Source organism: Culex pipiens, chromosome 3 (genome assembly GCF_016801865.2).
Source record: "Culex pipiens pallens isolate TS chromosome 3, TS_CPP_V2, whole genome shotgun sequence".
Lineage (NCBI taxonomy): Eukaryota > Metazoa > Arthropoda > Insecta > Diptera > Culicidae > Culex > Culex pipiens.
The window spans coordinates 132,251,840-132,323,928 of NC_068939.1; positions in this window are offsets into that span (position 1 = coordinate 132,251,840).

Consider the following 72,089-nt stretch of genomic DNA (forward strand, 5'->3'; position numbering starts at 1 on the left):
CTCTATTTCAATTCTTTTCCGATCTACATCTCGCGGGTTCGCGTGCGCCTATTCACACTTCGATCGATCCAACGAACACCACACGACTGATGGCCCAACTTCTCTGGGCACACTTCGACCCCTTTTTCAATGATTTCGAGAACTTTCTACCACTTTCCCGCGGATTCGCGCGCGTCGATTCACTCTCCGATCGATCCAACGAACACCACACGACTGATGGCCCAACATCTCTGGGCAAACCGCGACCCCTTTTTCAATGATTTCGAGAACTTTCTACCACTTTCCCGCGGATTCGCGCGCGTCGATTCACTCTCCGATCGATCCAACGAACACCACACGACTGATGGCCCAACATCTCTGGGCAAACCGCGACCTCTTTTTCAATGATTTCGAGAACTTTCTACCACTTTCCCGCGGATTCGCGCGCGTCGATTCACTCTCCGATCGATCCAACGAACACCACACGACTGATGGCCCAACATCTCTGGGCAAACCGCGACCTCTTTTTCAATGATTTCGAGAACTTTCTATCACTTTCCCGCGGATTCGCGCGCGTCGATTCACTCTCCGATCGATCCAACGAACACCATACGACTGATGGCCCAACATCTCTGGGCAAACCGCGACCCCTTTTTCAATGATTTCGAGAACTTTCTACCACTTTCCCGCGGATTCGCGCGCGTCGATTCACTCTCCGATCGATCCAACGAACACCACACGACTGATGGCCCAACATCTCTGGGCAAACCGCGACCCCTTTTTCAATGATTTCGAGAACTTTCTACCACTTTCCCGCGGATTCGCGCGCGTCGATTCACTCTCCGATCGATCCAACGAACACCACACGACTGATGGCCCAACATCTCTGGGCAAACCGCGACCCCTTTTTCAATGATTTCGAGAACTTTCTACCACTTTCCCGCGGATTCGCGCGCGTCGATTCACTCTCCGATCGATCCAACGAACACCACACGACTGATGGCCCAACATCTCTGGGCAAACCGCGACCCCTTTTTCAATGATTTCGAGAACTTTCTACCACTTTCCCGCGGATTCGCGCGCGTCGATTCACTCTCCGATCGATCCAACGAACACCACACGACTGATGGCCCAACATCTCTGGGCAAACCGCGACCTCTTTTTCAATGATTTCGAGAACTTTCTACCACTTTCCCGCGGATTCGCGCGCGTCGATTCACTCTCCGATCGATCCAACGAACACCACACGACTGATGGCCCAACATCTCTGGGCAAACCGCGACCTCTTTTTCAATGATTTCGAGAACTTTCTACCACTTTCCCGCGGATTCGCGCGCGTCGATTCACTCTCCGATCGATCCAACGAACACCATACGACTGATGGCCCAACATCTCTGGGCAAACCGCGACCCCTTTTTCAATGATTTCGAGAACTTTCTACCACTTTCCCGCGGATTCGCGCGCGTCGATTCACTCTCCGATCGATCCAACGAACACCACACGACTGATGGCCCAACATCTCTGGGCAAACCGCGACCCCTTTTTCAATGATTTCGAGAACTTTCTACCACTTTCCCGCGGATTCGCGCGCGTCGATTCACTCTCCGATCGATCCAACGAACACCACACGACTGATGGCCCAACATCTCTGGGCAAACCGCGACCTCTTTTTCAATGATTTCGAGAACTTTCTACCACTTTCCCGCGGATTCGCGCGCGTCGATTCACTCTCCGATCGATCCAACGAACACCACACGACTCAGCGAGCCGCTCAAAGATCCGGTTCACTGAAAAGAGCCAACGAATCGTGGCTCACAAAAAAGAACCGCGGTTCTTTTTTAAACTCCGGTCTTTTGAAAGAACCGTTTCAAGATGGCATGATTTTCGTTATAAATATAATTTATTGAATGTCCAAAAAAAAATATGTAATGTTAAATTTGTTTTTTTAGAATTGAAAATGCAATATCAAAAATTTAAATGCTTATAAAATTGAATCCCAATAGTAAATGATATTCTAAACCCCCCCTCCCTCCCTTTGTCACGATTTTCCTATACTTATAACATGCAATGTCACATTTTCTCAGACCCCCCTTCCCCTCTCCCCTTAGAGCGTGACACCCGAGCATGGGTAAATAACAAGGGAAATGCGTAATAATACCTTTCTCTGGTATCAATACCAAATTTTGGTATTCCTGAACCCTTTAAAATTTGTCTTAAGGATTATGCAAGAGCAAAATGTGCTATCATACCAATTAAAGGTATTGTTTTGATATTGCAAAATTGCAGAATTTGTCAATGGTCGAACACCACATATTGGTATTCTTTTGGTATTACAGTGTTTTATCAAATTCCTCTGAAACTATGGGAAAATTTTGACCAATTTTGACAAAATAATTAATTTTGCGCTAAAATTATGTCTCAAAGCAAATGCTTTCATTGAAAACCGGAAATTTCAAACTTGATTTTAAACATTTTTGATATACCCCCTAAAGAAATGACTTGAAATTGTGGAACATTTTGGCATTATTTTGGTATTAAAGTGTTTTATCAAATTCTCTGAAACTATGAAAATTTTTTTTATAAATTTTGATGAGATAATTAATTTTGCGCTAAAATTACTTGAAACCGAAAATTGTTAAAGCTGATTTTCATTTTTTTATATACCCACTAAGATTTTTTTTTAAACGTTGAAATGTCTCTAAGTTGAGATAACCATTTGAATATAACCTTTGAAAAACGAGTTAATCGACAGATTATAGAATTTTGATGAATTTCAATCCAGTGTCATTTTAATAACACTTATTTTTCAATCTTGTTATTTTTTAGAATCTTCAAGAATTTCAAGCACAGGCCGTTCATCAATGACAAATGCATTCGATGTGGTGAAGAATATCACTAAGAACAACATGGAATCATCAGGTGAGTAGATTTGGCTGTTGCATATGGATCATTTCTTTTAAGTTTTTTCACTAACTGCAACTGTTGCACTAAAAATGGTATGAAAATAGCAAATTTTGGTATTACTTGGGCAAATAACAGGGACCAAAATGTGCTCTTGGTTGCCCAGTAATAGATTATAAAATACCATGAAATCATACCAAAATTATGTATTTGGAAGACCACAGGAATACCAAAATCTGATTTTCCAAGGGCGCGGTAATACCTAAAAATTAAACCATGGCAATACCAAGTTTTGGTATCCAAGCAATGTTCAAAAATCCAGAAGACCTCAACTTGGTATTGAAATGGTTTTATTTTGAGGTATTATTTTACCCTTGAGCAGTTCTCTAGGATTTCGGTCATTCGATTTTTTTTGTATTTTTTAATCCGACTGAAACTTTTTTGGTGCCTTCGGTATGCCCAAAGAAGCCATTTTGCATCATTAGTTTGTCCATATAATTTTCCATACAAATTCGGCAGCTGTCCATACAAAAATGATGTATGAAAATTCAAAAATCTGTATCTTTTGAAGGAATTTTTTGATCGATTTGGTGTCTTCGGCAAAGTTGTAGGTATGGATACGGACTACACTGGAAAAAAATAATACACGGTAAAAAAAATTTGGTGATTTTTTTATTTAACTTTTTATCACTAAAACTTGATTTACAAAAAAACACTATTTTTAATTTTTTTATTTTTTGATATGTTTTAGAAGGCATAAAATGCCAACTTTTCAGAAATTTCCAGGTTGTGCAAAAAATCACTGACCGAGTTATGAATTTTTTAATCAATACTGATTTTTTCAAAAAATCGAAATTTTGGTCGTAAAAATTTTTCAACTTCATTTTTCGATGTAAAATCAAATTTGCAATCAAAAAGTACTTTACTGAAATTTTGATAAAGTGCACCGTTTTCAAGTTATAGCCATATTTAAGTGACTTTTTTGAAAATAGTCGCAGTTTTTCATTTTTTTAAATTAGTGCACATGTTTGTCCAGTTTTGAAAAAAATATTTTTGAAAAGCTGAGAAAATTCTCTATATTTTGCTTATTTGGACTTTGTTGATACGACCTTTAGTTGCTGAGATATTGCAATGCAAAGGTTTAAAAACAGGAAAATTGATGTTTTCTAAGTTTCACCCAAACAACCCACCATTTTCTATCGTCAATATCTCAGCAACTAATGGTCCGATTTTCAATGTTAATATATGAAACATTTGTGAAATTTTCCGATCTCTTCGAAAAAAATATTTTTGGAATTTTCAAATCAAGACTAACATTTCACAAAGGCCAAACATTCAATATTACGCCCTTTTAAAATGTTTGTCTTGATTTGAAAATTCCAAAAATATTTTTTTCGAAAAGATCGGAAAATTTCACAATTGTTTCATATATTAACATTGAAAATCGGACCATTAGTTGCTGAGATATTGACGATAGAAAATGGTGGGTTGTTTGGGTGAAACTTAGAAAACATCAATTTTCCTGTTTTTAAACCTTTGCATTGCAATATCTCAGCAACTAAAGGTCGTATCAACATAGTCCGAATAAGCAAAATATAGAGAATTTTCTCAGCTTTTCAAAAATATTTTTTTCAAAACTGGGCAAACATGTGCACTAATTTAAAAAAATGAAAAACTGCGACTATTTTTAAAAAAGTCACTTAAATATGGCTATAACTTGAAAACGGTGCACTTTATCAAAATTTTAGTAAAGTACTTTTTGATTGCAAATTTGATTTTACATCGAAAAATGAAGTTGAAAAATTTTTACGACCAAAATTTCGATTTTTTGAAAAAATCAGTATTGATTAAAAAATTCATAACTCGGTCAGTGATTTTTTGCACAACCTGGAAATTTCTGAAAAGTTGGCATTTTATGCCTTCTAAAACATATCAAAAAATAAAAAAAATTAAAAATAGTGTTTTTTTGTAAATCAAGTTTTAGTGATAAAAAGTTAAATAAAAAAATCACCAAATTTTTTTTACCGTGTATTATTTTTTTCCAGTGTAGTCCGTATCCATACCTACAACTTTGCCGAAGACACCAAATCGATCAAAAAATTCCTTCAAAAGATACAGATTTTTGAATTTTCATACATCATTTTTGTATGGACAGCTGCCGAATTTGTATGGAAAATTATATGGACAAACTAATGATGCAAAATGGCTTCTTTGGGCATACCGAAGGCACCAAAAAAGTTTCAGCCGGATTAAAAAATACAAAAATTAAAATTGAAGAAAAAAGACCGATTTCGTAGAGAATTGCTCCCTTGGAATAACATGGTTTGGTATTGTTGTGCCCTTCCACATACTAGACTTTGGTATGATTTCATGGTATTTTACCATCTATTACTGGGCAACCAAGGGCACATTTTGGTGTCTGTTATTTGCCCAAGTAATACCACAATTTGGTATTCCCGTGTTATTTACCCCTGCTTGGGGCATACTTTATGGATGACGCCTTAAAGTAAAGTAATACAAATTTGAGCATTTTAAATTGCATGATAATCATCAATCTACCATCATCAGGGGTAACATTGGGGTTGGGGGCTGAAATTTGTATGACCCAATCTCATCCCCCAGACCCAATCTCAACCCTGATGATGGTACTGAATAGTTTAGAGATTTTGGAAAAAATAAATCCTTTTGTCCAATTAAACTTTAGCGTTTTTAGACTATATCGATAAAATCAGAATGTAGAAAAAAGTTCACAGAATATTTTCTTCATATAAAATTCAGCATTAGTTCCATTCTTAAAGAAATAAACGCAATTTTGAAAATTTATGTCATTTTTTTCAGCATCCTTGATTTAAGTTTGGACATTCAATTGCCATTTAATTACTTGAATCTTGACATAAAGACCACCAAGACCTATGGTTTTCAAGGGCATCTTCTCGCTTTCAGTTTCAATTTGTTTTATCAAATAATACATAAAAGCCCAATGTGAAATAACTTATAAAATCACGCGATTCTTAAAAAAAACTTTTTCATCCAAATTTTGAAAAAGAGCGAAAGAGCCGTTCAAAACATCAGCTCTTTTTAATGAGCGATCAAAAATGAGCGGCTCCTAAAAAAGAGCGGTTTTGCCCACCTCTAGTCCTAGCTTTTAGGTGCTTTTAAAGTTTATACAATATTTCATTTAGAGCAGTTTTTGAATTGATGTTTCTACAAAATTACAAAACTTTTAGAATATCTTTTTTTATATATAATAGTAAATAAAAGTTCTAGCTCAGATATTGACTAAATTTGACGCCCAAGAGCAAATTTCTTTTATTCTTCTATTTTTTAATTTATTAATCAAGATTATTACTAATTGATGATTATTTTCCAATATGCATTCCAAGATAGCGATGTTATTTGCTGCTAATAAATGTAACAAAGTACCTGGGGTGAGTCAAGTTACAGAAGGTTAGCTGATGTAGATTCTGAAAAACAGCAATTTATGAATGCTATGTCCAAATTTATACAAACTACTCAATTTCATGAGTTCCAAGGGTAATACTTTATAGGTTGGGCATGATTTTGCTCATGATTTTGTTCAACCCACATGAAGTGTCGCACACGTGAACTTTGTACAAATTTTGTAATGGCATTTGTAAGAAACGCCAAAACACGCCACTTCCAAAAGGTCATGTTGAATTTTTTATTAGATACAATTATCAAATCTTCATCAAAACTTTTAGATTTTTACAGTATATTTCCCTCATTCAGCACCACAAAATCTAGCCCACTCACATGACCCCTCCACGTTCGCCAAACGAGGGTGAAAGTGGTCCTCGTTCGTTCCACAGTTTAATAAATTTAATTTTCCTAAATAATGTCTTCCGCGTGCTTCCTAACACACGGCGTGTTTTCTAGAACAACCTTATCAGGAAAAAATAGTCATCGCCACTTTCAAATGTGTCTTATAGGAAATTTTCTCAGCTTTCCAATGCATTTAAAAGCGAAATGTTTCATCGGGAAATTTCTGAGATATCTCTATTTTAAGTTTTTTGGTTTTATATTCCTTTAATATTTATTGGAAACTTTATACTAACAGTCCAGAAAACTTATCAAATGATGTGTTTCATGAGTCATTTACTCATCAAAATGTTTGCACATTTTGATGAGTAAGACAAGAAACAACTTTGTAGAAGGTTGCATACCGCTAAACATTTTGAAAATTATGTTTTGTCTAAGTTTTTGAGTATATGGGAATTATTCAGAACTTAAAATCATAAAACAGTGTAAAAATGTATTTTTTACAAGAATTATTAGATAATAACATATTTTTTGTGTACAAATATCACGTGTCTACTCTGATTTAGCTTGTTCAACCGAAACATTGGCAGGTTTGTGATTGTTAATGGTATTATTGAATTTTAATGTATAAATTTGATATTTTCTTAAGCAAACATTAACCAGGAACATAAATACAAATATGATTTGAAATCGAAAATGTACTACATATTACTGTAGCAAGCTTCAAAAGTCATATTTTCATGAGTATAAAATAAAGATAATATGTTATAAAATGTTTTCTGTAAAAAATGCACTTAAAAGTAGCAATAAAACTCGAGTCTTCCAATTCAGAATTCTGAAAACACTGTCACAAACATTTATTTTTGTTTGAACAAAAAATAAATAGTATTTAACCAAAAAAAATCTAACAGAAACATTCTTTAGAAACTATTTGAACAAAAATCAAGACATATATATATATATAGATACATATAGATGAGAGTCTTATAAACTTCTAAAATATTGCTAATTCCTTGATCATTTAATACAAAAAAAAACTGAAACAATCATTTCATACTAATGAAAAGTATTTCTACTAAAGGTAGCAACAGTTATTTGCAGTATAATTTCGATTATAAAACATGTTTTGTATCCATGCAACTAGTTAGTGTTTGATTAAGGAAATATGATATTTATTCATAAAAATCTTGTAATACCCTCTTAATCTCAAACCAGCAAAAATTTCGGTTGTATCAGCTAATTTCAAGCTGAATCAGAGCAGACCGGTGTTATTTGTACACAACAATTTTGTAATAATCTATTTGTTCTTGTAAAAATAATATTTCAATACGGTTTTATTATTTTATTATTTGAATAAATCCCACATATTCAAAAATTCGGTTAAAACATAATTTTCAAAATGTTTAGCGGTTTGCAACCTTCTACAAAGTTGTTTCTTGTCTTATTTTGCACATTTTGGTCAGTAAAATACACATGAAACACATCATTTGACAAGTTTCCTGGACTGTTATTTAAAAGTTTCCAATAAATGATCAAGGATTTTAAAAGAAAAAACTTAAAATAGAGATATCTCAGAAATTTACCGATGAAACATTTCGCTCTTAGAAGCATTGGAAAGCTTAGAAAATTTCCTATAAGACACTTTTGAAAGTAGTGATGACCATTTTTTCTCCTTAAGGTTGCCCAGAAAACACGCCGTGAACACCCTCCTGCACCTTTAAAAGATCCCACATCCAGCGGTCCTTCTCGGGGCCAGCAGAAAAGCGGGCTTTCCAAAATTTACATATGACGATAAAAGAATATTTCAAAAATCCCCTTTCTCTTTTCGCCTTTCGACCACCCAACCTTTCCTTTTGGGTGGTGGAAAACTTCACGGAGAGGGTGGAATTAAGAGCGGGCACACACATACAGAGGGAATGTTGGTATGAAAAGTTGTGTTCGTGTGTGCTCCTCTTTCCGCGATAAGGACCATCACTGTCGCGCGAAGCATTTCTGCCAGAACTCGGCCTAAAAGAGGAGGCCATTTCTCGAGGATCAGGGCACGACGGGACACGTGAGTATGTTGGGACGGCAGAAAAGAAGAAGAAACCCAGGATTGCGTTTCGGTTCGCGAGAGTTAGCTGATGTTACACACTCTGGCACCGAAATGGAAAAAGTTTTAATCTCATATGAGTTTTCGGTCCCATCTTTTCATATTCGTTAAATAAATTATTCTATTATGTCACACACATCTTGAACCCACGCGCCGTCCTTCCTCCCTCCCAAAAAGTTTGCTTTTTTCCGAAGGGGGTGGTGGCAAAAAAGGTGTTTACGTTGGCAGTTTTTCAGTTCTCAAGTACCCTTCTCGGCAAAAAAATTGGTCTGCCCGCAGCAGCTGGATAAGAAAGCATCGTAAAATTTATCAATTTTGCGCTCAAGAGGCTCGACCTGCCTGGCGAGTTCAGAAAATCTCGGAAAAATCACCCAATTTCCCAGCGAATAAAATATTTTCTAATAATAAAACTTCTTCCCCCTTCTTTGCAAAATTCGGAAAACGCACCTTTTCTCCCGGATTTCCCGCTCCGAACTCGAAATAAATCTAATTTATCCAATTTAGACACCTGATGTGTAGCGCCAATTGCATAACAACCGGGCGAATATAATTTCGTTATGTTTATGCTTATGCTTTCGGGGTGCTTTTATGCTGTGAGTCGAGGAGATGCTGGCAGTGGACGACGACCGAGCGGCGTGTGTGCACGCATAAAAGCATAAAATTAGGGGTGATTCCATGGGTAAGTTTACGACCGTGGACTGTGTGCGAGCGAGCGATGATGCTGGCTGCGTGCGTTACAGTGGAAGGTTCGAGCGTTCTTGGTTGGTGTAACAGGGCCTGTTTTGCAATAATTTTAAGCATAAGATGTATTAAGAAATGAATCGATTTTGATGAGGCGTAACTTTACGTCAAAACATTTGTGTTTCTAGAAGTTTAGATGCCATTACTAGATTTAAATTAAAAATGAATTTTTAGAAGAACTTCTCTGAATATATGGATTCTGCCCGCATTTGTGATCTAGCTCAACCTTTTGCTGTTTTGACGCACCCTACTCCACAAGTTAGTCGCTCAGTCTTAACAATGATTTGCTGTCAAAATTGCTGACTTTCATTTTCATGTATCGTAAACTATGCTGTGTCTGAGTCAAACTGCCAACGATTGTCGCAAGAGTAGGAAGATTTTCGAATCGCGAGAAGTAAATTGTGTTGAAAATGAAATTCAAAGAGGTTGCAGATTTTTTAGGCAATGTTTTTCAACTGCTGTGCAATGTGTTTAATATTACCATATTCCTAGGAAAGGTTTGTAAGAAAATCTCGAATGAAACATACTTATTTCTTGGGCTCTCCTGCAAAAAAAAAATCTGTTTTACTTTTAGGTGGTGTTGTTACTCCAGCAGCTAACCACACAATTAATGATCATTTTTCAAAAACAGCTAATTGAATGTGTGAACAATGTCTCAAACATGATCGCTAGAGTGCTCAACCACAATCGGAAACGGCGGACTTCTGGTCAGCGTAGAAAGCAACGTTCTAGAAATAATCTGAATCTGAAGTGAGTTGATTCGGAATAAATCATAATTGGTGTCAACATACATTTATCAATGATTATCTATGTCTGAAATACAGCAAAGGGTGTGCATTAGGGTGATAAGATTTTTGATTCTATAGCCAAAAATAAGCAACTATGCCAATTTTGAGCCAAATCGGTTAAGGTTAAGAAGTCGCTTTTTATCGTTGAAGTTTATATGGGGAAGATCGCAAAAATATATGCGGAAAAACATCGCTTCAGAATTTTGACAGCAGGAGTCGCAGGTCTCACTCAATTTTGTTCAAGATAAATTCAATTTCCTACAACTTTGTTCAAGGGTGCAAGAAGATCCGAGTTGATCCTGATGAGTTATTAGCAATGCGAAGAAAAAAATTGGCTTATATACTTGAAAGTATATTAAGGGATATTTTTCTATAAAAATCATTAAAAATCAGGATAAACTCAAATCGTTTTGCACCCTCGGACAATGTTGTAGGAAATTAAATTCGAATCGAGGTGCTCTTCGTTGAATTAGGTTTGTATATGTTCAAGGATGGTTCATACGTCAAAAAGTTACAACTCTGCAAACGATTCCGGAAAATCAGCAGCAAAATCAGCAGATTGTATGGAAAAAATTTAGATCACAGGAGGCTGGATAAGTAAACAAGCTAAAAACGTCAAGAAACGAAAAAAAAGACAAGACGAAGCTTGTTTTATCTAAAAATATGTGACACAAAAAATCTGAGAGAAATCTTTTGTTACGTTTTTGCAAATATAATTTACTTTGTTTTTTCATATTTAAATGAAACTTTGAACATAAATTCCCTATGTCGAACAAAAAACATTTTTTTTCCATTTCTGATCGATTTTCGGAAAAGTTTAAAAAACGCTTAAGAATGATCAGAAAATATGTATTTTCCCGATATGTTAATTTACTCTTTGGGCACGCAATCAATACTCCCATTTAACCCTTCTAAGTTTTCCTTGAAAAATCAGGCGTTAAAAATATAATTGATGTTTCTTTAATAAGCGCATAATGCACAGTGGTCCAGATCGCAAAATTTAGTCGAAAATTGATTTTCCGCAAAATGGTGAAGTTTCAGAGCTTTGGTGTCTTCAGAAGAGTTGTGGCATATGGAAAGAGGCAACTTTTTGTTTGGTTGGAAATTAGGGTGGCACCCTAATAGTGTGATTTTGAAAATTTAATTTTTCAGAAATATTTTTGGACATTTTGTTGCCTTCTAGAAAGTTGTTGGACTTGCCAATCCAAGCAACTTTGTCCAAGACCCCAAAATTTTATCTCGTAATCTACGCCTTCTATAACCAAATTTATAAAAAGCATATGAGAAAACCTTCAAAAATCAGTTTTTTGAACGAGGCATTTCAGGGTTAAGCTTTAGAGCAAAGTGCTATTCAAAGTACTTTTAGAGCTCTGAAAACGAACATTTTTATTTTTTTACATGTCAATTTGGACTTAAGGGTCAAAAGTTGCAGATAAAAAAGTTGCAAATTTAAAACTTAAATATCTCGAAAAGGCGCAAGCCAAATTTTAAGCACCAGGTTGCATTTGAAAGGGGAAATCTAGCAATACAAACGCTGAAAAAATCTCAGGGGTGTTTTTCTTTAAACTCGAGATATCTTCATTTGAAAAAGTCAAATTTTCAAGGGAAAACCATATGGGACCACTCTAACGAAATTATAAAATTGATTTATGTTTTTCCATGTTATTTTGCCCGCTGAATCTGAATTCGCCCTCAGAATCTAGCCAAAGTGTCGAAAATCGAATTTTTGGTCATAATTGGGGTTCATATGATAATTTTACAAGGAAACCCAAAATATGACCAAAAATTCGATTTTTCGACACTTTGGCTAAATTGTAAAGGATGTTTTTTTTTTGCATTTTCTTTATCAAATTCTGTAGAAAATCCAAAAATTATTTACTTTATTACTCAAACACAATAATTGTATTTGATTTATTATTAATTTTTATTTTATCTTCAAATTATTTTTGATATTTATTTCAAATTGATGTTAAATATTGATAATTTTTTTATGTTATGTTACTTCAAGGGTTTTTGTTAATTTTTGATGATATTTTCCGTTTTTACAAAGTAGTGCCTATTTTCGTTACTCTAAATCGTTTTTTCTCACGACAAAAATCAAGAAATCAAATGGAATGAAAGCACAAAACTTATCAAATATGTTATTTTATTAATACACAACAACATGTTCTTGAAGCTCATTTTCATTAATGATCTTATAATTTGTCGAAAAATAATTTGAAGTGCAAAAACACTTCAAAAGATTTCTTTCTGAGCATTACAGATATTCTTGTAATTTAATTGTTCTCTGTCTATTCTAACTAAAAGTAAAGTACGTTCTAACTCAGCCAAAATATGACTAAAACCAAAAAAAAAATCCACAGAGACAAATTTAAAAGCAATTTTATGGTTGTGGAGCAAGGATCTTGCTCACGGTTCAAACTAAAAAATAATACTTCGCAACAAATAATAATCATCGCCGCCTAATACCATTATCTCTTTTGATTATACTGTTAATTTACTATAGCCTAAATAATATAATTTAAATGAAAATATGTAAATGTAATATAGATTAAATATAAATTGTAACTTAAACCCGGTCCAAATCAGTTTACTTGAAGCTTAGTGGACAAATAATAATAATAATCAATTTTTGAATTGGTACAATTTGAAAGACAGCATATAAAATTAGAAAATTTATATCTGTTCTTAATGTTGTATGATTTTTTAAAAGCAGTAAATCCATTAATTGTTCCTCACACTCATTTTGACCATTACAAATACTGTTCTGAACAAATTTGTTGCAAAATATCAATCAGAAGCAGGATCATAATAATTTTCGATGAATTTCAAATTTTCCGAGAATTCCAGGGATTTTCCGAGAAATTTGTAGAAAATTTCCCGTTTTGCGCTCTAGGTTTATCTCAACCAATTTGGCAAAAAGTTGGCACAGATGCGTAACCAAAAAAAAAAAAAAAACATTTTCCGCTTGTGCAGGGGTCATTTTTTCTGGACACCCCAATACACATACATTAATGGACGAACCAATTTCAAAAACAATATTAACAGGAAATGCAAATAAACGTCATTCAATGATTTCTTGATTTTTTAAATGCATCACGGTGTATTTTTCCAAGAACATTAAGATAAAAAATTCGGCAAGTCTGATATTTGGCACCATGAAAGAAGGGCTCTTTTCCCGACATTTTGCGGGGTATACCGAAATATTTCGTCGGGAGGTCTAGAGCAACTTTTTTATTGAAGATTTTTTTCGATTTTATAGGATTTTTGATTTAGGATTTAGGAAATTGATACTTTTTTATGGAAACTGTTCAGAAAACTGTTCTCTACAATGTGATTGATTCGAAAATGTTTTAAAATATTATAGTTTTGTATGGCAGAAGAATGAAAAAATAATGTTGGGAACCTTTTGGGTGATAAATAGCTTTTAAATGAAGTACCTTAAGTTTAGCAATGGTTTAAGCTGGAATTAGTATCTGGGCAATCTGTTGCTGTATTTTCATGATAAATTGTACAAAGAAAAGATTTTTATTTGGTCGTTTTGAGGTTTCCACCTTGGATGTTGGGGTCATTTCAAAGAAAGCAAGAAATCTGGTAAATTTGTGTTGAAAACTTTTTATTCGAGGTCAATTATGTAATTTAGAGTCGCTTGAGGTACATTCATAAGAAATTTGATCGATTTCCATCGACTTTTCTGAAGAAAAATCCTATAAAATCTTCAAAAAAAAAGTTGCTCTAGACCCCCCGACGAAATACTTCACCGGACCCCGCAAAATATCGGGAAAGAGCCCTTCTTTCATGGTGCCAAATATCAGAAACAGTGATGCATTGTTTAATTTATGTCGTTGCAAATAAGCTTAATTTGCTACTTATTTCCAAATGGGAATTCTCGTGGTGAACCATGTTTTGAGTCTATAACTGATCTCCAATTTAAAAAAAAGAGAAGTCAAAAACTTAACAGTGTTATCACAAGCCACAGGAAAACAACAATGATCCCTCATCCCAAGCCCCCGAGGCAGCAGGTTCTGAAAAAGAAAAAAAAAGTTACAAACAAAAAAACTCTTGTTAAAGGTGGGGGTGGATGGTCTCACAACTTTTTTTTCTGCTCTCGCTAACTTCTTCATTCAACAACTACCCAGCCTGACTCAACAGCTGGCTGTTGTAGTACTACAGGCAGCAGCAGATCGTGAAAAAAATCTAATTAAAAGAAGATGAGGAAACACTTGGTGCGTGGGTGGGTGGCGATGGGATGCTGTGCTGTGCCAATGAGCAAAGGAAAATGAATGAAGAGAAAAAAATCTCTCGCGATTTATGCTGCAAGAGGCTGCTGGTGGTGATGTTGTGTCTGGGGGAAAAGAGCAAGTTTTTTTTTAGCTTCGATGGCGATGAAAAAAAATCTTCCAAAGTCGCGACTTGGCGTAGGTTATGGTTTTTATTAACTCAAGTCCCGTGTCACGTTGATTGTTGGGTTGGGTCGGGCTCTCAGTGTAGGAGTGGGGTGCGTACCAGCAGATTTTTTTTCTTTTAATGAGTTTTTTTCCTCCGCAGTTTGTCGGTTGATCGTCTTCGTTTTGGTGTGAGGAGAGCTTTTTTTCGCGGGATTCATTCACAACTTCCTGGCGTCACTCTGCGACTGGAGTGGGAGGGATTCGCGTTTTAAGGAGGAGGATAATTTTTTCATCCTGCCTTAAGCTGCCGACTCATTACCACTGTTCATTGGGTTTGTTGGATGAGGGCGCAGAAAAAAAATCACAGATTAAGTGGCTAACGAGGGATGAAAAACGCGGCGCTGGAAGAGATTATTTAATTACCGGCTAATTTGGGGTGAATGAGAGATTTTTTTTTGGGTTCATGCTTTATGGTTCAATGGGGGAGAAAGCTGTCGGGCGTTTTATTGCTTTTGATAATTGTTTTTGATAATGGTAATATTTTCATCAAAAAAGGGTTGAGGGATACAAATTTACATTGCATGGAAGATTTATCCCAACTTTTTTGGGATTTGATTCTTAAACAGTCGTAATCAACTTTGTGAATAGTGACCCTTTTTGTGTAAAACTTTTTAAATTCAACCGAATTACATCTGAAAAGAAAAAAAAAAAGTTAATCAAAATAATCCTGGACTGATTTTACTTCAAAAATAATGGGGTGTTAATCAACGAAATTTTAAATGGTTTGTATGGACACACATGCTATTTTCGACGATTTAAAATTCCTAAGAGCTGAACTCAACTCAACCCCGCCTCTAGATGGGCTGTTATCTATAAAATCGTAAAAAAATCCAAGCTTGAATTTTCAGAAAGCATTGCATGGAAGAACTCTTATTTTAACAAATTGACATAAACTATGAAAAATATTTGCATCGTTTAGAGATTATTAAAAAATTGTGGGATTTTCAGGATGAAAATGCCCACGGTATTATATTATTCTGCAATTTTTTATTATTTTGTCCTTGCATTTGTTTCATGAATCTGCCTGTATCTTAGTTGCTCGTTGTAGACATGAACTTGTTATTAATTTAAATCTCTTATCACAAATCCGAGTTCTATTTTTCGATATCACATGTTCCATATGCGATTGCACAGTGGTCCAGATCGCAAAATTAAGTGGAAAATGGATTTTTCGAAAAATGGTTAAGTTTTGGAGCTTTGGTGTCTTCAGAAGAGTTGTTGCATATGGAAAGGGGCAACTTTTGGTTTGGTTGAAAATTAGGGTGGTTCACGATTAGGGTGATTTTGGAAATCTAACTTTACAGGAATATTTTTGGGATTTTTTTTGTCTTCTAGAAAGTTGTTGGGCTTGCCATTTCAAGCAACTTTGTCGAAGACACCAAAATTTTATCTCGTAATCTACGCCTTCTATGACCAAATTTATAGAAAGCATCTGAGCAAACCTTCAAAAATCAGTTTTTTGAACGTGGCAATTCAGGGTTAAGTTTTAGAGAAAAGTGATGTTCTGAGCACTTTTAGAGCTCTAAAAAACGAACATTTTTATTTGTTGACATGCCAATTTGGACTTAAGGGTCAAAAGTTACAGCCATTTTAAGGTAAAAAAGATGCAAATTTAAAACTTAAATATCTCAAAATGGCGCAAGCCAAATTTTAAGCACTAGGTTGCATTTGAAAGAGGAGATCTAGCACTACAAACGCTGAAAAAATCTCAGAGGTGTTTTTCTTTAAACTCGAGATATCTTCATTTGAAAAAGTCTAATTTTCAAGGGAAAATCATATGGGACCACCCTAACGAAATTCGAAAAATGTCCAAATATATGTTTTTCCATGTAATTTTGCCCGCTGAATCCGAATCTGCCCTCAGAATTGAGCCAAAGTATCGAAAAACCGAGTTTTGGTCATTTTTTGGGTTTCCATGTAAAATTATCATTTATGACCAAATTATGACCAAAACTCGGTTTTTCGATACTTTGGCTCAATTCTGAGGGCAGATTCGGATTCAGCGGGCAAAATTACATGGAAAAACATATATTTGGACATTTTTCGAATTTCGTTAGGGTGGTCCCATATGATTTTCCCTTGAAAATTAGACTTTTTCAAATGAAGATATCTCGAGTTTAAAGAAAAACACCTCTGAGATTTTTTCAGCGTTTGTAGTGCTAGATCTCCTCTTTCAAATGCAACCTAGTGCTTAAAATTTGGCTTGCGCCATTTTGAGATATTTAAGTTTTAAATTTGCATCTTTTTTACCTTAAAATGGCTGTAACTTTTGACCCTTAAGTCCAAATTGGCATGTCAACAAATAAAAATGTTCGTTTTTTAGAGCTCTAAAAGTGCTCAGAACATCACTTTTCTCTAAAACTTAACCCTGAATTGCCACGTTCAAAAAACTGATTTTTGAAGGTTTGCTCAGATGCTTTCTATAAATTTGGTCATAGAAGGCGTAGATTACGAGATAAAATTTTGGTGTCTTCGACAAAGTTGCTTGAAATGGCAAGCCCAACAACTTTCTAGAAGACAAAAAAAATCCCAAAAATATTCCTGTAAAGTTAGATTTCCAAAATCACCCTAATCGTGAACCACCCTAATTTTCAACCAAACCAAAAGTTGCCCCTTTCCATATGCAACAACTCTTCTGAAGACACCAAAGCTCCAAAACTTAACCATTTTTCGAAAAATCCATTTTCCACTTAATTTTGCGATCTGGACCACTGTGGATTGTAAGAGAATAAGTATGTTTAAGAGCTCATGTTTACTTTTTGGTTTATTATCTGTCCTTGTTATCGTTGAACTAGCATGATAGACAACGACCAACTATTCCGAACTTTTTTTTCTTTTACTAAAATTTAATATATCTGTTTTGTTATAAATGTAATGCCCTTTGACTCTGGCCAAAGTCAAGAGGAGGGGGAGGGACGGGTAAATAAAATAAATTGAATCAAAAGTCATTGTAACAACATTTCAATAAAAAAAAACTGTGAAATGCATTTTGCATTAGTACAGTTGTTTTACAAACATTTCTCGTAGAACAATTAATTTTTCGCGAATTAGTTTTTCGAAATCAAAAACCAAAAACTTTTTGTGATACTAGCTTCTATTATCCAAAATTTCGATTGTTCGGAGGTTTCGAATTACAAACAAAACATATCCTTGATTGTTTTTTTTTTCTTTTTTCTTTCTTTTAGCATCAAATTCGAGTTCTGTGACCCAATTTCGATTATTAGAAATGCTTTTTAAACTGTTTTCATGTTGATGTTATGTTTATTTCAATTAAAAAAATTATGCTTCATGAAAATAATATTTGTATTGCCTACTGATTTTTCGAGCCAACTTATGTTACCGTAAACTGGGGCGAATCGGGACTACAGTCTGAATAGGGACAGCAGTCTTTAGAGCACTTAAAGCTTTTAAATTTGGAAATGGATTTACAAATTTTGATGGTCAGAGTCTTTTCTAACCGAAACCAACCAGAATAGTCAAAATATTGTGCTCCAACATGGTTAAAACTGCTGTCCCAATTCGCCCCATGTGTCCCGATTGATCCCAGTTGACGGTAATTATAAATGTAAGTTTTTTCTTGTTTTTTCTTGTAGCCCATTTTAAGACTTAACAAAATGTGATCAAGTTTTAGAGAATCACGAAGGAGGTTATGAATTAAAATTAGAGTTCAATTGTATTGCTCTGAAATTGAATGCAACATTTTCTTTAGAAAAATGTTTGCCTCTAAACTCATTACAATATTAGACTAACTTCAAACTAATTCAACCATCTGATGTTCTTTAAAATGCATTACACAGATAAAAAATGTTTGATTTCGTAGTATCATTACTGCAGTAAATTATTGTTATGGAAGATGACTTTGTTAGGCCCAACTTTGACAGTTTTTAAAAAATGCATTCCTTAAAAAAGCAAAGGTTGGGGTGCTTTTTAAGTATCAATTGTTTTATTATTCGAGTTTATGGGCATAAATGAAAAAAAAAATGCAAAATACAAAATACAAAACACTGCATTACAAAATATTGGGAACATAAAGCTGCAAGAAGAAAATAATTTGAAAATTATGGATAGTTACTTTCTTAAAAAAAGCAAGCGAAAACTGATTCAGTGCACTTGAAAAAAATAAAAAGGATGAAAGTTACAAATCATATGAAAAGATGTTTAAAGTACCGTCAGGGGTGTCATTTGGTCTGGGAGTAAGTTTTGAGTCATACAAAAATGCTGAAATTTTTATGACTCAATCTTAACCCCCAGACCCAATGTCACCCCTAATGACGTTAGATCAAAATTTGAACAGAAAAAAAACAAAGCAAAAATATTAAAAAGTTTTCTTCAAAAAGTTAGAAACGGTCGCAAATAATTAATTAAAAAGAAATTCAATCCACAAAAAAATGGTTTAAGGCTTTACTAAGAAATCTTTGAAAATTCGTGCACGGGTAAGGAATCGTCCCAGAATAAAATCCCTTTACTAACCCTATAGTTTAGATGCATCTTTACGATAGTATTTTGACCCGAATACCGGAACTCAAAGATTGATTTTTAAGAGCTTTTCTTGAATATTTCTGTATCCGCTTTTTATAATTTGTGCCTTTGATAACTGCAAAACCGCTCGTTAAACCCTCAATTTTTATATTTTTATCTGTAGGTCGGTTACAAGAAGTCAAAACTAATTTTTAGAGGTATTTTTTTTATTTCACCTTCAATTGGGTACTAAAGTCCTATGTCAATTTTTATGTACAACGGTAAAAAACACGATTAAAAACCATTTCTGATCACTTTTTTTCATTTTAATGCAAAATTTTTTTTTGACAAGACAACATTTTTTCGATGGATCAACTATGGTCCCCTTGGAACGAGCTGTCAAGTAGGAGCTTTTCTGTCAAGAAGGACCGCGAGGTTAATTTTTCAAAATTGATTTAAAAATCCATTTTAAACTCATTGTGCTCGTACAAAGGGTCATTGTACTCAGAAAAATAAGCTTTATCGCTGTAAACAATAATATCAGCAATCTAAGCTTCATTTTAGGACCCAATTTAAAAAAAAAAAAAAAACAATTTCAAATAGTCAACAATTTGAAAGCTAGCTCCATAAACTGTTTGTGCCCAAAATTTGAAGCTTGTTCTAAATGTTTTTCTAGAGAAAAGGCATATTTGTGTTTTACTTCTTATTTTTACCCCGAAAACGAAACTATTGGCACTACGCCCCCCGGGGCATGGCCTTCCTCTAACGTGGGATTTCTGCTCCAGCGCCTCTGACGAGACAGGAGAAACCGGGACCGACGTTTTACTTCACCATCCGATAGAAGCTCAGTGGATAAGGCGGGAATCGAACCCGCGTCTCATAGCATCATCGGGATCGGCAGCCGAAGCCGCTACCCCTGCGCCACGAGACCCACCCATTTTTACCCCATTTTTTCTTATTATATTCTTTTAATAAAAAAAATATATTTCATCCTCCCGCACAGAAAAAAAAATCATGGTAATATTACATCTGGGAAGGGGTACATCTTTTATGTCAGAAAAAAGGTGTAATTTTACCTCTGGAAATGTGTAATTTTACCACTTTTCTGGTGTAATGTCACTTTTTCAGTCTAAATTGAGGTAAAATTACATCATAAAAGAGGTAATATTCAACCTTCAAAAATTACAGCTTCCAAATTTACATTATTTTTTTCTGTGCGGTACGAGAATCAAACTCACGACCTCAGGATTGGAGATCTAGCACGCCGCTAGTTAGTATGCCAAAGGTCAATGGTTCGATTCCCGTAGTTGTCGCTTCTGGTTTTTTGTTTTGACGGATGAACTTTTTTGCAAATGAACCTCGAGAGAATTATTCTTTCGCCCATCTCGAGCTGTGTTCTCTGTGCCCGTAAATGGTACCACTATTGTCTCGTCTCGAGGCCATTATTCTCTCGGACTGGCACTGCCCAGTTTTGAGTGTAATCTTCGCGCCACGTGGTTTAAAACGTAAACAAAGCCAGCTGATGATGCAAACTCATGGACACTTTTTGAAATGGTCGTATAAATTTATATTAAAAATACAATTTCTATCAACTTTCCGCAATTTTAGTATCCATGATAAATTACATATATACATATATTATATTACATATAATTACATATAGAATCATGAAGACAAACTTAGTGCCAAAAAAACTGGTTCAAGCACAATACTCATGCTAAATGTTTTGATTAATTATTGCATAAAACATTCTGAGAAATCATGCGAAATCGCGCACTTCGACAACTTGAGTGTAGCTGGCGCAAGGGATAGTTTGCTTCAGAAATTTGAAGAATATGTGTTCCTGGTGTCATGTCGACGTCGTCGTGCTATCTTGTCGCACCCGCCATTTCGACGTTCCGAGAAAAACGCGTTTTAATGTTTGACCTTGAATAACAAAAACGAAAGCGCGCAATGTAAACAATAATAAACACGTTTTGGTCGTTGGAGTCCCAAGTTATAATTACAAATGTTTACGGTAGTCTAATTTGTACGTGCGTCAAACGCGTTCTGACATGAAATCCATTTGGTCAGTTGTCGCACTTACTTCCTCCATATGAAAAGTGACAAAAATGCACGGAGTTTTTTCGATTTTTGTGGAATATCTCAGGATTGAAACCGAATTTGGGGGATCTGTGAAGGTCAAAAGATGAGGCATTGTGAGCTGCATATAATGGCGTTCTTAACGCAATTTGGCCCAAAATGCACGTACGACAAGTTAGCACGACGGCGTCCGTTCGTCCGTGGATTTACTTCATTATTATGCAAGAAAGTCTCTTGGTGAAATAAAATCTTGTTTTTTGTATAAAAATAATAGTTATTAAATTGCTTGTGAAAACCGATATTGTATGTTAATTTGAATTGGCGCTGATTTTTTTTCTTTTTTTTGTTTTCCTAGAAACTAAGAGGAACTAATACTAAATGCATTCTAGGCTACTGATTTGTTTCGATTTTGTTTAGAAAATTCATACTTCAGCTTCAGATGATTTAAAGATTTGACAAATAAAAAGACCTGATTTTTTCAACTCGTTTTGTAACAACAACCCACATACAAATTTGTTGACTTCAAAATCGTTTCCTATAAATTTTGAAGTCCACTGTTTCTAGAACCAACTCCATATCCGTGAATACATCGTTTATTTTTTCTCTGATTTTTTTGAAAACGAATAAGGCTGGTACAAATATTTTTAAAAGTTTTTGTCACCCCCCCCTTCAAAGTTGGCCCAAAAAAATCAGGGGGCAAAAAAAAATTTTAACAATAAACTTCAAAATTTCAATGAAAATTCAAGTGCAACCAACTGAAATCAAATTAAACTACATTCTCCTGGGTTTAAAATCATTTTAAGCATGTTTGGGTTTTTTAAAAAATCTTAAGATTTTTTTAAAATTTTCGATGCAAAATCTTTTTTTTCGATACAATTTTTGTTTTTGTCAGATCTTAGATTTTTTGAAAACTAATAATTGCAAAACAACTGAACTAGTGTAAAATGCATTTTAAAACACTTTTTTCATTTAAATGTGAAGACTATGGCTTATTATTTATATTTTTTATTTTTTTGCCCCCCCCCCCCCCATTGACCTCGGCACGGGTATGAATCTTCAAGCAATTTCAATAGTGCGACTTGTATCAGAATAATGTGAGGCATTTTCGCTAGTTCTCACTGTTCTGTGTTCTGCGTGCACGTCCGCAAACATCGACCACTCACATACTAACACAAAAAGCCACCAAGAGGCAAAAGGTGATGACGAATATTTTTGGCACTTTCGTTAAAAATATGCAGTTTTGCAAAAACAAATAACAAAACCCACTTTTAACAGTAGTTGGACTGTCAAACTTGTAATTCGTTGCTGATTTGGTCGAAAATTTGTTAAAAATAATATGTTTTTTGCAGCACCCCTTTTGGACGGACATTTCTGTTATCACCTTCTGGTTCCTTGGATTGACCATGGATAATTTCACAGCGTATTAAACAGGGCAGCTACCACCACGCGGCGCCACTGTTTCGAATGAGAAAATGATACAGGTTTTTCAGACGAGTTTCAATCCCGTGGCCAGGGCCGAGGGACAAAAACTTTTTTAAATATTTGCATCGGCCTAAAAAGGTCAAAAGAATTTGAAATTGCCGTAGCGAAATAAATTAAATTTCAAAATCTTAAATCCTAGTTGATATGTGCCTATTTACAAATAACTTTGTCAAAATGCAAAAAATAAAATAAAAAAAAATTTAAAAAATAAAATAAAACTGGGAACACGTTCTAAATACTATATTCAAGGGAAAATTTATGACAAAAAATTATCAAATAAAAAAAAGGTTCAGATTAAAGATATTTTTGCTTAAAAAATAAACCTTACAACTAAACATAAATTCGAATGAAAATCTATAAAACGCATATTATTCTTCAAATCTCCGCTAATTAACCGGAACCGGTCCGAGAAGCCATTTTAAATTTTCCCTGACACAAAAGCTCACATACGCACACACACCCACCCACGTGAGCTCTTTTCTCTCATTTTCGTCCACTCAACTTGAGCAGCGCATGTCCACATACTCCTGCTCATGTGAGGAATTTCCCGTTCACATGAGGATTCCATTTCCCTTCCGTTAACCTTTACCACCATCTCTCACCCTTAACTCTCCCTCACGACTGCTGACCAGTCTTTGTCATGCGTACACGACACGAAAGCCCATTTCGTGCGTCATCTATTCTCAGACATAGAATAACTGCCAGGCCAGGCCGAGCCAAAATGGATGCTTGATGGGGTGGCTCACCCCCCTTTTCGAATCCCCAACAACTCCACCAACCCCACCACATGAGAATATGAGGATTTTCCACGGAAAAACGGACAGGTCCACGAGTGAGAGAGAGAGAGCAAGGAGAGGAGCAGCAAAAAAGATGGAAAAACAAACACCCCTTTCGTCCCCCTTCATGCTTCACCCCCTCTCAGAGGTAGAGCATTTTCCACCCCCTCGCGTAAAGCGGGAAGAAAAGAGAAAGTGAAATCCAATCAACCACCGAAAAACAGAACGAGACAGAGCGCGCGAGAAGACAACTCTCCAGCGGTGGCGAGAAGGATTTATGGGACGTGCGCTGAATGCCGCATAATCCTGCACCCACACACACACACACCCTCACACAACCACCCACCTCGCCGGGGAAAACTCTCATGTGTGTGATTTCGCCTCTTGCTTTTCAGTGCGGAATTGGGTCCGGTCCGCGCAACACATACATCATCCAGCCCCCGTACGGGCGCTTCGTCGTCGGTGTCCCCTTTGTTCGGAGAATTTGGTGGACGACGGCTGGGCTGGTCCACGACGAGGACGAGCAAAAGGACGACGAAGCCCGCTTCTCCGAGCAACGAGGGTCGATCGATTTATGTATTCGCCGCGCACTGAAATGAAGAAGGGAGTTTTTTGGGTTGCGTCCGGGGACTCACATGAGCGTCGTATGTGCGTGGCTTGTGTGTGAGGGTTATTAGAACGATTCTAATTGGATTATGCTTGTATGCTGAGTTTTGGCTAGTGGCGGGGAGATGGCGGTAGCGTACGGGATTTTGGGATTTATTCTGGTTGGATTTGGAATGGCTTTAATTTTAAAGAATATTTTATTTTGTTTTCAGTTTGAAAATTTTTTGGATGTTGTCTGTCCCCAGATTTGAACAATGAATTTTGAAGAGGGTAAGGCAATAAGAAATATTTGAAGTGTGCTTTAAAGAATATGTTTCGAATAACGCTTGATGTCAAAAAGGGGTCTTGAAAACTTCTTTCAATCTTTAAACTATTTCATGAACAATTCAACTTTAATCTAGTTCAAAGATTCAGTTATGTTCATATTAAATCTAATCACACAAATTTCTGTAGAAAAATGAATAATTGGACCAATATTGGCTAAGATAAGCTCCGTTTAAAGACCAATATCAAATCATATTGAACATTTATCCAAACTAGAGCGTCCAATTTTCCGTCCCGGGAAAAAAATCCCGGGATTTCCCGAAAAAATATTCCCAATATTCAAGCAGATGGATACACTTTCTTAACTTTTTGGCCCTTTTTAATTTAAATTTATTCAATCAAATTTGTATTCTTAATAAACTTATCAGTTCTTCTGAAAATTTCATGTCAAGGTTTATTTCAAATAATATTAATTACTGAAGCATTAACAACTGGAAATAGATTTTGTTTATTTTCTGGAATTGTTGCCGATATTAAGGAATAAAAATAAACTATTATAATAAAAAAAACTGTGAACTTTTGTTGCTATTTAAATTTTTTTAACCGAATCATTTGTTAAGCTGAATTATAAAAAAAAAACAAATTTAAATAAAAACAACTTCGTAGTATATAAATGGTGTCCAAAAAATAGAAACATAGTTTCAAAACTCGTTCCAAACATTTGCAAAAAATTTGATTTGTTGTTTCATATAATTTGTATTTAATTGTGAAAAAACTGATTTTCAAGGTAAAGTTCCTCACTGAGGTAAGGCTATAATCCTGCTCTTAAAATGAACTTTTCATAGAAAGCTCGTAGACCCATCTTCATGTATACATATCGACTCAGATTCGAAAACTGAACAAATGTGTGTGTGTGTATGTGCTTAAAAATTCTCTCTGAGTTTTCTCAGCACTGGCTGAACCGATTTTGGTCAAACCAGTTGCATTCGATTTGGTTTAAGGTCCCATACGTACCTATTGATTTTTATGAACTTTCGATAAGTAGTTCAAAAGTTATGTATAAAATGTGTTTTTGTATTTATCTGGATGTTGGATAAGTGACTGGAAATCGATTCAAATACCGTCATGTTATACATCGTCTGTAGGTAATCGCAAGACCTTTTTAACGAGTCCAAATTAATTAAATGTTTTAAAACTATATCCGGATCCATCATCCAACTCACCGTTGGTAAGGTAATCGAAAGAACTTTCCAACGAGTTTTGACCACTTAAGTTATATTTGTGTACTTTTTTTGCAGATTTTAAGAAGAGAGCAATTCCAGCTCAAATCAGGAATTTTTATGGTACTATTGTACCAGACCCTCTCCGATTTTAATGAAACATGTTATCCTAGGCCTATATAAGCCATTTTAGTGTATGTGGAGCCAGTTGCACTCGATAATGACATTTGAGAAGGGCGTTAGGGTTTTAATTATTTTTGTATTTTGTAAATTAAATATTGCTGTATCTCATCGCTATCAAAAAGTGGTCTAAGACAAACTTGTAGGAAATTAGACGGGCTTTTTGAAAAAAATATTGATCCTTGCACTGTAACTTTTATTTGGCCCGCACTATTCTCTCGCACTTATGACAACAAGTATTGGAAAAACTAGGCAACCAGTATTTGTTTATTTACATTTCCAGTTGCAATTTCCACCAAACAGCTGAAAAACAAACGAACAACATCGGCTCGCTTCAGGAAATTTAGATTTTCCCAAGGCAGTTTGACAAGTCGCAATAGTGCGATCGATAGCAATAATTTAGTGCGAAGTCCAAGTTAGTGAGAATTGCGCAATACACTGAAAAAAAAATAAACGCCAATTTTATGAGATTTTTCAATTTTTAACTTTAAAAGTTAAATTGAAAGGTGATGTTACGATTTTTTTTCGCTCAATTTTTTTGTGAAAATATCCTAAAATGTGACAAAAAGATTCTCAAAAAATGCAGGATGGTATGCCTCTCCTAAAAAAAATACAAAAATCATTTACTTAAACTGTTTTTTTGAAAAGTGGTCTAAACGTCAAAATTTTCTAAAACTGGTAGTGGGAATCGATTTTCTAGACAATTTTACATAAAAGTCATCATATTGACAATTGTCCTAAGTCCAATCCTTGGGAAGATACAGCGGTTTTAAAAATAAAAATGTTGAAAAAAATAGGTTTTTTAGTGGTTTTTGGCAATTTCTATATGACAAACTTGGTTTTTGTGTCTCATAAATATTTTTAGCGGAAAGCTCGTCCCATTTCCCATAAGTTTGTCCGCGCACTGGACTAACATTCCAAAGGTCGCTGGTTCGAATCCCGCGGCGGGCGCTCTAAAATTCGTTGTGTTAATATGAGTAATCGGCATCGTCGCTCCGTGCCATACTCTCGTACCTTTAGGAGCCCAGGGCGGCGAAGTCCTTGTAGATAAAAGGAAGACACTTGTGGTTGGTACTAGCAATGGTGGCCGACAGCTATAAAGTCAACTTCATCGTATACCATCCTGCATTTTTCGTGAGTCTTTTTGTCACATTTTAGGCTATTTTCACAAAAAAATGAGCGAAAAAAAATCGTAACATCACCTTTAAATTTAACTTTAAAATTTTAAAAACTCATAGAATTGGCGTGTATTTTTATTTCAGTGTATGGCTCCATGTACACAAAAATGGCTTATATAGGCCTAGGATAACATGTCTAAAAAGTTTAATTGAAATCGGAGAAGGTCGGGTACAAAAGTACCAGAAAAAATCATGATTTGAGCTGGAATTGATCCTAGATTAAATTTGTGTCCAAACCCATCGAATCACCAATTGTTGTTAAAGAGTGAGGAAGGCACCCACCACTTAGGTGGATTAAGTTAGTTTTTATCAATGAGTTTAAACCATTGTGATTTGCTCTGGAAAGGTATTTGCCCAGAAAATACATATTTTCTGCATGATTATTTTTTTCATTTCAATTCAATGTGTAAATGTTATTTTTTATCAAATTCTCTCAAACTTTGAACAGACATATTTAAAAGTTATTTTATGGTTTTGAAGCATGGGTTCATTTTAATAAATGCCACATTGTGATAAGAAAAAAAACTAAAAACTTCTTAAAAATTAGTTATGATGAAACTATTGGCACTACGCCCCCCGGGGCATGGCCTTCCTCTAACGTGGGATTTCTGCTCCAGCGCCTCTGACGAGACAGGAGAAACCGGGACCGACGTTTTACTTCACCATCCGATAGAAGCTCAGTGGATAAGGTGGGAATCGAACCCGCGTCTCATAGCATCATCGGGATCGGCAGCCGAAGCCGCTACCCCTGTGCCACGAGACCCACAAGTTATGATGTGTTTTTTATATTTTTGTACCAATTGAAATACAGCTAATCGGTTTAGAAAATTTAAAGATTTTCTTGAAGTTATTTTATTATTTTTTACACGCAGTCAAGTTTTTAATTATTAACACTTAATTTGACCATTTAAGTTGCTATTATATACAATTTTGTTACAAAATAGTAACCAGAACCAAGATCAGAACAATTTTTGGAAATTTTTAAATTTTCCGGGAAATTTTTGAAAAATTTCCCATTTCCCGGGAATTTTATAACATTGGTAAATTGGACGCTCCAAACCATTGCAAAAACTCTTTAAAAATCAGTTTTTATGAAATGAGCCCGCTCAATGAAACGAGCCCAAAAGATTAAGAATATGACAACCCTATTAAAAGAAATTAGTGATGAAGCTTAAATTGTTAAACGTGTTGAAGGGGAAAAATTCTATTTTTACTGAATGTATTTACTTTATGAATATTATGAAGGCACCAACCACCTAAAGATGGATTAAGTAGCGTTTTTTTTGTATAAATTGCATTTTTTTTTTCTATTTAGAAACAAACATCAAATATTTGATTGAAAAAAATTTCATTTCGATTTTAAACTCATAATAACCTGAGTTGATGGCTATAATGGGTGACTGCGTTTACTTACAGGTGTAGATAATTGTTTAATGAATATGAATAAAACTGATATGTTTGAAGGAAGAAAGCAGCAAAGCAGCAAGCCATGAGCAAAATTTCCAGGTACCGTCATCAGGGGTGACATTGGGTCTGGGGGTGAGACTGGGTCATTCAAATCTGCATAAGTAAGTATGCCCCAATCTCACTCCTCAGACTCAACGTCAACCATGATGATGGTAAGCATTGCCTTGGCTTTTTGCGAGATCGTGACATCATTTTCAAATTTAACTTTTAATCTTAAATATCGAAAAATCTGAAGCTTTGTTCTTTTTTCTTTCAGTGTATTTTTTTCAGAAAGTCCGTCAAATTTCCTACAAGTTTGTCTTTGTCAACTTTTTGATATGATGCAAAAGCTTCGAAATACAGTAATTATAAAATTACGAAATACAAAAATATCTGAACAATCTATGCCCTTCTCAAATGTCTTTTTCGAGTGCAGCTGGCTTTATATACACAAAACGGCTTATATAAGCCTAGGTTATCATGTCTACAAAGTTTCATTGATATCCAGTACCAGAATAATTCGTGATTTAAGCTGGAGTTCCTCATAGAAAATATTTTCCATTTTTTGTAAAGACAGTTTTTGGCTGCTTAGGATGCTGTCTCAAATATTTGTAGCATAAGATCATAATCTGAAATATTGTCAAATAATATTTGAGAGATTTCGATTGGCTTAGGACAAATTTTCGACCCGCGTTTCACAGCAAAATAAAGAATGGTTAGTTTTACATTTTACACAATTTACCTATTTTTTAAAATAATAAAAAAGGTTCAACCAACCAAGTTTCCAGCCTTCCAAAATTCAACAATTTCTTTGTGTTGGTATAGATCAATTCACACTATTCACAAGTGCTAAGCAAAGTTTCCGTGAAATGGTGAAAATTGTTGGTACTTTCTATTTTAATCAATTTCATGTTTGGGTAATTCTCGGGAAAAGTTGTATCTCATCACCGTTTCAAGCTGCAAATTATTGAAAAACACCTCTTTTTTCGCATGTTCAAAAATGAAAGGGGCCGTACCGCCCCTCCGTCACGAGATACCAAAAAACGGGTCTTGGATTCGTGATCATGGACAAAAGGTACCCCTTAGGACAAAGTTTCACGCAAATCGAAGAGGGGTCGGGGCAACTGCTGTGTGAGTTGGCGGAGAACTACCCATTTATGCTTTAACATACTGCAATCAAACTAATTTAATAATTCATCAAATGACGCAGATTTGACAGTCAAAAAGCAAGAAACAAGTTGTGGCGTCCAGATTTCAAGGAAATCGAATTTAAGCCCAGAAAAAATGTCGCTTGTTTTCTTCCCAAATACAGCTCTCAAGATATCTGTGCACTGCCGACACAAAACCGCACACGTGTTCAGGTTCATCATTCTCCCAAGTGGTGCGATCGCCGCGGCGTTTTTCCACCGAGTTTTCCCTGTTTTTGATTCTTTATTTTCCTTCTGAGTTGGACATCCGCCGCCGTTGCATTTGCCACCGTCGTCGTCGTCGTCCCGGAGTTTATTTTTAGCTGAGTCATCGTTGTCGTCGGCGTGAAGTAAAAATCCGTTCCCATGTACGGACCAAGACGATCGTGGCCATCCGCAATACTTCGAGGGGCCAGGATGTTTGTAGCGGCGACTCGGGCTCCGTTATGACTCGGTTGTCCCCAGTGGAATTGTCTAGGGGAGATGCGACAGTAGAAGATTTTTCGAAATAAATAAAACAATTTGATTGTTGGAATAAAGCCCTTTTTCAAAATGATTTTTAAAACTGAATCAAATGTCGACGAGTTTCCCCTATTTTAAAAGTCACTCATAATTTCCATAGTGTGGAGCAACGCATCCCGTGGAAAACACGTAGAAAAATTTATGACATTGATGGGCGCGTAGATTGTCTCGTCTCCGCCCGAATGGATTGGCCAAGAACTTGAAGGAGTTCTTTCTTCTTGCGTATAGTGGAGATCGCGAAGGCACCTCCCAGCTGCAGCAGTAGCAACGGTTGGACAACGACCGGATGATTTACTACCCAGCGGACGTGAAAATCACCGGGTTCGTCCCAAGACGCGCTCTTTTCTAGATGATCGCACCCCCCTCAAACCTTCTGTTTTGCCATGTCCCGGAGTGATCATAATGTACAAGTCTTCGGGTGTGACGTTGACGTTCCAGAACAAATGCAAGCCGACGAAAGGAAAAATCGGGCATTACACTACGCATACGGGTTGGAAAAATCGTTTTGGGACAGAAAAAAAGGGTTTCGGTTTCGTTTTAATTAGCCTTGAAAGCTGAGCCGACTTCCTGGGATCAAGTGATTCTATTTTTGGGTCAGCTGTTTGGACGACGTTACTTGAAAGGATGGTTTATTTAATTTGATTGGTAATAAAAATTAAAAAAGTCAAAAGGTCCCAAATTCAATCGCTTTGCGTAAATCGGGGGCTCAAGAATTCGCTTCCAAATTGTCGGAGGTTTATTTGTGCCCCAGAAAGAATCAAAAAATATGTTTCTGTTCTCTACCAAATCGATCTTTTTTTGAATTTTAATTTTTGTATTTTTTAATCCGGCTGAAACTTTTTTGGTGCCTTCGGTATGCCCAAAGAAGCCATTTTGCATCATTAGTTTGTCCATATAATTTTCCATACAAATTTGGCAGCTGTCCATACAAAAATGATATGTGAAAATTCAAAAATCTGTATCTTTTGAAGAAATTTTTTGATCGTCTTCGGCAAAGTTGTAGGAATGGAAACGGACTACACTGGAAAAATGATGCATGTTAAAAAAAAGTTGGTGATTTATAAATAAACTTTTTGTTACTAAAACTTGATTTGCAAAAAAACACTATTTTCAATTTTTTTAATTTTTTGATGTGTTTTAGGGGACCTAAAATGCCAACTTTTCAGAAATTTATAAGATTTCCAAAAAATCTTTGACGGAGTGATGAATTTTTGAATCAACAGTAATTTAAAAAAAATCGAAATATTGGTCGCAAAAATTTTTCAACTTCATTTTACGATGTAAAATCAAATTTGCAATCAAAAAGTACTTTAGTGAAATTTTCATTAAGTGCACCGTTTTCAAGAAATAGCCATATTTTGGATTTTTTTTAAATAGTCGCAATATTCCTTTTTTTTAAATTGGTGCACATGTTAGCCCACTTTGTAATTCTCTACCAACTCACACGAAATCAGGAAAAGTTGCCCCGACCCCTCTTCGATTTGCGTGAAACTTTGTCCTTAGGGGTAACTTTTGTCCCTGATCACGAATCCGAGGTCCGTTTTTTTATATCTCGTGACGGAGGGGCGGTACGACCACTTCCATTTTTGAACATGCGAAAAAAGAGGTGTTTTTCAATAATTTGTCACCTGAAACGGTGATGAGATAAAAATTTGGTGTCAAAGAGACTTTTATGTAAAATTAGACGCTTGATCTGATGGCGTACTAAGAATCCCGGAAAAACGTATTTTTCATCGGAAAAAACACTAAAAAAGTTTTAAAAAATTTCCCATTTTCCGTTACTCGACTGTACAAATTTTTGGAACATGTCATTTTATGGGAAATTTAATGTTCTTTTTGAATCTACATTGACCCAGGTCATTTTTTCATTTAGAACAAAAAATTTCATTTTAAAATTTCGTAATTTTTCTAACTTTACAGGGTTATTTTTTAGAGTGTACAAAGTTGTAGAACAGATAATTACAAAAAATTGATATATAGACATAAGGAGTTTGCTTATAATCATCACGAGTTATCGCGATTTTACGGAAAAAAGTTTTGAAAATGTTACTTTTTGCGTTTTTTTTTATTTCGTAGTCCGTGTCTGTCGCGGGTGACCATGAACGGCCATGATCGATGACGACCAACATTTTCAAAACTTTTTTTTCGTAAAATCGCGATAACTGGTGATGTTTATAAGCAAACCACTTATAACTATACATCAAAATTTTTGTAATTATCTGTTCTACAACTTTGTAGAACATTGTTACACTCTTAAAAATAACCCTGCAAAGTTAGAAAAAAACACGAAATTTTAAAATCAAAAATTTTGTTCCAAATTAAAAAATTACCCACCTGGGTCATTGTAGATTCGGAAAGAACATTAAATTTCTCATAAAATAACATGTTCCAAAAATTTTTACGGTCGAGTAACGGAATATGAGAGAACTTTTAAAACATTTTTAGCGTTTTTTTCGATGAAAAATACGTTTTTTCGGAATTTTGAGTACGCCATCAAATCGGGCGTCTAATTATACATAAAAATCCCTTTGACACCAAATTTCTATCTCATCACCGTTTCAGGCTGCAAATTATTGAAAAATACCTCTTTTTTCACATGTTCAAAAATTGAAGGGGTCGTACCGCCCCTCCGTCACGAGATATCAAAAAACGGACCTCGGATTCGTGATCAGGTACAAAAGTTACCCCTTAGGACAAAGTTTCACGCAAATCGAAGAGGGGTCGGGGAAACTGCTGTGTGAGTTGGCGGAGAATTACCCACCTATAGTTGCTGAGATATTGCCATGCAATGGTTTAAAAGGCAGGAAATTGATGTTTTCCAAGTCTCACCCAAACAACCCACCATTTTCTAACGTCGATATCTCAGCAACTTATGGTCCGGTTTTCAATTAATAAAAAAATAACACTTTTTAAATTTTCAAATCAATCTTGATTAAAAAAAATGAAAATATTTTTTTTCAGAAAGATCGGAAAATTTCACGAATATTTCATGTTTTAACATTGAAAATCGGACAATTAGTTGCTGAGATATCAACGTTAGAAAATGGTGTGTTGTTTGGGTGAGACTTAGAAACATAAATTTTCCTGCTTTTTAAACCTTTGCATGGCAATATCTCAGCAACTAAAGGTCGTATCAACAAAAAAATTTCTCAGCATTTCAAAAATATGTTTTTCTAAAGTGGGCAAACATTAGCACTCATTTAAAAAAAATGTATAACTGCGACTATTTTCAAAAAGGTTACCTAAAAATAGCTTTAACTTGAAAACGGTGCACTTTATGAAAATTTCACTGAGGAATTTTTTGATTGTAAATTTGATTTTACATCGAAAAATGACGTTGAAAAATTTTTGCGACCAATGTTTCGATTTTTTCAAAAAAATAGTGTTGATTCGAAAATTCATAACTCGGTCAAAGATTTTTTGCACAATCTGGAAATTTCTGAAAAGTTGGCATTTTAAGTCCCCTAAAACATATAAAAAAAAAATAGAAATAGGGTAATTCTCTACCAACTCACACGAAATCGGGAAAAGTTGCCCCGACCCCTCTTCGATTTGCGTGAAACTTTGTCCTAAGGGGTAACTTTTGTCCCTGATCACGAATCCGAGGTCCGTTTTTTGATATCTCGTGACGGAGGGGCGGTACGACCCCTTCCATTTTTGAACATGCGAAAAAAGAGGTGTTTTTCAATAATTTGCAGCCTGAAACGGTGATGAGATAGAAATTTGGTGTCAAAGGGACTTTTATGTAAAATTAGACGCCCGATTTGATGGCGTACTCAGAATTCCGAAAAAACGTATTTTTCATCGAAAAAAGCACTAAAAAAGTTTTAAAAATTCTCCCATTTTCCGTTACTCGACTGTAAAAAATTTTGGAACATGTCATTTTATGGGAAATTTAATGTACTTTTCGAATCTACATTGTCCCAGATGGGTCATTTTTTCATTTAGAACAAAATTTTTCATTTTAAAATTTCGTGTTTTTTTCTAACTTTGCAGGGTTATTTTTTAGAGTGTAACAATGTTCTACAAAGTTGTAGAACAGACAATTACAAAAATTTTGATATATAGACATAAGGGGTTTGCTTATAAACATCACAAGTTATCGCGATTTTACGAAAAAAAGTTTTGAAAAAGTTACTTTTTGCGTTTCTCTTTGTTTCGTCGTCCGTGTCTGTCGCGGGTGACCATGAACGGCCATGATCGATGACGACCAACTTTTTTAAAACTTTTTTTCGTAAAATCGTGATAACTTGTGATGTTTATAAGCAAACCCCTTATGTATATATATCAAAATTTTTGTAATTGTCTGCTCTACAACTTTGTAGAACACTGTTACACTCTAAAAAATAACCCTGCAAAGTTAGAAAAAACACGAAATTTTAAAATGAAAAATTTTGTTCTAAATGAAAAAATGACCCTTCTGGGACAATGTAGATTCGAAAAGTACATTAAATTTCCCATAAAATGACATGTTCCAAAATTTTTTACAGTCGAGTAACGGAAAATGGGAGAATTTTTAACACTTTTTTAGTGTTTTTTTCGATGAAAAATACGTTTTTTCGGAATTCTGAGTACGCCATCAAATCGGGCGTCTAATTTTACATAAAAGTCCCTTTGACACCAAATTTCTATCTCATCACCGTTTCAGGCTGCAAATTATTGAAAAACACCTCTTTTTTCGCATGTGCAAAAATGGAAGGGGTCGTACCGCCCCTCCGTCACGAGATATCAAAAAATGGACCTCGGATTCGTGATCAGGGACAAAAGTTACCCCTTAGGACAAAGTTTCACGCAAATCGAAGAGGGGTCGGGGCAACTGCTGTGTGAGTTGGCGGAGAATTACCCAATAGTGTTTTTTTGCAAATCAAGTTTCAATGCCAAAAAGTTAAATTAAAAATCACCAATTTTTTTACCGTGTATCATTTTTTTCAGTGTAGTCCTTATCCATACCTACAACTTTCCTGAAGACACCAAATCAATCAAAAAATTTCTTCAAGAGAAACAGATTTTTGAATTTTCATATATCATGTTTGTATGGACAAACTAATGATGCAAAATAAATCTATAAAATAAATCTATAAAATATATATAGAAAAATCTATAAAATATCTATAAAATATATATAGAAAATTTTCAAATTGAAATAAATCCAAAATTCCTAGGTAAAATAATTTATTGGTCACGAATATTTGAAAAGTACCCCTTTAGCGTCCGTTTCATGAACAGTTGTTTTAGTTACATTGATTAGCAATAATATTCTCCCTCAACCATTGCGTCAATGGAGATTCAGAAAAAGTTTCATTTAAAATTGTTATTTAATAGAAAAACAAAGTGACTTTGATAGTCCCTGTGCTTTATTAGAAATGTCAGCCTAAAAGTGACCAAATTGAATTTATATTTTAAATCGATCATTAAGGTAAACTTTCTTTTTATGATTCATTAAAAAATATTAATTTAATATTTTAACTTATTAGCTTTGACTAAATTTAAAATAAATTTATGGTTAAGTAAATAAATAGAAATTTATTTACAAAACTGTTCTTCTAAAAATGAATTCAAAATTGGAGATATTTTTGATTTTTGTTTCGATAACGTATAAAACTTGTGAAACTAGAAACTTTTTTTCACTTAGAGAGTTTTTAAATAATCCTGTTTATCAATGTTTTCGAAATAATAATTAACTTACTTTTGAAACATTTAAAATAAGTGGAGTCGGAGTCGGAGTCGGCTAGAGTTGGTAGGCCAGAGTTGGAGCCGGAGTCGAAGTCGGAGTCGGCTAATCTCAGAAAGCCGGAGTCGGAGTCGTTTGAAATATGAACCGACTCCGCAGCCCTGGAAAATTACAAAATTTATTTAATCTACAAAAAAAGATGGATTCCAGACCGTTTCCGGTATCAAATCTGGATTAGTCGATAACTTCCGTTTGGCGTTCAATTTCTCAACCGACACCCGATCCAAATGTCCTTTTAATTGCAGAATGTCCAGATCATCCAGGAAGGTGCATGAAATCGTCCTGCGGCACTTAATTGTTCATCTTCCTTTCATATCACTTTGGTAAAAAAGAAGAAAAAACCGGACAAAGCCCAATCTAATCATATCGAGCGGCACAGGATGAGCGGAAACCGCAAAAGGATCGCCTTTTTCGTTCGGTACCTTTTACCTCGGGCAATTCGTGATGCTCAATTGCATTGTATCTGCCGGCCAAATAGCGGCGAAACGCATCAAATCAAATCAAATTCTCTAAGGGGAGGGATGGTCAGTCTTTCCATCCCTTGGGATGTAATTCCGCTTTAGGACCCGTAAAACTAATCATCCGAACCCCGGATGAAGTGAGTTTGTGGATTTTTTAAATTCCTTTTTATTCCTTCTGGTCATCTTCCAAAAGGGAATCGGAAACTAGAGCAAAAGCGAAAGGGAATCCCATTATTTTTCCTCGATTTTATTTTGGTTTCTAATTTTCTTACCCAGTGTCCTTTTTGCCAGAGCCCCTGCAGTTCGTCAGAACAAGTGTTTTCACCATCAGATAACAGGCGAGGCGTTTAGTTTCCTTCACGGTCCCTTGTCGGGGTAGAGAATACCAAGAACGGCAAAGGTTGATGGCATGGAATAGTTAATGTCACTTGATGACCATCCCATGCAAAGGGCAGAACGCATCTGGCGAATGCGTGGTGCAGAAGCGTGGGAACGGATTTTTTTCGTGGTAGTTTTTAAGGGTGTTGAGTGACCAGAATTAATGGGAATCATTAATTACGATTTGCTTCTTTGCAATCCTTTAAAACTTTTGAATTTAGCTGATGCCTATTTGGTTCAAATCAAACTTCATAAAATTGTTAAATCTTTGATCAACATAAGAACAGCATCATAATGCTTATACGTATCTCTGCCCAGCACTGAAAATGATCCCTTTTCTTACACCAAACTGCGCAGACAGCGATTTTCGGAACGCAAAAGTGCATTTTTATGTTTACCACCCATAAATACAAACCGTTTCTTCCCCTCTGCGATGGTTTACATTAACACTCGAAAGTCAAGTTCAAGCATCATCAGCAAACCGTTTTTCGGCTGACTCTTCTGGTGCAGCTACGACGACTCCGCAAGCGTAGATTTATTTTTAAACTTATCTTCCAACTTGGGAGGACTTGTCCCCTTGGAATTGCCGAGCATGCTACTGGCCGACTTGCAGGAGGGGTCCACGCGATGATGCACTTTGCCAGCAGACTCCGGAGCTGCCACGGCGTGAAGATCAACTGCTCTTCTTCTGCTTCTTCTTCCTCTCTGGTTCTAACTGGTGCATCAAGTTCCAAGATATGTAAACTATTTTTAAACTCTGAGATGACTGAATTTGGTGCATTTTTCGGAACGCTTCTGCTACTGGCGACTTTGGGACGAGAGGCCCCGAAGACGCGGTTTGGACACGGAGTGATTCGTCTTCTTTTCTGTTTAGCTGACGGGACTAAACCTAACCTAGGGTTCTGCCAAGTGTTGGTACTGGCGGGATGGCCCCGACAGGGTATTTTTAAAAGTTGAAGAATTCGTTGTTCTGACCCCTCCAGAGCAATGGTTGCTTAGGAGAGTGAAGCGATCGAATAGCTGAGAGTGGTACTAGGAATCAATTTAGAGTTTTCTTTTTAAATTTGAAAGCATGTTCTGATCAATCATACTTTTGATGACAAATTCGAGGACTATAATTGAAACTTTATTTTTAATTCATACCATGTCATACTAGGCTTATGTAGAGTTTATTAATTTAAATATTAATATTTTAATATAATGATAAAATTGATAGAATTTCCGTTTCTAAACAAATAGCATTTAACTACAGTATCCTAAAAGGATTTTCAGCGAAAAATAAACTATACTGTGAAAAACGGGACATTTTCACCTAAACTGCGAAAGAGTTGGAAACATCCATACAAAATTTGCGTCTCTTTGAGTGTTAAGGTGTCAAGGAAACGTGTTTTGTTTTGATTATTGTTGAGCTGCAATTCTGGAGTTAAAGTTCTGGTTCAAAGTATTCAAAAAGACAAAAATGGTTTATTGGAGCATTAAAAAACAGGAATTATCATAAGTTATTCTATAATCCATTTAAAATCAACATGAACATAAAAAATAAGTACTATAGGGGTAATTCTCCGCCAACTGACACAGCAGTTGCCCCGACCCCCCTTCGATTTGCGTGAAACTTTGTCCTATGGGGTAACTTTTGTCCCTGATCACGAATTTTTTTTGATATCTCGTGACGGAGGGGCGGTACGACCCCTTCCATTTTTGAACATGCGAAAAAAAGGTGTTTTTCAATAATGTGCAGCATGAAACGGTGATGAGATAGAAATTTGGTGTCAAAGGGACTTTTATGTAAAATTAGACGCCCGATTTGATGACGTACTCAGAATTCCGCAAAACCGTATTTTTCATCGAAAAAAAAACACTAAAAAAGTTTTAAAAATTCTCCCATTTTCCGTTACTCGACTGTAAAAAAATTTGGAACATGTCATTTTATGAGAAATTTAATGTACTTTTCGAATCTACATTGACCCAGAAGGGTCATTTTTTCATTTAGAACAAAATCTTTCATTTTAAAATTTCGTGTTTTTTCTAATTTTTCAGGGTTATTTTTTAGAGTGTAACAATGTTCTACAAAGTTGTAGAACAGACAATTACGAAAATTTTGATATATAGCTATAAGGGGTTTGCTTACAAACATCACAAGTTATCGCGATTTTACCAAAAAAAGTTTTGAAAAAGTTGGTCGTCATCGATCATGGCCGTTCATGGTCACCCGCGACAGACACGGACGACGAAACAAAGAGAAACGCAAAAAGTAACTTTTTCAAAACTTTTTTTCGTAAAATCGCGATAACTCGTGATGTTTATAAGGAAACCCATTATGTCTATAAATCAAAATTTTTGTAATTGTCTGCTCTACAACTTTGTAGAACATTGTTACACTCTAAAAAATAACCCTGCAAAGTTAGAAAAAACACAAAATTTTAAAATGAAAAAAAATGTTCTAAATGAAAAAATGACCCTTCTGGGACAATGTAGATTCGAAAAGTACATTAAATTTCCCATAAAATGACATGTTCCAAATTTTTTTACAGTCGAGTAACGGAAAATGGGAGAATTTTTAAAACGTTTTTAGTGTTTTTTTTCGATGAAAAATACGTTTTTTCCGAATTCTGAGTACGCCATCAAATTGGGCGTCTAATTTTACATAAAAGTCCCTTTGACAACAAATTTCTATCTCATCACCGTTTCAGGCTGCAAATTATTGAAAAATACCTCTTTTTTCGCATGTTCAAAAATTGAAGGGGTCGTACCGCCCCTCCGTCACGAGATATCAAAAAACGGACCTCGGATTCGTGATCAGGGACAAAAGTTACCCCTTAGGACAAAGTTTCACGCAAATCGAAGAGGGGTCGGGGCAACTTTTCCCGATTTCGTGTGAGTTGGTAGAGAATTACCCGTAAAGGTTATCAAAGTTCTCGCAGTTTTTGTAAAAAAAGTAGATTTTTCTTGTTTAAGCATTTTTTTCGTTTTTGCGTTTTTGCGCGTCGAAAATCCCAGATTTTATTTTTCATATCTCATATCTTTGAATCCTGTTAATAAACTTCTCCCGTTTTGTGTATGTTTCGTAAAATTTCCCGTGAAACCCGATAAAAATATTTTCAGACACCACTCTTCGGTTCAGACACCGTTAAATCGGCATTTTAAAGTTTCATACGACCTTTTCAAATGATAAGCTTGATTTTTCGGTCTTCAAAATATTTGAAAGGCAAACTAATCACCCTCCATTTGCGTTCAAGACAGCTAAAATCGGTTAAAATAGCACGGAGTTATGATTTTTTGAAAAAAAGTAGATTTTGGGAAAATTACTGTGGGGAATTGCTACATTAGGGTGTAATAACAAAATCGCAAAAACAAATTTTCCAGCACAAAAATTTTTCAGTTCGTTTTGGGGTCCAACAACTCCCCAAAGTTTGAGAATGATTGGTTCAGTCCGCACTTTGCGCAAAGCGATAAAATTTTCCATATAAATTTGTATGTGAAAAATCGTTTTTTTATTTTGATATTAAAAAACCACGTTTCACTCTGTATCAAAACCAGATTCATATTCAGATGCTCTGGAATGTGTTCAACAAAACCCATTACAGAGCGACCGAATATGAATCCGGTTTTAATATGCGTAAAACGTGAATTTTTGAATTATCAAAATCCAAAACAATGGAAAATTGAATCGCTTCGCGCAAAGTGGGGACTTAACCAATCGTTACCAAACTTTGGGGAGTTGTTTACGACCCTATAAGGAACCAAAAAGTTGCTGTGCTCACTAAATTCGGACAACTTTATTTTTTTCCATACAACCATATTACACCCTATTGCTGCATAATAGAATTAGCCCAGGATTATGATGTGGAGAAAATTTATTTAGAAAAAAAAACTTAAAAAAAAATAAGAATCAATTAGCGCGTTTTCAAACTGCTTAGTTTTGAATAATTTCAAAGCGTACCGTCAGTGGGGGTGACATTGGGTCTGGGGGGTGAGATTGGGTCAAAGTGATTTTTTACGGATTTTACCATTTCTCAGGTTCTTCTCAATGAAAATGAATTCTGTTGAAAGGGTTGTGTAGGGGAAATCTTAAGATGACTTCGCTGAAAAAATCTCGTTCCTAGAACAAATCCTGTTATTTTGGCAGCTGTTTAAAATTGAGGTACGTTTTTGGCCAAAAATGACCTCTCGAAAAATCATTTTTCTAATATTTTTGTTGGAATTGTTCGAAAACTACCCAAATGTTTGAAAATCTCCCCTTCAAACATTGTAGCATGTCAATAAGATTCCTTCGAACAAGAAACACTGTTGGATGACTTGTTTTTACCATATCGTTGTATTTGAGCATCATTTTAGTTTCATTTGACCCAATGTCACCCCCTCTAAAGGGTGAGATTGGGTCAATTTTCAAACTATTGGCATTAAAGGTAGTGCTCATCAAGATCCCCCATATTTTGGGAAAATGTTAGTAAACTATCTAATAACAAATCTACGTTGAAAGATTTTCGATGTAATTTAAATTGTTTTTGTTATTAAGAAATTACAAGAGGTGTATCGTTTTTTGACCCATAGTCACCCCCACTGACGGTATATGTATTGGAATGTAACAAAATCTTCCAATCTAACAAAGACTTCCAATCTAAACGAATCTTGGATTTTTCGAAAACCTAATGAGCTTTTTGTGTCCAAGTGACAATTTGGCCTCAGAGTGATTTTTTTTCATTAATTGAAATACCCGCAAATTTTGATTCATTTTGTTGCATCATTTTGTTGCATCCTAGCATTCAAAAGACTCCCACAAAGTTTTGTCATAATAAAAATAAAAACAATCATTTCTTACAAATTTGCTACTTTTGGGGATAAATCTTAAGATGATATTAACAAATTAATTGTTTGGTTTCTAGTATCAGTCATGCCGTCCAAGTTCGTACAACTTGTTGATCATTTACAAGCTCTTCCGAATAATCGATTGGGGGAATTCTTAATATCTATCTCTAACATATCATTTATGTCCACATGCATTTTTTTTCCTGCTTTTATTGTCACTTGGACATCCATCGATACACACAGTTTATCGAATGATTACTGGGTACTGTTCGTTTTTTTTATTGCTCATCAAGTTCACCACCATGCGCTCTCCTAATCGAGAGGGAGGGATAGTTGTTTTCCTTCCACAAAAAAATCAGTAAAAAACAGCATCGCGTCCAAACCCGTAGATAATGCCCGCCGGAGGGCTTCGGGCTGGGACCGGAAAGTTGATATCACTTTTCGATCAGGGAAAACATACTGGTCTAATTGTTTGGACAGTCGCCGGCCGGCGTTTTTTTTTTATCGCTTAATTTTGACTGATTGGTCTTTATGGGTAGTTTATGGTGCGCTTTTTGGGAGTGATTTTTTTTTTGGTTTGATGGGATCAAATTGATTGAGCTGTTTTTTATCGACGAAAACACGCATAACTCTGGTCGTGATTGAACCGTCGAGGATTAGCGTCAATTGCTAGTTGCAATGAGATTTTATTAGTGCGTGCTCGGATGCTGCTGGACCCTCATGGGTTTTTTGGGAGATTTGAGATCTTGAACCGTTGTCAACGGCATCATTTTTCATGCTTTGCACCGTGGAAAAGGACGATCCTGTCCGCCTTAAAACATCCTGCCTGCCCGTGTGGGTCGTTTAACATAAACAAGCATTTTGAATTATGACTCCTGCGCCTTAATTAGTCTGCGTTTTCTTCTCGTCCCAAACATGGACCCTTGAAGACGTGCCGGCCAGGCCCATATGCGTACAGGCCCGTGATCTTTGTGACCCAGATTTCCATTAGAGGGCCTGCACTTTAAAAACGGCAGCAACATCTCCGCGTATAGTTTCGTGTAGTTTTGTTGATGCTATTTTCGTATCCTGTTTACTTGGAAAACTGTAAACTTCAAGTACCAAGAGCACGAACCCCTTCAATTTGGGCGCAACGCTAATGGACCGGGTGTTCCCGTGCAGCCAGTGTGTGTCCTTAATTATCTCCCGAGTTGGTCCTGAAACGCACCCACGCACACACACATGAGGTGAGGGCCAATTTGGACCATTTTCCAAGAAATTCGAGACGCGTACCAGATTTTCCCTCCAGAAGAAAAGGGGTTCAAATTCCTTCGGTTGATTGACGTGCGCAAGCTGGTCCATGCACAGAAATCGAAACGGTCACGCACGGAACGGATTTGAAAGGATTTGTTTGGACATTGGAAGAATGATGCAAAGAGAAGGGGTCCTAAGACGTTGCAGGTAGTGGATTATACTCTTTTTTGGCAATGAGTTGATATTCGCCAAACAAAATACGAAAAGAACCCATTTCGAGAGAAAAAAAACCGCCGTCAAACAATGCAACCACCTCAAATTTATCCATCTGGACCAATTTGATCAAATCACCCGCGCAGCAGCAGCAGTAGATTCGCCAGGAAAAGGATCGAATCCGATTTCGGGTCACTCGCATTGTGTAAGAATGAAAGACCCTTTGCCATCCAAACCAGCCCAGCCCAGAACTATCCTATTATCCAATACTTTCTATTCCCCCGCTGCTGCCATGGCCGTGCTCTTTCTTTGAATCAAATCTATTTGGTATTTTATACCTTCTACTTTTTTGTTCTTTTCTTCACCAACAACATAATTTTCCTTTTTCACGCTTCCACCTTTCTTATTTCAATCAAACCAATTCGTTGGGCAATTTACAGTAGGGGGTGGAAAAAGCGTGCATTTCTATTTGTTGGAATACTGCATTTTAAAGTTGGGCAACAAAATTTTGATTGGAATTACGTTTGGAGTTTATTTTTTGTCACTTTACATATGAAAGATTGTTTTGCCTATGAAAGATAACGATATTCTATCATTATCGTTATCGTAATTCCGATAATTTAATCGGCGATCATTTTATCGAGGATAAAGGACGATAACTTATATCTAATATTTTTTAAAAATTGACCAAAACCAACAAAATTATGTTGAATTTTCAAGCTTCCTCTTAGCAAATACTTGTTTGATAATATGGTAAGTTTCATAGTATAAATACTAACAAAAAAATCGTAAAATACCGTTTTTTGAAAGTACTTAAATTTTGAAAGTACGATTTGAAATTTTAAATGTTTTTTCACTGTTTCAGAGATTTTTGAATGAAATACTCAAATTTTCACAAAATACCGTATTTTCTCGAAAATGTTCCAATTTTTATAATCCGCAATATGGGTATCAAAGAATTCGAAATGTTGCATGTATTTTAAGAGGAAGTTTTTGTAGATTTTGCTCGTTTTGTTCTAGAGGTCGTATCGAGGTGCTCCGATTTGGATTGAACTTTCAGCGTTTCTTTGTCTATACATGAGATGAACTTATGCCAAATATGAGCCCTCTACGACAAACGCTGAAAGATTCATCCAAATCGGAGCACCTTGATACGACCTGTTACACATGGGTGAAAAACTCGTCTTTAACTGTTTTAGAGATTTTTGAATGAAATACTAAAATTTTCACAAATTTCTCAAATTTTCACAAAATACCGTATTTTCTCGTAATACTTTTTTTTATAATTCACAATATGGGTATCAAACGATTTGAAATATTGAATGTATTTTAATTATTTTAGGGTTTTTTGCATGAAATACTAAAATTTTCACAAAATATCATTTTGTAAAAATATGAGTATTTCATTTAAAAAAACTTTAAAACACTGAAAATACATTTAAAAGTTCGAACAGTGTGATACCCATATTACGAATTTAAAAAAAATGAGTATTTTCGAGAAAATACGGTATTTTGTGAAAATTCGAGTGAAAATGAATGCAAAGTTCCGAATCGTTTGAAAAATTTGGTACTATAAAAAATACGGCATTTTGTGATTTTTTTTAAGAGTGTTTATACTTTGAAACTCACCATATTATCAAAAAAAATATTTACTAAGTGTACTCAACATAATTTGGATGGTTTTAGTCTATCTAAGAAATATATTAAATATAAGTTACACCCAAAATTCAGAGTCGAGATAATCGTTCTCTCAAAATTTATTGAGGGCTCAGTGCCAAAATCGATAAAATAATGGTACCAACTCACACCATCATAACAAATGAGTTCATTCGTTAGTTGAATCAATAAATCTCCAACAAGTGTCATACATCGACTTCTGACTTCTCCTTGGTCACCAAGCTGTGGTGGCCGAGGCAGCTAAGTCTTTGGATTGGTTTGTCAAAGGTCTCTGGTTCGATTCCCGTTGTCGACACGTTTGGTTTTTTGTTTGACGGATGAACTTTTTTTGCAAATGAACCTCGAGAGAATAGTTTTATCGCCCATCTCGAGCTGTGTTCTCTGCGTCCGTGAATGGTACCACTATTCTCTCGACTCGAGACCATCATTCTCTCGGACTAGCGCTGCCAGTTTTGGGTGTATCGTCCGTTATCGCCGATATAATTATCGCCGATAGAATTATCCGAACAACGATTACGATAAGGGTATATTATCGTTAAGGTCCCGACGATAACGATAACTATTGTCGTTATCGTTAGACGATAATATTATCGACGACACTGGAAGAACCATTTTGATCCAAACTGGTTGCATGCAACTTGGTTTAGGGTCCTATAGTACGAGTTTTATACAAATTGAAGTTTCGATAAGTAGTTCAAAAGTTATGCATAAAATGAGTTTTTGCATTTATTCGGATCTATAAATGGTCACAAATTGGTTCAAATACCATCATTTTACACATCTTTGGAAAGGGAAGTGAAAGGCTTTTCTAACAAGTCCAAAACATTGAAGATCTGGCAACTCTGTTCCAAGTTATGACCACTTAAGTGATATTTATGTACCTTTTTAAAGCTAGATGTCCTTTATCTGATTGTAAACAATTTCCGGATCCATCAACCGACCTTTTGTTGGAAAGCTAAACGAGAAACCATCTAAATGAGTCTGAATCTGGCAACCCAGTTTAACATTCCAACGCCCAAGGCTCCAAAAAAGTTGGAACGGTAACTTCAACTGGTTCTTTTTTCAAGTGATTTGTTAGAATGTCTAGATGATCCTTGAACTTTGCAGAACTTAATTTGATCAAATCTGTAATTTTTGCGATCAAAAACATCGTTCCAACTTTTTTTTTCGCGTGTAAAAAAAATTCGCCAAAAAATCTGCGGATGCAGTCGTTTTAAAAAAAGGTGGAACGATGTTTTTGATCGCAGAAATTACAGATTTGTTCAAATCAAGTTCTGCAAAATTTTAGGATCATCTAGACATTCTTACAAATCACTGGAAACAAGAATCGTCCTGATTGGTTGAGTAATGCCCGAGAACCAGCGAGTTGAAGTTACCGTTCCACCTTTTTGGGGTTCCACCGCTTGGGCGTCCGTGTAAGTTGAACATGCGTTGGGCGTTCCACTGTTAAGTTATGATAGTTATGATTATTCCAAAGAATTAATAATCCAGATGAATATATATTCGGGTCAGTAGATTAAGTAAGTTTTTTGTACAGATTTAAGCAAATTTCTCAAAGGTATTTTTTTCAGGTATATTTTTTCAGAATTTGAATTCTTTGACATTTCATGTCTCAGCTACTAAAAGACGGATCAACTGTGTTATATTTGTGACTACCACTGTAAATTCGGACCCTTTTTTTTCTTCGCCGGAGGCCGCCCAGATCAAGGATTACGAAGCGATTCGCAAAAATCTCGATGCTGACGGTGCTGCTGGCAGGACTAAGGCGCGCTCCTGCCAAAGATTGACGAAAGAGCGGGTCCTGATAATGAAAAATAAACTCACCGCTCCCGGGTCGTCCTGCCCGGTGAAATGGAAGAAAGGACCTTCTTCTCCTTTTTTTTATTTTTTGATAGGGTCTGGACTGATGAGGTTGGAAGAACGTGGAATTGTGGGCAGAGAAACTCTATTATTTCGATTTTTTCGGCACTCAGGGACATGCAATTCTGACGAATTAAAAGCGATTCCTTAGTTTTTTTTTGACGAGATGGCCTCGTGCGATGTGGAGAAATTCTTTCTTTTCGTTTTTTTTCGGGAAAGCTCTTTTTTTGAAAGAAGCTCTCTGAATAAATATCGCACATTTTGCCGCGATCAAGTTACGCTTCGCATGTGCCTCACGGGAGGAACACGATTCTTGTCAAGATGTTAAAAAAAACAGATTGACGGTTTCCAAAAGCAGAGGCAGCTGCGCTCATGTGCCACCGGAATATGACGCTATTGTAGTCAAAAATACTTTTTTTTTGTAAAATCTCAGCTTCTGAATTGCAATCGCTTCGGTGATCTTTCCAAAAAATAACTACTTTGTTTACCAAAAACTTTCCCATAAATATCCGTTTCAATGAATTGTTTTTTCATTGCCCATTCCGTCAAAATGCGCGTAATTCACGCTTAACTCGCTCACAAAAAAAAAATCCTCAGTAACGGACATTTTTTGTCCGATGGCTCAACCGGTCCCAGGAAATTCCGTTACCGTCCCAGGATAGTTTTTTTTTTGTTGTTGTTCATTGTGACCCCTGCCGCGGATCGTCCTCGTCCCAAATCCTTTGAAGCTCAACCCCTCGTCACGACAGCGACAATGGTCGTGATGGTCGAAAAAACAAGTACCTACTAACCCCTTGAGCAAAAGTTTCCGCTATCTCGGTTTGCCAGTGAGCGTAAATCTCCGTTATAATTAATTAGATTGTAATATCTACTGGATGAAAAAGTTGCTGGAAAAAAATGCCCAGCATCACAATGTGGCTCAATGTTTGTTTTTTTTTAGGGTAAGGTACGGTTTTTTTTGGTGTGTGAAAGATTCACTTGGTTTTTTTCTGACCCTTGGTAAGTTTTTTTTGTTTTGCGTGTTTGTTAGGGTAATTTATGCATTTTCTCTCTAGACTGTATATTTTTTTTTGTATGACAAAGTTGTTTTTTCATAGAATATTAAATTTTCTAGGTTATTAAAAATAACTATAATTGGTTATTTTGTGGAAATTGACTTAATCGTGAATTTGTCTCTGGTTATTAAATTTTGATGTTTCAGTAATGATTCATAAGCCTGTTAATTTGTAGAAAATGATTTTTTTTTGTGTGTGAGATAAATCTGTTGATAATTTTACCACTTTTCCAGAAAAAAAAAAACAAAATTTAAATAAAAAACATTTTAATGAAAAAAGTGTTTTAAAATGCATTTTACACCACTTCAGTTTTTTCAATCATTAGTTTTAAGAAAAAGTAGGATTTGACGAAATCAAAAAACTGTACCGTACATCGCAAATTTCCATAATCTCAAAATATTTTTGAATAGACCCAAATATTTTTAAAATGATGCTAAACTGCAGGGGAATTCATTTTAAATTAATTTCAACCGATTGCTCTTGAATTTTCATTAAAATTCACAAGTTTTCTGAAAAAAAAATTTTCCCCCTGATTTTGGAGGGTGAAGGGTTGAAATTTTGTTTTTCAAAATATTTGTATTAGCCTTATCTATTTCAAAAACTTGGACTCAATTATACCTTTTATTAGTTAGATACATTTATTATTTGTAGGGGAATTGGAAGAAAAACGCCCATGCGTTGTTTTACAACCGTCATCAGGGGTTTCATTGGGTCTGGGGGTGAGATTGAGTCTTACCAGTTTCAGCATTTTTATATAACCCAATCTCACCCCTCAGACCCAATGAAACCCCTGATGACGATACTAAACTTGATGAAAGCTACCCAAATATCTAATGATACTGCACCTTATGCTAAATAAGTTACTTTGAGCCACTTTTTTCAAGAAATGTGATTTTATAACAAATTTTTGATAGGGCCGTTGTAAATATTTTTCAAAGTTTATGCCCCCCCCCCCCCCCTTCAAATTCGGTCCGAAAAATCGAAGGGGCAATTTTTTTAAAGAAACTTCATAATTCTTAAAGAAATAGAAGTCAAACCAACTGAAAGCAATTATAAATGCATTTTCCTGCGTTTAAAATCATATTCAACATGTCTGGGATCGATCAAAAATATTTATTTTTTTGTGGAATTCCAATGTACACCACCGCAAAAAGTTTTTTTTCGGCGAAATAAAAAATCTCTTCAGTACTAAGATATTTTGAAACCTTTGGATTGCAAAACGACTGGACACGGTGTAAAATGCATTTTAAAAAACTTTTCTTAATTCAAATGTTGAGATCATAGCTTGTTATTTTAATATTTTCAACGGCCTAAGTAAGAAAAAATGCTTTTATCACCAGTATTGATCATTTGAAAAAAAAAAGAGCTCGTTTTGCCATTTTAGAGAATATTACTCAAAGTTTTTTAGTTCAAAAATCACTTTTTTTCACTTTTTTATACTTAAAAAAACATTTTTTTTATTTGGAACATATTTTTGGCAGGGGTGCTTTTCTTTTAAAATTTTGAAATGCCTACAAAAAACTAAAACTGTAATTAATTTTTCAAAATAACAACTTACACAGCAGTATATGAAAACAAATGTGCTTGAATGGGGCTCAAAATTGGAGTGGGAAATAATTAGACCAGTAATTTTTTTTGTCCTTAAAGTAACCTAAACCGTATTAGGGTGATCCTACAAATGGTCATTTTCGTCGATATTCTCGAACCGATTTCAGTACAGAAGAAAGGTTATTATTTGAACTTTTGAGGTCAAATAGTTTGATTTCCATAAATCTAGAGTATCACTAGAAAAAAGTCTAATGCAAATTCACCCTCTACATCGCAACCCTTCGATTTAAAAAATCGGCAAAAATCGACTTTGTAACCAAGTTTTGATCTTTAAAAAGCGTTGGAAAGTATTTTTTTAAGGGTCAACTTTGGCTGCGTTTTATACTAACTTTTACTATATTTTTAGTAAAAAGAATAATGTAGTAATTTTTGTAGTACTATGGCTCTGCACATTTTTTTTACAATTTCAATGATAATGATTCCACTCTAGAGCAGAAAATGTGAAAAACAGGCATAAAATTTAAAACATGAATGTAAAAACATTAAACATTAGAAAAGCAAAAAATTATGATAATAGGTGGTAGAATAGGCCAAATACTACCACAAACAAAGATTAACTAAACAAAATAAATGCAAATTAAAATACTAAAAATGAAACAAGAAAAATATAACACAAGCGAAGTAAAGTTTTTCGTAGAACAAAAGTTACTCAACACTAGAAAAAAATAGCAGTAAAGGGTTAATCTGCCGCTTTGACGGTGTCTGGGCCAAAAAGCCTAAAACTAAAAATATGTTTATTGGATTTTTCGGAAAACTTCAGTCAAGACAGAGAAAAATGCAAAATGACGACTCTTACGGTCCTAAAGGATGATTTTTTTTCAAATTTAGGCTGATACAAATTTTATTTAAAGTTTTTGTCCCCCCCCCCCCCTTCAAAGTTGGCCCGAAAAATCAGGGGGCAAAAAAAATTTTTTTTTCAAAAATAACTTCAATATTTTAATGAAAATTTAAGTGCAATTAGTTAAAATCAATTTAAAATTATTTCCCCTGCGTTTAGAATCATTTTTAGCATGTTAGGGTTGATTTAAAAATCTTTTGATTTTTTGAAAATTTTCGCTAAAATTTTTGTTTTCGTCAAATTTTACATTTTTTGAAAACTTTTATTGCAAAACAACTGAACTAGTGTAAAATACATTTTAAAACACTTTTTCCATGCAAATGTTGAAACTATGGCATGTTATTTTAATATTTATATTTTTTTTATTTTTTTACCCCCCCCCCCCCCCTCGACTCCTGCCAGAGCCGAGGGACAAAAACTTTTAAAAATATTTGCATCGGCCTTAACGGTGCACATCAATCGGAGCTTTTGCACCCAGATTTTTGTTACAGACATTTTAGTATCTTCAAAACTACGGATACTATCGACATATTTTTTTTATTCAACCCCTAAAGTACTGTCCACAAAGTAATTTACAACAAAGTTTGATTAATTTTACATTCCCGTTATTGCAGGATTGGTCCGTAAGTTTGGCCATTTTGAAATAAGAAGACAACAACTTCCTTCGTTGCTGTGCACCCTTAAATATGGATTTTTCGACGTGGCGCTCACAAAAATATAAAATTTATAAATTTTAGAAAAAAGCATTTTTTAGTAAAACTTCGATAACTCGAAAATTCAAGTGATGACCTGTACTTTTGGATACTCAAAAGTTCCGTCTTTTGTTTACAAAAAAATCAATTGCCACAAAACTTCTGAATATGTTTCAAAATTTTAATTTTGTTCAAACACTTTATATATGTTTTAGAATGAAATGACATTACGCATAATTTAAAATTCTTGAATGGAATGAATTACTCTTTTTCAATTTGACACTTAAAATTGAACTTGAAAATGGAGCTTTTGTGTTTTTTGAAGACTTATACAAATTGATCATTGAAATTATTTAACATACTTTTAAATTGTTTTTTTTTGTGTTGCATATTCTCCTAATAAATCATAATTCAAAACTCATGAACACCGATAACTTGGTAAAGCAAAAAGGTTCCAACACAAAATGGAAAATTTATTTAAAAAAACAGAGTCAAAGATTGATTTAAAGTGAACAAAAGTAAAGATTTATTTAATGCTCGCGGGTCATACTTTGGTCACCCCTGCTCTAGCGTCTTCGTTTTTTAGAAAAAAAAGGATTGATAATTGCCATGATTTTTTATTGGAAATAACTACGGTTCTGTTTTATGTCAACTGAAAAGAAAATGTATCAATAAACCATTATAACTTAAAACCTGGATTAAAGGCATCGCAACCAAACTGTCCTCTCTACGTAAACTGATCATTTATACGCAAACCACCCTGCTGGTCAGTTTCAACTTTTTCTGCTTCATTAAACAAACGACCTTCCCCTTGACGTAATTCAGTAACGTTCAAAACCAAACATCGAAAGAAAGAAGAAAAAAAACCGATCATTAATTTTCGCACATGTGCCAGCTCATTCCCCTTCGACGTGTCCAAAAAGCATGATTTCCGAAATTCGATGTCCAGTTTTTACCATCACCGTCCGTTACGGATTGGGTGCGAAGCCCAACGTTCACAAGAATATGCAAAAATTAGAGCCAGCTTAAATCGATATTGCATCGATTCGGTTCGAAGAGGGGTCCAAAATATGACACTTTGGTCCCCTTTTTGCATGCTTCTTCCTTCGACCCAACAAAAGAAGGGAGTTTTATTGATGATCGGATCCGGCGGGAAATGTACATCCGAAAAGGACGTTCTCTGGAGAGCTTTCCACATTGAAAGGAAGGGTGTGGCGTTGGTTATGGACGCCTCACGCCTAATGATGCGTCCGATGGCACACGCGCGCTCTCGGTCGCCGTAACAGGTCAGAGGTCATTTTTTACGTTATTCAGGCTGTATTTGCATTTGGAATATTTGCACGGTTTGGTCAGCTGGTCGGCTTAACTGAACTGACTGTCAGGTCGTTAACGTTGCACAGGCAGGATTGTACGGCTGGGTGCTCAAATATTGCTGGTTTATTGTAGAGCTGGAAAGTTGACAATGCGCCAACTTGTGCTATTCTTGCCGAAAAAGCAAACGACAAAAACTGGTGTACTTAATTGCATTGTTATCCCAAAGGAAAAATATTTTCTGAAACCAACTTCGAGGACATGTTGAGGAGAATAGCTAGGACGAAAACGAGAGTACTTGAGCCAATACTGGTGGAATGACAACATTTTGTCAACAACTCCATCCGGATCCGTCTATTATTTGACTCACGACGGCACTGCATTCTTTTCAAATCAAAATTTGTTTTCTTTTTTCTGTTCTGATTAAAAGTGGGCACGAGTTTTGGGCCTCAGAATGCAGACATTGTTGAGTTAGCATTCATTTCTTTATTTATGACAATGCAATACAATATCTGAAGCATTTTTGTCGTTCTTTAAAACAAAATCCTAGTTTCTATCTTAACTACAGTTTTAACACCATTTACCAAATTTCCTTAAGGAAAATAAAAAGAATCACCAAACTTCACCAAAAATCGCCCCAATCACCACAGCCATAATCACCAATAAATAAAATCAATTACAGTTTTTTCCGCGCAAATGCCCCCAACAGCAGCGGCACCCCACCAAAATGCATTCAATTATTTCGTATCCTCGAGCCAGGACTCATCTTTTGATCAGCATCATCCCCCCTGGTGGGTCAACCTTCCACTTGGCAGCGGACGGCCACGTGAAAGCGGTTCGATTTTGACTGCGATCGCGCTTTGTTACCGGGGCATAAAAGTGCAATATTTTATAATTAATTTGACTTTTATGTGTTTATCTGTGCACGATGGGAGAGTGGATGATTGTGGATGAATATAACACGTTTTGGTGTGAATTCAAAGCTTATGGTTGAAATTTATATCAAAACTGTGACACACTCAATCACGAAAAAAGAGATTGGAAAATTAAAAAAAACAGTAAAATGCCATAACACAGAGTTTGTAGACTATTACAAAAACTATCAACAAAAAATAATGATTGCGTATAAAAAAACTGACAATTTATTGAGGAAAATTAAAAAATAAAAGTAAATTAATAACAAAAGCTGCTCAAAATGACCTCTTGAACATAGGAAAAATAGAATATTTCCACTCTCCTGCTTTTGTTCTTGGTAAGACTTGAAGTTTGTTTTTATATAAAAACCTTTTTTTTAATAAAAGCTTAAGATGCCATTTGTATATTGATTTTTTTCAAACATTTAACAGCTGGCTTTTTGTTATCCTGCAATAAGTATTTTGAGCAATTCTCTACCAAAACCGGAAATGGATTTTATTTGTATTTTTTTATTTGGCTCAAATGATGATGACCAAAGAAGCTATTTTGTGTCATTTGTTAGCCCATACAAGTCTCCATACAATTTTGGCTGCTGTCCATACAAAAATGGTATGTAAATATTCGAATATCTGTAACTTTTGAGTGAATTTTTTGATCAATTTGGTGTCTTCGGCAAAGTTATAGGTATTGTTGAGGACTATTGAGAAAAAAATAGGTGTACGGAAAAAAAATTGCCGATTTTTTTATTTACAATTTTTTCACAAAAACTCAATTTCCCAAAATACTTATTTTTTGATTTTCGAGATTTTTTGATATGTTTTAGGGGACAAAACCCGCAACTTTTGAGCCATAGAGATACATGGTCCAAAAATCTGCAGCCGAGTTAAGATTTTAAAAAAAAAAGGTGATTTTTGGGAAAAATCGAAATTTCATGCAAAAACAAAGTTGACGTAATTTTTTAATGCAAAATTTAATTTGTTTCTCTATGGCTCAAAAGTTGCGGGTTTTTGTCCCCTAAAACATATCAAAATTTGTATTTTGGGAAATTGAGTTTTGTGATTAAAACGGTAATTAAAAAATCGACAATTTTTTTTCCGTGTACCTATTTTTTCTCAATAGTCCTCAACAATACCTATATCTTTGCAGAAGACACCAAATTGATCAGAAAATTCTTTCAAAAATTACAGATATTCGAATATTTACGTACCAATTTTGTATGGACAGCTGCCAAAATTGTATGGAGACTTGTATGTGTGAACCAATGACACAAAATAGCTTCTTTGGTCATGGGAAAGGCCCTTACAAAGTTTGAGCTAAATCAAAAAACATAAGAAAAAATTGTCGAAATCGGCCGTTTTCGTAGAGAGTTGCTCTTTTGTTCAACTTGGCGTTTGAAAATTTTGATAATGAAGAATAAAATATATTTTTGAAGAATAAGAACATTTTTTCCAAATATTCATTGTTTATTATTGAAATCAAATCTAATCATTGCTAGGACAAAAACTGTCCAAACATTGACGATCTACAAAGTTAATTTAAATTAATTTAATTTTAATTCCTTAATTTCATTTTTAATTCCAGCAAACGTAGAATCAGAAAAATCATCTTAATTCTGTCTTAAAATAATTTTATTTATTTAATGAAACATTGTGCAAGCTTTATGATTTCTTTTGATAATGTCATTACAATTTCTACAAAACAAATTAAGGGTATTTTATTATTTCAAACGAAATTTCAGTTGCGAACAGAAATTAATTTTGCCGCAGTTCTTTGAAAAACTAAAAGCAAAATATATTTGTGCAATTCCAGCCCAAAACAGGAATTGTTTAGGTACTTTTTTATCGACCCTCTCCGATTTCAATGAAATTTTGTAGACATGTTATCCAATAAAAGCCATTTTTGTGTATATGGAGCCAATTACACTCGATAATGACATTTGAGAAGGGCGTAAGTGTTTTAAATATTTTTGTATTTCGTAATTTAAATATTGCTGTATCTCGAAAACGCAGCATCGTATCGAAAAGGGGTCAAAGACAAACTTGTAGGAAATTTGACGGGCTTTCCGAAAAAAATACACTGAAAGAAAATAACACTCCACATTTATGAGATTTTTGGATTTTTACGTTTTAAAGTCAAATTTGAGGGTGAGCCCACGATTTTTTTCGTTCAAATTTTTTGTGAAAATAGCCTAAGATGTTACAAAAAGACTCAAGAAAAATGCAGGATGGAGCAATTCACCTTAAAAAATACAAAAATCATTTACTGAAACTGTTTTTTGAAAAGTGCTCTAAACATCAACATTTTCAAAAACCGAATACGGGAATCGATTCTCCTGACAATTTTACATAAAAGTCTCCATATTGACCATTGTCGTAAGTCCAATCCTTGTTAAGTTACAGCGGTTTTAAAAATAAAAATGTTGAAAAAATAGGTTTTTTGATGGTTTTTGGCAATTTCTATATGACCGACTTGATTTTTCAGTCTCGAAAATATTTTTACCGGAAAGCTCGTCCAATTTCCCATAAGTTTGTCTTTAACCACATTTCAATTGGATGCATGGGCTTACAGATATAAGCTAATTACATTGCTCATAACTGAAAACATAATATTTTTTCAGTGTAGTATAGTAACATGGATAGTAAATTAGCATATATCTGTAAGCCCATGCATCCAATTGAAATGTGGTCAAAGACAAACTTATAGGAAATTGGACGAGCTTTCCGGTAAAAATATTTTCGAGACTGAAAAATCAAGTCGGTCGTAGAGAAATTGTAAAAAACCATCAAAAAACCTATTTTTTCAACATTTTTATTTTTAAAACCGCTGTAACTTCACAAGGATTGGACTTACGACAATGGTCAATATGGAGACTTTTATGTAAAAATGTCAGGAGAATCGATTCCCGTATTCGGTTTTTCAAAATTTTGATGTTTAGAGCACTTTTCAAAAAAACAGTTTCAGTAAATGATTTTTGTATTTTTTAAGGTGAATTGCTCCATCCTGCATTTTTCGTGAGTCTTTTTGTAACATCTTAGGCTATTATCACAAAAATATTGAACGAAAAAAATCGTGGGCTCACCTTCAAATTTGACTTTTTAACTTAAAAGTCCAAAAATCTCATAAATGTGGAGTGTTATTTTCTTTCAGTGTATTTTTTCGGAAAGCCCGTCAAATTTCCTACAAGTTTGAATTTGACCACTTTTCGATACGATGCTACGGCTTCGGTATATAGCAAAATTTAAATTACGAAATACAAAAATATTTAAAACACTCACGCCCTTCTCAAATGTTATTATCGAGTGTAACTGGCTCCATATACACAAAAATGGCTTATATATGCCTAGGATAGCATGTCTACAAAGTTTCATTGAAATTGGAGAGAGTCGGGTACAACTGATTCCCTATTTGACATGGAATTGCTCATTTACACAAACCGGAGAATAATTGTTAAATAAGCTATGGTTTTGATACTTAAATCTGAAAATAAACGATTGCATAATAGCGTGGCTCACGGATATATGAAAAAGATAAAAGTTTTTAATATTAATTTCATAAATTTTGCGTTACGTAATAAAAGAGGTTGAGGGAGCACCAAATGCGCACAGAATTTAAGGCTAGCTCCTGGGGCCATATTGTTTCAAAATTTCGGTCGAGGCGTTCGAAATTGAACACTTTTGTCTTTTTCATATAACCGTAAGCCACCCTATTGCAAAAGATAGCACAGTTTTACGAGCAAATATTCAATTTCAACACCTAATCTAATTGAAATTGAACAAAACTTGCTAGAAATCTTTTTTATTAACTAAAACTTTTTATTTAAATTTTTATTAAGTTACAAAAAAAACGATTCACTTTAAAAAATATTGCTCTATCAAAATTGCATGCATGTTTGTTTAGAGACAACGTTCAACAAAATTCGAACATCGAATTCAACAATTTCATGGTATTATTCAATTTATTTTTTTCTTTCAGTTCCTCAAGTCAACTCAATTTTGGTGAAACTGTTCTCAAATGATCTATTTTGGCCTCGTCTGTGGATTGAAGATGTTAAAACAATACTTTTTTTTTACGAAACTGAAGGTTTAATTCGGAAAAGAAATTGGATTCAGAATATCCACTAGGGTGCCCAGAATTTGGGACTTTATCTCTAAACCTCCCGCCACAAGCTGATTATAGTTCCTTGAGCTATTTTAGGACTCTGGGCCAAATACGAGTAAAATCTGTCAACAAAAAATCGAAAAAATGGATTGAAAACTCAACTTTCTAACATTTGGTCTGCACGGTGCGCTATTTCCATCCAAATATTCCCAATAGTGAGATTCTTATTGAGAAGTTAATGATCTACAACTTTGTAAAACATACTAAAGCCGATTTAAAAAAGTCAAAAGTTGGACTTGCAATCCAAAGGTCGTCAGTTCGAACCCTGGGGTGGAAAGTTCCTTGGAGTAGAAAGAGGTGCTCTCTCCAATCAATCCTTCGGAATCCTAGGTTCAAGTAGAAACTTGCAATAAAGATCACAAAAGACCTGGGGGTCGTTAAAGTGGATGTTTTTTTTTAATAACCCAAAAATCGCTTTCCGCTTGTGAAGCAGGGGGTCATATTTTCTGGGCACCACAATATACACACTAAAATATAATTATAGTAGTATTCATCAGGAAATGATGACAGACTTTGTGTAAAAACAAATATATTACATCAGGAATTGGTGAATATTCATCAGTTTTTGATGAATTTTTATCAGGTTCATATTTTTACGCATTTTTTAGCTAAAATTAATCATAATAAGAGGTAATATTCAACCAACAAAATGTTTTACCTTCCAAAATTTTACTTTTTTTCCGTGTTTTATTTTCTGAAAATAGAAAAAATCTAACTCTAATTTGACATTTTTTTCCCAAAAACATTCCACCGTGAACCCCCCGGTCCATACAGCTCACCCGCCCCACAAATCGCGTGTCCTCGAGAGTCCGGCAGCATCGATCCCGTCGTCGTCGTCGTCGTCGTCGCAGTGGCAACCAGCGAGAAGAGGTCATCGCTGGGAGCAAATCTGCGCGCACTACCTTATAATCATCACCAGGCCCGTCATCCAACTTCCCCCTGTTGAAATGCCACCCTTTTTCCAGCATTGTTAGCGGCACGTTTCAAGTGCACCGATGCGCCCCCGAAGGTATATGTCCACCACACTATATGGCCAGTAGGTACTCCGCGGTCTAATGAACGTCCAAATGGCCGAGGCCACCGCTTAAAGGCCACCTCTCCAGTAGTGTAGCAACTCCAGTGCGTTCTGAGGTGTGTGCAGTTCTACAATGTTCTATAGGTTGAGTTCTCCTCCGGTGAAGATCCGTCGCGACCCACTAACCTATACGTCAGGTTCGCCAAAAGGGCTTCTGTAAGTGCTACTGCAGTAGTTCCGCTCGGTCCCTCAGAAGGCCCCTTTGGCCCTTCGGGCGGAACTGTCCTTTCGTTATGGTAACTTTATTTCACTTTTTAATAACGATTTAATTCCCAATTTAGCTAATTCCAAGCCGGTTCCTCCCACTACAGACGAAGTATTGACGGATTGCCACCGGTTACGGACGTGGTGCGCCTTAAAAGAAGGGGTCAGTGGGGTTGAACTGGACATTTAAAGATGATTTTGATATCAAAACTCTTTTGATTGTTACCGATTTAACGTCATTAATGGCGCCAACCACGTCAAACTGAAGATATCTAGCGTAACATTTCAAAAATGTCCTAAAGGACGTTCAACCCAACAACCCCGCGCATTCCTGGCCATTTGTATCGACTTTTATTGCCGCTCTGAGCCCACAGCCACCAACACCACCACCGCCAACATCATTTGAAAAGTGCATACATCCTTTCCGGCGAAGTCGTGACTTTGGGAGCCGTCGAAATGACCATCGCGCGCGGCCGGCTTGTAGCGCCCTGGCATTGTTAGAGACTTCAACGGACGGACGGCGACGGTTTGGTTTGGGGCTACACGCGCGCCAGCTAACAATATTTATTCTTGGTGTGCCTTCTGTTTAATAAAGCAAAACTTTAGACACATTAGGTAAAGGGTCGCAAATGGACGCACTCTGACAGTATCATTAGATGTGAGGGTGTTTCTAGTTTTATAGTAGCAAAAAACAACAAAACAACAAAACAACAAAACATCAAAACAACAAAACAACAAAACAACAAAACAACAAAACAACAAAACAACAAAACAACAAAACAACAAAACAACAAAACAACAAAACAACAAAACAACAAAACAACAAAACAACAAAACAACAAAACAACAAAACAACAAAACAACAAAACAACAAAACAACAAAACAACAAAACAACAAAACAACAAAACAACAAAACAACAAAACAACAAAACAACAAAACAACAAAACAACAAAACAACAAAACAACAAAACAACAAAACAACAAAACAACAAAACAACAAAACAACAAAACAACAAAACAACAAAACAACAAAACAACAAAACAACAAAACAACAAAACAACAAAACAACAAAACAACAAAACAACAAAACAACAAAACAACAAAACAACAAAACAATAAAACAACAAAACAACAAAACAACAAAACAACAAAACAACAAAACAATAAAACAACAAAACAACAAAACAACAAAACAACAAAAAAAAACAAAACAACAATAAAACAAAACAACAAAACTACATTTTATTTCTAGCAAATCTAGCCGAAGTGTAAAAAAAACAAAGAGTTTATCCTGCTCTTTCTTAATGTAAACATCAACTGACATAAACAGGATAGACTCTTTGTTTACACTTCGATTTCGGCTCTATTACAATGTTTTGCTTGATGTGATCAAGTTTGATCATTTGTTGTAAAATGTATTGCAGATACCAAAAGAAAAAGAAAAACAACAACCCTAATTTTTCAAAATCTATGTCACCGCCTTAGGTGAGGACTGCCAACCTTTGGCCAAAGTGTCCATACGCGCTGCCGTTCCTACCAAAGCCGCAGTCAAGGTCCTCGTGACGTTGGGTCCATCCGCGTAGACCACGCGGGTCTACTGATCATCCCCCGAGGGCAAAACCGCGGCTGCTGCTGCTGCTGCTCTACACATGATTTATCTCGTAACAATGCAGCAATCTGTAGTATGTGTTGTTGCAGCAACACTTTGAAGTGCATAGTTGCACACAGTTGTTGTTGCACGCGAGGAGAAGATCTTGGAGTTCCTCGGAGTGGTTGAAGCTCGGGGAAATCGTGCGGTGAATTATGTACGCTTAATTTTCTAATGGTGGCAAATTGATATTTAAAATTATAGATTAGATTGTAATTTATTGTTCGGGGAGCGCTCTCTCGGGTTACGCTTTGCTGGTCCATGGATCTAAGGTTTTGTAACATTGACACGACATGGTTTTGCGGGGCCATCACCCGCGGAGGATTCTTTATCGTCCATGTAATTTTGCGTGAGCTTCGAATTAGGTAGAGTGATGTTTGTTGTTGTTCTGTGTAGAAATTTCAACTCTTTGCGATTGCGCTTTGTTGATAAACACACCAAATTTGAGTCATATTTAGGTTGAAGACGCCATTATGTACATCAGTCAAATAATGCAAAAGTCAATTATGTACAGGATATCAACCACTAATTGAACTTTATGACCAACAGCTTGGTTCACAATCAGCAACATGATGCGGGCGTGGATCAAATCGCTACTCCACTCTCAACCTCGTTCCCTCACTGGTGGTCCTATTTTGGCAAAACCACATCGTCACCTTATGGGTAACGGATCTACCCGAAAGTAGAAACTCATCACGCATCGATTCCGACCTTCAATCAATCAGCAGCGGGCGAACCAAAAACTGGGCTCATCTTACCATGGCCTTGTGCAGAACATGTAAAACCACCGTTTTCACAGATTATCTAACAATACCCGACCCGCTCAAAGGCGAACTCCTCCGCAGACATCCGAATATCGGAGGGCACGTCGTCGTCGGCGGTGATCGCTCCAGTGGCTACCAATGGCGCAAGGATCTTTGATCCTTTTGCCTTGGGTGGTCCTGGTCCTGGTGTGGTTTGAGCCAAGGAATTTGGAGTCCAGAAGATGTAACACATTTCGTCTTGAAGTGCACGTAGTCATCCATCAGGCTGGTTTTTGGAAGTAGACCATCCGGGGCTTGGTTCAACTGAACATTTTTTAATCCGTTTGTTTGATTTTCCCTGCGGAGGATGGAAGTAATCAATAATGCTAATAAGGATTTCACCTTGATGATGTTGGGTCGATGGTGCAATGAAATAAAGCAAGGAAGGTGAGGAAGTAGCTCTTGTGGTGAAGAAACAGCACCAATTGACACAATAAAAGGTGTGTACACATGGGGCACAAAGAGTTTTGGAAGAGGACTGGCCCATGTGAGGATTGGCTACAGGGTGGTTTGAAAGAATAAGGAAAATGTTGAGATTCAAATTCAATCGACATTTTGAAGAGGTATCAAGGTTTAATGTTTCCTACCAAAACCAAAACCAAAACCAAAACCAAAACCAAAACCAAAACCAAAACCAAAACCAAAACCAAAACCAAAACCAAAACCAAAACCAAAACCAAAACCAAAACCAAAACCAAAACCAAAACCAAAACCAAAACCAAAACCAAAACCAAAACCAAAACCAAAACCAAAACCAAAACCAAAACCAAAACCAAAACCAAAACCAAAACCAAAACCAAAACCAAAACCAAAACCAAAACCAAAACCAAAACCAAAACCAAAACCAAAACCAAAACCAAAACCAAAACCAAAACCAAAACCAAAACCAAAACCAAAACCAAAACCAAAACCAAAACCAAAACCAAAACCAAAACCAAAACCAAAACCAAAACCAAAAACCAAAACCAAAAACAAAACCGGTTTCAAGTGAGTTGAAAAAAATCGATACTAACTTCCCAAAACTTTACCCTGTACTGTTAAAATCGCCAAAGCAACCGCACGAACCCACCACTCACGCACTCACACAATCACATCATTGTTGCCCAAGAGCAGCCGATCGTCGATCGTCCGGGTCCGTAAATTTAATCCTCCCGATTTCGGGCCCGAGCACGATTCATTGAGCAGTTTTATTCTTTTTCTTTTTTTTTTCGCTTTATTTTCACCTTTACCTGCGCTGCGTTTTCTGCGGTCGGCCAACATCGGTTTTATAATCGTTTTATTGTTTCCTCTAGTTTTTTTCCCATTCCCTCCCACATGTTTCTACACACGAGTATGTGTGTGAATAAATAAAAGGAGCAAAATATGTGAGGATAAAAAAGTTGCAGGATTGCGTGCAGTTATAATAAAAATCTGCAAATTGCATCAACGCATTCGGGACTGTTTTTGTTGTTTGTGTTTTCATTTTTACCTTCGTTCAAATTCGCTTGTTGCTTTTGTTTCGCGCCGAGTGTGGGATGCAGAACTTTGTTAAAAATGCATTTATGCGTGCGTGGAGTGCAAAAATATGCATGAGTAGAGCAGAGAAGCGCTTTGTCGTCGTTTTTTTTTCTCTACTTTTTGTTTAAATCGCTCATAATCTTCCGCCCAGCCCTCCGAGATCGCTGGGTCCAAAGAAAAGTGCCTTTGAAGTGCATATTTTTAATTCTTTAATTTGCCGCCACTTCGCCAAGTGACTTTTATCGCATGTTTACACTGCTAATCCTTGCAGAACTTCTCCAAGTTTTGAAGCCGGGCAGATGTGGCACACGGACTTGAACGTGGAGTTTTATCTGTTGGCTTTTGAGGTCTTTCTGCATCTGCTTTTTAGACAGAAAAGTGTTTTTGACAAATCCTCATCAAAATTGGCGTTTATTGATCTCGAAAACCATGACGAAAATTACATAAATTGCAATTTATCGCTTGATCGATTTGAGCTGCAAACTGCTGGCACACGACCACGATGCATAAATAGGACATCAATATCGGGCTCACGCATAAATGAAGGGACAGTTTTTTTTAATGGCCATGGGTTGGGGTGCCGCAAGCTGGTCAAACTTGACCCCGACAAGGGATACAGGTGACCTTTGCCGATGAAGACCGTTTACATAGAAATATTGATAAGTATTGTACTTGTGGATCTCTTTTTACCAAGGTTTTTGGCAGTTTTATTAAAATTATTTTTTTTTATAAAAACCTCAGAATAAATTGAACATTTCGTGAGATAACACGTTTTAAAGCTGAACAGTTCTGTATTGTATCTGTATTTTAACATTATACTTCTCCAATATAGAGCCATTTTCTACAAATCGGCCGAATCCGACGATTTTTTTATTTTCTTTTTTTATTTGGCTCAAACTTTGTGGCTTTCATCAAAGAAGCCATTTGGTCTCATTGGCTCTCCTTAGAATTTTGGCAGCTGTTCATACAAAAATGGTACGTAAATATTAGAAAATCTGTAGCTTTTCTCCCGTATCAAATAAATTATTTAGAAGTATGGACCAAAATTTTGCCGATGAGTTATGATTTGTTTTAAAAACATTTTTGTAAAAATTATGGAATCTTGTACCTAACTTTTTTGACTACATATTATGTAAAATCGAATTTGCAATCGAAAAGTACTTAACAGTTTTTTGATTAAGTGCACTGTTTTCAAAATATAGCCATTCAAAATTAAATGTTGTCCAAAAAATTCCGTTTTATATATTTTTTTTAAATAATGTCCATTACATTACACATTCCTGATTTTTTTTTAAAGGTTCAGAAAATTAGCTATAAGATTGTCTGAGAGACATTGAAGATTGGACCCCTTGTTGTTGTGGTAAAGCGGCTTGAATAAAAATAAACAAGACAATTGAAGTTTTTTAAGTCTTACCCAAGCTACACTTCAATTTCTAATGTCGATATCTCAGCAACTAATGCTCCGAGTTTCAATGTTAAAGAATGAAACATTCGTGAAATCTTTCGATCTTTTCTAAAACAATATTAAAAACAATAATTTAGTCTAATATTTCAAAAAGGCGTAATACTGAATATTTGGCCCTTTTTAAATGTTAGTCTTGATTAAAAAAATGAAAATATCGGAGTACCTAAAATTTGCTTACCCCAAAGGTAACTTTTTGATAAGTTTTCTCTTAGGAAAATGCAATTTGAAAAAGGAGGTTTTTCCAAAATCTCAAAAAAAGGGTGGGGTCCACGGGCGCGAGGGTGAACCATATGTCACAAAATTTGAGTTTCTTTGCGTTTGAGGAAAAAACAACCTCCCATGCCAAATATATTTTTGGTGAAGGTTGGGAAGGAACGACCCTTAATGAATTTACATTTCTAAACACATCCCACATTCCCACATATTCAAAAATTCATTTAATTGAAATCTTCTTCAAAGTTTTTTCTTAACCCTCTACTGCCCAAATTTTTATGTCGAATTTTTTTGTTTTTCGCTTGTTAAGGAAGTCATTTTGAGCAACTTTTGTTCAACCAAAAACTTTACTTCTCTTGTTTTATGTTTTTCTTGCTTTATTTTTTAGTATTTTAATTTGCATTTATCGTGTTAAGTTTTTTTTTATTTTTGGTAGTATTTGGCCTATTCTACCACCAACTATCAATACATTTTGCCTGTCTAATTTTTGACGATTTTACAGTCTTTTTACTTCTTTTTACTGAAAATATAGGAATTGTAAGTAAAAAACACAGCCAAAGTTGACCCCTAAAAAATGATTTTTTTTAAACATTGGCAAAGTCACATAAAACAAGTTTAACTTTCAAAAATAAAATTTCCTAAAATTTTAAGAGTTATACTTTTCAATACTTTTTAAAGATCAAAAATTGGTCGAAAAATGTACTTCTGGCGATTTTTTAGTTCAAAGCCCGTCTTAAGGTGGGGTTAGGTTGTAGAGGGTTAATTTGCATTTATCTTGTTTAGTTTTCGTTTGTTTTTGGTAGTATTTGGCCTTTTCAACCACCTCCTATCATTGCATATTGCCTATTTAATTTTTTCATGTTTTTACAGTCACTTTTTAAATTTTTTGCTTGTTTTTCACATTTTCTGCTATAAAATGGAACCATTTTCATTTAAATTGTAATAAAAACGCGTAGAGGCATAGCCTGGTACACTAGAAAAATTACTGCATACTTCTTTTTACATTAAATATAGGACATTTTAGTGAAAAACACAGCCAAAGTTAACAAAAAAAAAATACGTTTTTAAAAACATATTTTTTTTTGTAAAATTTTAAAAGTTCTTCTTTCCAATGCTTTTATAAATCAAAAATGGTTGAAAATGGATACTTGTCGATTTTTAAAGTCGAAGCTCGTCTAAAGGCGGGGTTGAATTGTAGAGGGTTAACTTATTTTGCAAATTTTCATGAGTAATTGTTTCAATAATACATCTTGCGACAAGTTTACTTAACTGTTTTCAAAAGTTGATAAATTAAACAAATAAATAATAAATAATGAACGAATTTGAATCAAAAAGCCCAAAAATATCTTAGCAATTGATCGATAAAAAAATTTGCAGAGAAAATTTTTTATAAGACATTTTTTAAAGTAGCGATGACTTCTATTGCTAAAAATATTGTTCTATAAAACACGCCACTTTTCTCATCGTGTCAAAGTCTCATTGTCTCAACGTCAATTCGTCCCACCGTTGTGTGAACTCAACGTCTCATTGTCTCATCCTCGACCGAGACTTCGTCGAGCTTTGAGTAATCAAACTAAAACATTGTAAGAACTCAACAAAAAAACCTTTCGCTATCGGCTTGTGCCAATGAGCCCTTACCGTTGTGTCCTGTTAAATCGATAAACCAGTTTATTGACCACACTTTCACCGCGTTTTCCCCTACACCTTCCGCACCTGCCAGCCCTAAACCCGTCAAACATTCCTCCCCTTAGAGTTTTCCACGTTAACAAACGCTGGTCATGCGAAAAACTGGACTCGTTTTCATTTCCAAACAAAGTTTCCCACCAAGACCAAACTATCCCCCGGAAAGGAAGAAAAAAAACGGTCAGACCAGCGAATCGAAACAATGTCCCGGTTGGGCGCGCGATATGTTTAATCAATAAATCCATAAAAATAATATTTATTCATTAGTGGCGCACGACGCAACGTCCCAAATGTTGGACGGGTGACGTTATGGGCTTGAAAGGAATAAAAAAGACAAACGACTGAGCGTGAATGAGTCCAGTGAGAAGTTCTCTGGAAAAAAGTAATTTTCAAATTATTTTTACATTATTATGTTTTGACAACAACTCCTCCTAAAAATATTGCTGAAGTCAACAAGTTGAAAAAAGTAACAATTTCGACATTTTCCAGAGAATCTCGTGCGGCACAAATTCGTGGTGTCCTCGATGTGTGTGACCGACGCGCTGCCGGGGACAGGACAGGGTCCTTAATCGAGCGCGGTCGCATGCAAATGAAAATTGGCGATAAACAAAAATGTTTGGTCCCGTTTCTCGGGGTTGAGGGGTTGATTTTCCGATATCGCATTTGCATGCCAGGAGGGCCATCGTCGTGTGGCAAACTGGCCAGTTCAGTGAACCGTTAAATGGGCTGCTTTCGTTACGGTGTGACAGCTATGGGCGTGAGGTTGGTTGGACGCGTGTTTCGATTGAATGCACTTTGTCTTGGTGCCGGAAATTATGATCGATCCACCTAAAAAGTGAGCTGTTTTCAAGATTAAAAGAACAAGATTTGTATTATGGGTAGTAAATTGAGTGAATTTTCACAATTCACGCAAACAGCGTAAAATTCGTGAATTTTCACAATTTTCGTGAAATCCCGTGATATTCTAGGATTTGTTATAAATCAATGCTGGAAAAAATAACAAATATTTAACAAAACTTTTTACATATAAATTTGACGAAAAACATGTTTGCTAAAAATTTATAATTTCATTGAAATAAAATGTACTGGAAATATTGTATTTTATTTATTTCAGCAAATTAAATGTGACATTTTGAGGCTTTTCCCAAATTTTGTGTTTTAAATATACCAGTTGAACGTCGGGATTTTTTGTGAAGTCTTCATAGCTATTTTCTTAAAAATATATAAAGTACAGCAATGTTTTTACTTCAAATTCAAAAAAAAATCTTGAGTTTCAGTTTTCAGTATTTTTTTTTTTCATTTCCAGGGACAACAGATTTTTTTTAATAATTTCAAATGTTTAGTGAAAAAAACTTTTGAATTTCATATCACTTTAATCACAGTTAAGCTCGTTCAAAATTATTTTGAATATAGAACAATTCCAGCTCAAATTAGAATTTTTTCTGGTACTTTTGTATCCGACTCTCTCCGATTCCAATGAAACTTTGTAGACATGTTTTTTTAAGGCCTATATAAGCCATTTTTGTGAATATGGAGCTCGATAATGTGGTGATGAAGTGGTCATAATCAAACTTGTAAGAAATTGTAAGCGGCTTTCTGTAAAAACCACTGAAACAAAAATACACGCTACTTCTATGAGATTTTTTGATTTTTTAGTTTAATAGTTAAATTTCAAGGTAATGTCACGTTTTTTTTTCGTTCAAATTTTTTGAGGAAAAAGCCTAATGTTACAAAAAGATTTTCGAAAAATGCCGGATGGTATGTCTCTCCTAAAGAAATAACATTTACTGAAACTGTTTTTTTGAAAAGTGGTCCAAACGTCAATTTTTTTTAAAAAAACGACCAGTGGGAATCGATTCCCCAGACAATCTGTATGTATAAAAAAATTCAACGGTTTTGTTCGAAAGCGAATTAGTTAAATACGGAGCGTCGGATCGAGGTGCTCTTTGTTACGTTGGGTTCTCATAATCACAAGGAAGGTATAAACGCTGAAAAATTGCCACTTTGGCTACTCTGGGACCGATTCGGGAGCATCTGCAGATTGTATGGGAAAAGTTGCGTATAATTAAATTTTGATCACAGGAGGCTGAATAAGCAAACAAGCTATACGTCATGACGAAGTTTGTCGGGTAAGGCTTGTTTTACATAAAAGTTTCCATATTGACTATTTCCCACTACCGGTTTTTAAAAAAAATTGACGTTCAGACCACTTTTCAAAAAAAAAAAAAAAAACAGTTTCAGTAAATGATGTTTTTTTTTTTTTAGGAGAGACGTACCATCCTGCATTTTTCGTCAGTCTTTTTGTTACATCTTAGGCTATTTCCTCAAAAGTTTTGAACGAAAAAAATCGTGATATCACTTTGAAATTTAACCTTTAAACTTAGAAATCAAAAAATCTCATTGAAGTGGCGTGTATTTTTGTGTCAGTGTATTTTTTTTTTCAGAAAAACCCGTCCAATTTCTTACAAGTGTGTCTTTGACCACTTTTTGGTACGATGCAACGGCTGTACAGCGATATTTAAATTCCGAATTATAAAAATATTGAAAACACTTACGCCCTTCTTAAATTTCATCATCGAGTGATACTGGCTCCATATACACAAAAATGGCTTAAATAGGCCTAGGAAAAAAGTTTCATTGGAATCGGAGAGTACTTTTGTACCCGACAAAATCCTGATTTGAGCTGGAATTGCTCTATAAGTGAAATTTCCATGTACAGCTCGGCAAAGAGTTTGATTTTACATTTTTTTTTTCAAACTCGGTTTATTCAAGATTTAATAATGACTTGGGCTTCATACTACCATTTTTATCTTAAAAATTAGCCTGTATCTAAAATATTGTAAACTTTTCTTTGTCCCGTGAAATTTCCACGAAACTTGATGGTCCCGTGAAACTGGAAATTTTAAATTAAAAAAAACACTTAGCTTATTTAATAAATACATGATTGAATGTACAAAACAGTTTTTGGTTGTTTTACATAACAGTTTATAGGCTATTTCAGATTTTTTCACGTTCCGTGAAATTTACGCGATTTTTTTTAAAGTAGTGGTCCCCGTGAAAATTGCATAAACTTAGCGTGACAAGGACATTTTTTTTTTTGAAAATCTTAAGAGATACTCCTGGGTCGATTTTTTAGATAAACATAATAAACATAAGTAAAATCAGTTAAGATTTAAGGGGCGCTTTTGATTTTGCTTAAGGAATGTCACCCTAACGGGTAATCGATAAACCTTTCCGACGAGTCAGAAATATTGATGATATTAAAAACCTATCCAGAGGTTTAAGTAGTAAAACTAAATCAAAAGAAGACTTAAAGGGTGGTAAATGTCACTTTTCATAAAATACCATATGAATGAAAGGACGGCACCTACCACCAAAATGTTGATTGACAAATGATTTTTGTTTTGAAATATTTTGAAATATATTGTGATGCTTCCTTCAAAATGTGTCTTTCTAAGAGATCAGAATATATTCAACTCTTTTAAATGTGTCTTCAACTTTTGGTAGCTGAGATCTTACAATTCATTAAAAAAACATCCTTAATCCACCAATAAATTCCAATCTTTCACGCATGTAATTTCTCACATCACCCCCGAGCTCTGAAAAAAAACCAAAGCCCCGAGGCCGGCTCCTCATTATCTTCGCAAACAAATTAATCCCATTTAGTTCGCTCGCCCAATATCCGAAAATTCGATTGCAATTTTTATTGATTTTCCTGTTCATTCTTCACTTGTTTTTTTTTCTTCTCCTTCATTCGTGTTCACTTCCCATGTTTGGCACATTTTTACAATCAATTTTACCGAGACGAGACCCGAAGCTCTTTTTGCTTGTTGCTGTTTCCTTTTTTCGCTTCTTTTTGCTCAATTTATCCCTTTTTGCTTATGGGGTTTCGTTTTCCTTGATTCTTTCTTTCTCCGTTCGAATTCGGAAGCAAGTTCCGCCAAAAGTGCAGTTTGTGGCGGCATTTGGACCATGCTACCGGTTTTTGTGTTCTTCTTGGTGGCTTTGGGCATGATGCACACGTATTCGATGTTTTGTTTTGTTTTGTTCTCGAAGGTTAGCCCTGCAGCGAAGAAATGCTTGCACAAAAATGCAATGTTTACACAGGTCGGAACCTTTATTGCATTGTTCCGGGGCTCGTTTGAGTCCTTTATTCTGGATTGTTTGTGAAGAAATAATGTTTTTAATTTGATCAAAATCCTGAGTTACATGTGAGATAAGTTTATTTACAAAAAAAAATCAAACTTTTTTAACAGTCATAACAATTGTTCTTTTTTAAAAAGGTAATTAATTATATTTGAATTATATAAAAAATGCTCAAAACATTTGCGTTAAGTCCACGATAATCATTTTATTTACTTAAACTACGCAGAAAAACTTAACCTGAAATTGATTTTTTTTAAATCGTCGATGGTATGCTATCTAGTGACAAACTGTCCATGCAGATCCCATTGATCCAAACAATGCATTGTCCCCGTGCACTCAATCAATAAACCATTATAATTTGTTTCGATTTCACCACCCCCGCGATCGGCAAGTTTCTCACGTTCTCTTCACAGCTGAGATCGTGTTTTCCAACACCACCAACCCGCCACCCCCTAACCAAGTTTTCATAATTCGGTAGCTCCTTGCGATATATGTTCAACGTCCCGTACAGAGTGCCCCTTTGAGGTGCTTCGTTCATAAATCAGTGCAACTGCCATATATCACCTATCGACCCCCTCCTCCCCAACACCCTAACCACCTCTTTAATTCAATTTATAATGGCGTATGCTTCAATTTTCACCGCAAAGTAGGTTAAACTGTTCCGTTATCGATCCTCCTCGAACCACGACGACGGATCTTCGACACCAGGTCAGGCTGGCAACAATCGATCGATGCCTTTGAAGCTCTGAATGAATGAATCTCGTCTGCTATGAGAGATGGGGGTGGAGAACACCGCTATAGAAGAAACTCCAACTCCTCTTCACTAATTCGTGATCACGTCATGTATGATTTAAATTCTCACAGACACAATATTGCACAAGACTGTGTGCTGTTCTAGGAAATTCTTAGGAAAATGGCAATTTTTTAGTCAGATCATTTAATACAAAGAGAAAAAATAACATTCAAATTCAACAATTTACATAGAATTGCTCTTCTGCCCAACCATTCCAAGGGGTAGACATCGTGGCTCGTTACAACGGCCAGACCTAGATCGTCCACGGCTATCTTAAGCCGGAGAAGTTACTGTCGCTAGAGTGGGTTTGCAGATTATCGTCTGGTCGCGGAGATGCTCCTCTAGGGCTGGCCACGGCTTCGGGGTATAACCAGCAACCGCTGGCCTGGTGGGTCATATGGAGACCATAGACTCAGGTTCACTATGGCAGTGTGGTAATGAGTAGGCACAGTTCACGCCACGTAGTAGAGCTTTGCACTCTGGACAAAAAATAAAAAGTATATAATTTGTTAAAAGACTTAAAATGGATGAAAAAAATTAGTATTCTTATGTAGGGTTCTAGACATAACCCGTTTGACAATTTAAGGTGGCGTACTCAAAATTCCGCATTTTCCATCAAAAAATTTGAAAAAATAGTTTTATTATCGCAGCCATTTCCCGTTACTAAACTGTTAAAAATCGTGAGACATGTCATTTTAAGGGAAAGTGTTCTACAAAGTTTTAGAGCAGACAAAAACAAAATTTGTTATAAATAAACAATAGGGCTTTGCATATATTTTTCACGAGTTATTAGAATATAACAATATATATTTTTAAACCCTGGAACAGAATTGTGTGCTTTTGAAAGATTTTTTTTCTGAATATTCAGCTTATTTTTCATCCCTTTGGACGATTCTCACTTTTCAAAAAACTTTTTTGTCAAATTTTGATAACTAAAAAATACACCCTTTATTTTTGTTGAAAAAGCTGCATTTTGGGTTTCTCTTTGTTTCGTCGTCCGTTTCTGTTGCGGGTGACCATGAACGACCATGATCAACGATGACCAACTTTTTCAAAACGTTTTTTTTCGTAAAATCGTGATGTTTATAAGCAAACCCATTTTTTTTGTAATTGTCTACTCTACAACTTTGTAAAATATTATTACACTCTAAAAAATAATCCAGCAAAGTTAGAAAAAACTCGAAATCGTAAAATGAAAATTTATGTTCTAAATGAAAAAATTACCCTTCTGGGACAATGAAGATTCCAAAAGAACATTAAATATCCCTTAAAATTACATGTTCCAAAAAAAAATTTACAGTTGATTAACAGAAAATGGCAGATTTTTTAAACTTTTTTGTTATTGTCTGCTCTACAACTCTGTACAACATTGCGACACTCTAAAAAAAACCCTGCAAAGTTAGAAAAAACACGAAATTTTAAAATGAATATTTTTGTTCTAAATGAAAAAATGACCCTTCTGGGTCAATGTAGATTCGAAAATAACATTAAAT